The 62,612-nt window shown below is 34.2% G+C and overlaps 6 protein-coding genes across 8 annotated transcripts; 4 read left to right on the top strand and 2 right to left on the bottom strand.

Moving 5' to 3' along the window:
- Positions 1–958: 958 nt before the first annotated feature.
- Positions 959–3,625, top strand: LOC142537013 (uncharacterized). Its single transcript, XM_075642526.1, has 5 exons — positions 959–1,086; positions 1,574–2,170; positions 2,251–2,524; positions 2,606–2,687; positions 3,043–3,625. Exons 2-5 carry the CDS (start codon positions 1,636–1,638, stop codon positions 3,244–3,246), a joined length of 1,095 nt encoding a protein of 364 aa, XP_075498641.1. The 5' UTR covers positions 959–1,086; positions 1,574–1,635; the 3' UTR covers positions 3,247–3,625.
- Positions 3,626–3,789: 164 nt separating this feature from the next.
- Positions 3,790–8,977, bottom strand: LOC142537012 (triacylglycerol lipase OBL1). Its single transcript, XM_075642525.1, has 5 exons — positions 8,616–8,977; positions 6,919–7,112; positions 5,482–5,515; positions 4,645–5,246; positions 3,790–4,267 (listed from the first exon to the last, which is right to left on the bottom strand). The coding sequence occupies exons 1-5, from the start codon at positions 8,740–8,742 to the stop codon at positions 3,977–3,979; spliced, it is 1,248 nt and encodes a 415-aa protein (XP_075498640.1). The 5' UTR covers positions 8,743–8,977; the 3' UTR covers positions 3,790–3,976.
- Positions 8,978–13,177: 4,200 nt separating this feature from the next.
- Positions 13,178–14,553, top strand: LOC142538088 (mitogen-activated protein kinase kinase kinase 20). The gene has a single exon (XM_075643526.1). It carries the CDS (start codon positions 13,288–13,290, stop codon positions 14,347–14,349), a length of 1,062 nt encoding a protein of 353 aa, XP_075499641.1. The 5' UTR covers positions 13,178–13,287; the 3' UTR covers positions 14,350–14,553.
- A 2,038-nt stretch (positions 14,554–16,591) lies between these two features.
- LOC142537010 (DNA polymerase alpha catalytic subunit) lies at positions 16,592–28,320 on the top strand. Its single transcript, XM_075642524.1, has 31 exons — positions 16,592–17,916; positions 18,672–18,959; positions 19,033–19,116; positions 19,257–19,331; positions 19,525–19,589; positions 19,855–19,945; positions 20,034–20,222; positions 20,593–20,756; positions 20,867–20,981; positions 21,216–21,395; positions 21,466–21,579; positions 21,700–21,819; positions 21,906–22,217; positions 22,356–22,448; positions 23,332–23,450; positions 23,538–23,610; positions 23,708–23,764; positions 23,867–23,959; positions 24,338–24,460; positions 24,543–24,640; positions 24,768–24,813; positions 25,314–25,427; positions 25,541–25,624; positions 25,748–25,861; positions 25,951–26,040; positions 26,138–26,214; positions 26,707–26,926; positions 27,261–27,314; positions 27,393–27,512; positions 27,786–27,860; positions 27,969–28,320. The coding sequence occupies exons 1-31, from the start codon at positions 16,708–16,710 to the stop codon at positions 28,113–28,115; spliced, it is 4,803 nt and encodes a 1,600-aa protein (XP_075498639.1). The 5' UTR covers positions 16,592–16,707; the 3' UTR covers positions 28,116–28,320.
- A 743-nt stretch (positions 28,321–29,063) lies between these two features.
- Positions 29,064–40,223, bottom strand: LOC142537009 (nicotinate phosphoribosyltransferase 2). Of its 2 annotated transcripts, none has more exons than XM_075642523.1 (15): positions 39,789–40,223; positions 39,094–39,241; positions 38,339–38,458; positions 38,063–38,197; positions 37,911–37,972; positions 37,282–37,357; positions 36,609–36,710; positions 35,890–36,006; positions 35,048–35,106; positions 31,921–32,095; positions 31,027–31,161; positions 30,858–30,956; positions 30,330–30,429; positions 29,518–29,630; positions 29,064–29,388 (listed from the first exon to the last, which is right to left on the bottom strand). In XM_075642523.1, the coding sequence occupies exons 1-15, from the start codon at positions 39,944–39,946 to the stop codon at positions 29,311–29,313; spliced, it is 1,677 nt and encodes a 558-aa protein (XP_075498638.1). In that variant the 5' UTR covers positions 39,947–40,223; the 3' UTR covers positions 29,064–29,310. The 2 variants fall into 2 exon arrangements, with proteins under 2 accessions (XP_075498638.1, XP_075498637.1); XM_075642522.1 differs by having other exon boundaries at positions 30,321–30,429; positions 39,789–40,222.
- A 13,841-nt stretch (positions 40,224–54,064) lies between these two features.
- LOC142537006 (histone-lysine N-methyltransferase CLF) lies at positions 54,065–62,387 on the top strand. Of its 2 annotated transcripts, XM_075642519.1 has the most exons (17): positions 54,065–54,357; positions 55,354–55,455; positions 55,532–55,857; positions 56,552–56,713; positions 57,793–57,877; positions 58,066–58,212; positions 58,319–58,366; positions 58,447–58,515; positions 58,749–59,425; positions 59,717–59,870; positions 59,959–60,179; positions 60,416–60,547; positions 60,808–60,898; positions 61,180–61,227; positions 61,291–61,419; positions 61,550–61,627; positions 61,828–62,387. In XM_075642519.1, the coding sequence occupies exons 1-17, from the start codon at positions 54,298–54,300 to the stop codon at positions 62,017–62,019; spliced, it is 2,721 nt and encodes a 906-aa protein (XP_075498634.1). In that variant the 5' UTR covers positions 54,065–54,297; the 3' UTR covers positions 62,020–62,387. The 2 variants fall into 2 exon arrangements, with proteins under 2 accessions (XP_075498634.1, XP_075498635.1); XM_075642520.1 differs by lacking the exons at positions 54,065–54,357; positions 55,354–55,455 and having other exon boundaries at positions 55,721–55,857; positions 56,547–56,713.
- The last annotated feature ends 225 nt before the right edge of the window (positions 62,388–62,612 follow it).

Here is a 62,612-nt window from a genome sequence, read left to right as displayed (position 1 = left end):
ATGCTTGTTTCTTTCGATTAAATTGCCGAGAGAACAAAGGAGGTTCACAATTGTCGTAAAAGATCACAAAAATACTAATAAGTGAAATGGTGGATTATTTAGATTATAATTTTTTTATATATAAAAAGTCAATCACAAACTAAGCGTAAACTATTATTATATGTATCTTCTCGGCGTATCCACGATGCCCGTGATTTCCATGTAATTTATTAATATTATGTACAAATATTTAAAAGTTTACAAATTTATTGTCAGCTATGTTGACTAAGAAGGGCAAATTAGAGAGTTTAAGGATATTGCATTGGCAGCAATTAGGAAAGGGCGACGCAAAATTGGTTATAAAATAATTACTTGTATGTTTGAGAGGAAAACTTTGTATTTAGCCAAGAAATAAAAACGAATCAGAAATTTATGAAGCGAGACGTAACATAATTTATTTGTCATTTGCCTTAGTGTCGGCAGGCAATATTTTTAATTAATATTTCAGGCTTCGCTTTCGTAATGTGTGACGCATCATTTACCGTAATTTTCTTTTCCGTCGATATGAAAAGGTAGAGTTCATGCATGTTATCACAAAGATAGTACCTCAATGTTAAATCTACGAGTCTAAAATCGATTTGGAAATGTTAAGTTCACAAAATATATAGAGTTAAATTAAGATTATATTCTTGGATTTGGTGTATGAGTATTACCCTTATGTTCATCAACTCTGTAATACACGTGAAAGACTTAACTCGAATAGTAAGTTACTTGGTCCACACCTCTTCGGGTAATATATATAATATTATGTATATTTACATATGAGGAACACATATCAATTCATGTATTGTCACATGGATTGCATATGCAGGAGGCACCCTCGACACCACCCCCTTTTTTACGCCATTAATTTCTCCAAATCGAAGCCATCGTAGCACAACAGTCAATCATCACATCCGAACATTCGCTTTCACTCTAATACTGTAATTATTTATTTCTATTCATACCATTTTTAAGCATTCTATTTAAATGTGAACAAGAAACAATTCTTAAAACTTGAGGAGAATTAGGAGTGAATTGTGTCTGCAATCTTTGACACGTCTAAAGGTAAGTTCATTAAGGTTTTTTCTTAACTTTCTCTGTGGGAGAGAGGAGATGTGTTCTTGCGGAAGCAAAAGTTTTGTGGATGCTGATTAGTCGAATCGAGGGAAATCCTTAATAACATATATATGATGTTGAATTGAAATTTTATCGAACCAACTCAGAAATTTGACAGGGGAACTATTATCACAAGCCGACTCGGGGTACCATGGGCTTGAATTTGGTTAGAAGTACATGAGTTATACTCTATTACAGCCAAATCGAAAACCCATGATCGGACTCGATTCGTTTACGTGGAAAATGCATGTTTATTTTATGTATGTGCGATAGTGAAAGGAATTTTGAAGTTAGGTTCTGAAATTTGATAGAAAGTGTATATCTGATATCTGCAGAATTATGCTAACCGTTGAGATAGAACATGTAGACGCTTTGTTTTGTTTTTCCTTGCATTTGCGTCGAACTCTTACCCTGTTCACACTTCTGATTTAATCAGGCCACATAACTTGGGTGGAATAAGAAAGCAATGTGGCTTACAGTCCGCATCAACTAAAATTCATGAGGAAGAATACGGGATCGTTTAGAAATTCCGGCACATATTCGAGTCCAGGAACACCAGAACATGGTGACACCAGCATGGTAGAAACTCCCAAAGGTTGGAGCTCAGAGCGAGCAGCGAAGCCGAATAGCAGTCGTAGGAGACATGTTAGTTATGCTGCTGCTTTGATACCCTTTAATAGTGGAAGGGCATTACCTTCCAAATGGGATGACGCTGAGAGATGGATTAAGAGCCCAGTTTCCGGCCATGAGTCTTTCAAGACAGTGACCGCTGATCAGGCGCCACTGAGGCAGCCAAAGTCGAAGAGTGGCCCTTTGGGATCTTCGGGATTTGTCCACTTATCAAACTACTCGCCCACGATCTTGGGAGGTGAGATAGTGAAGAACTTCGTGGGATACTCAATGTCTAGAGGTCATGATACCGGGATTGGAGTGAAATCCAGTCATTTATATTCTGAAAATACTATTGCTAGAAGTTTTAGTGTTCCTGGTCTGTCAAATTTTATTGGTGACACTTCAGTTTCTAGTTCTCAAGGTACATTATAAATTCTCTTCGTGTGATAAAATCATTTGCCCGAAAACTGTCATGTTTAAATTATGGATTTGATTTTTCAGAAGTCGGCCTTGATGAGGGCACAAAGGAAGAAGATGGGGTTGTTTCACGTTGGGATATGACGACTCAAATGCGTTGTGAAGGAAGTGTTAATTCGTCTTCCAAACAAACGTTTTTGTATTCCATTTTAACTCCCTCTTCTTCAGGCCCAAACACAAATCCTGCGGCTAAAGATGAAATCCGAGATGTGCAGGTCGATAAAAGCACCAGTACAGGCCAGCAATCCAAGAAACAAGGACAAAGAAATGTGGAGGAACTTAAGAATGTTCAAGTGAAGTAAGTTAGGTGGAATTTTGTACTTTCTATTGCAAATTTACAGAGTTCAAGAAGATCTAAGATGGCATGGCTATTTTACAGGTTGCTAAGAGAAGAAGCCAAGATAAGTACTTGGGAGAAGTTGCAGCAGGCTAAAGCAGATGCTGCAATTCAGAAACTGGAGGTTCGTACATAAAAAATTAGCATTTATCAGACCTAAAATCGTGTCATTTTGAAATCCATGCCAGCTAATGTCGAACCTCCTCTGCCTTGAATTCTTGAATAGCTTTTGGTGCAACAGTAGATATATGGTCCTGTAAACTAACATATTCGTCATAGAATTAGAAGATATAGCTATTGTTTGTCTTGTCATTTATCATCGCATCGTTTTGTGTACTAGCCGCTACATGAGAAATCAGTACAGTCACGTCTGAAACTAAAAATGTAATGACTTTGACAGATATACTAATGCCCATTAAAGTTTTGAAGAGGTTAACTTGTTTGGTGTTTTCTTATAATAACTACACTTGTTTATATAGATGAAACTTGAGAAGAAGAGATCGGTATCCATGGAAAAAATATTGAACAAGCTAAGAGCAGCTCAAATGAAAGCTGAGGCCATGAGAAACTCAGTGCTGTCGGAAAGACATGACAATAGAACCCGAAGAATTCCATGCTTAGGAAGTTCCTGCGGTATTTTTGTGCATTTGCCTTCTCTCATTGCCCGTGAGGACAGTTCGTGACTATCGATCTGTCGAATAAAAAATCTAATTTCCATGCTCCGTTACATGATCAACATTGTTTCTGTGTGTTCAGTGTATGTGTATATAATTATGCATGGCTTACTTTCATTTCAATGGTTTTAGAAAATATTGAGGAATTAAAGAGAATAGAGATGATGGCCGTTGAAGTCCATTAAAACGTGAAACTACGATTTTCTTGTAAAATGATGATAAGTTTCAAATTCAAATCATGAAGATGCCGCCTTTGGGAATTCTTCTTCCTTCAATGTGTTTTTCCCCTATTACATTTTCCCAATATAAATCAAGCTTCTCAGGTCTATTTTCATTAGGTTGAATGTTAAAACAATTTAAATTGTGGAATAAAACATTTTGGCACTAAGCTAAGAGGTTCTAGTATACAACAAAAAATATTTTTTGTGGTTTTAAGCTAACTTTATCAACTCCTTTTGGAACACAGCGCCGTGAATCAATTTGCCCGCAACATTAATCAGCGATAAAAGGTTAGTAATTTAACCTTGAGATCGTCCTTTAAAAGTTAATAAATACAATTCAAAGATCAAAAAAATATATTTAGATTTATTCCTTCCCATTTCGGTGCAATTTTACAACTTCAAAACACAAACAATAACAGAAGAGGAAAAGAACATTAAATCTTGATACTTGAATCAATGGTGGTCGGAAACAATTCAGTACTAAAAATGAAATAAAATGTCCATTTTTTAGTACTTATTCAATGAATCTTCAAAATTTTCAGATTATTATCAGAGAGAGCAGTTGGAAGAAATACGTGGCATGATCCCAATCTAGTTGCATTTACATAATCCTGAGGACAATGTGCTGGAACCCCTGCAGTGAAAAGCCCGATCACCCGAAACATACGAAGAAGCGCCCCTTCTGCATACTCGGGTCCCCTTGTGAATGAAATAGAGAAGCTTCTGATCAGCTCCCACCACGCATTTCCCATTTTGGGTATTAACCATAGTAAAGAGAAGTAGTTCTTGTCGGGCTCTTCGGGAACAATCTGCACAAAAATATGTGAAAAAAATGAAACAAGATAAATACGTATTATTTACACACATGCTAGGAGAGTGGTGCATCGTCTCATATTGAAAAGCTCAATACAAATCTTTTACTAGGATGGCTATCCAACTCGTCACTAAAGCACAGATGTTGGGTTATAAAATCAAGAGAACTATTATCTCGAAAGACGAGCATATACAACATAGGACGAGCATATACGACATAGGACGCGTCATCAACCGATTAAAACGCGAGTTTAAGGATCCTATTTTATGTGTTAAATATATTCAAAAATACGATTTGCCATTTTTGAGCTCCCCGCACGAAATTCCTTGATGCACTACTAGTAGGCACGGTTCGATAGGTAGAGAATCTTACCTTAGCTTCATAGAAACTGTTATAGTAGATGCATGTCCCAAAGTGCTTGAACAAGAGGGTTGAATCATCGTAAGGCAATCTCGGAACGACATCATAACTGTAAACGAATCTGTAGTAATTGATGTTGTATTTTTCTATAGTTCTTTTCATGAATTCTCCGAATTTTTCGTCACCAACTCTTGGCTGCCCAAATGTGTAAACACCGTCCAGTCTTCCGAGCAAAAATGACTCATCATGCAGAGCCAAGATCGCAGGAAACAGCGCAGCCAACGCGCCACCCAAGCTGTGGCCTGTGAGTATAAATTTGGCTTTATCATTATTCTGCAGCCGCTGTTTCAGCAGTTTCCGGAGGGCATAGTAGGCAGTCTCCTGCTTGTTTGGCGGCTGTTCTTTGGGCCAGCCGAGGGATTTCTGCATTCCTAGCGCTTTCATGAAACCACCGTGGATTTTTCCGGCAGCCGGAAGCTCGTACCACGAGAGATCGACGTCGGTGGACCACGCATCTGAGTCGAAGGATTCTGTTCCTCTGAAAGCAATGACGATAATATCATTCTTGTCTTCTAGTGCAAATGCTTGTGTGGTGCTTTTTTTTTCTTGATAATCTGCGATAGGCTAACTGTCAGTTACACTAGAAAAACAACTTTTAAACTATTAATTGCACGTAACTGTGAAATAATTGATCGTTACTGATTTGATCCGGTGGACCACTCCACCCGGCTCATCTATTTCACCAAGATATCACATCATTGACCTGGTAAAATGGATGAGTCGGGTCAAGTACTCCACCGATAATCAAATCAGTTACTTTAAAAAAAGTTAGGAATTAAAATCATTTACCGTTCCAGAAGTCGTTGAATCCCAGGAATTCCATCTGCACATCTTAAAAACACAAAATTAGTTCGGTATATAATTATTTTACATTTTATGACGGAATTATTTATTGATTATTTGGTCGATCAATAATCATAATATTTTATATAAAACAAGTGTAGAAAATGTGATGATCTGAATAAAACCTCCTTAAGGTAATACTCGATAAACCTATAATTTACACCAGTGAAAATTGTTAAATTTTTCATATTTTCTATTCTCATTATCTAATTTATCAAAGTCAAGTCTTAGTAATATAACTTTGTATTGAATCCTATTTCGTCATAATACTTATGCGATACCGAATAATACTAATTTGACATATAAAAAAAAGTTGACGTTGAAGCAAAAAATTATCATGTCACCAATCTGGCAAAATAGGTTTTGAAACCAACAAAAAAAACATAATTACAAGATTATGATCTAACTTTGACAAGTTAGAAAAGGCAAATAAAGAACACAAACAACTTGGAGAACTAATAGATTATTTTTCTATCTATATTATATTTGTGAGGTGAGTAGCATTATCATTTGAAAAGTAGTTTGTTTAGTGAGATAATAGTAATATTTTCATTTAAATGGTCATTTCAAGATAGTCAAGTGAATTAGTTCGTGTTAATTGTTATGGATAGATTGATTACGTATAGATAGTTAGTGTCTGTGTATATATATCAAATAAGTCGGTCTTTTGTGATACAGTTTCACGAATCTTTATCTATGAGACGTGTCAACCTTACCGATATTCACAATAAAAAGTAATATTTTTAATATAAAAAGTAATATTTTTTCATGGATTACTCAAATAAGATATATGTCTCACAAAATACGATACGTGGGATCGTCTAATACAAGTTTTTGACGTATCAAATCGGAAAAAAAAAACGTGGTCGGTGGTTATTAAATTATATGGATTAAAATAATAATTAATAAATCATCTTCCAGCTGTATACCTGTCATCTCCTTTCTATCCACTTGCAACCTCAGCTTGCTTTCCTCGTTTTAAGCAAGGAATTACATATAATCCCCGTAATTTTCCAATAAAATAAAATAAAATCATACATGTTTCTGACGATTTAAAGTCTTTTCAAACAAAATTTCAACGATCATACTCGTGAAAATTGGTGAAAGCCATCACTGAATCCTACTGAAACTGTTCACTAATTACAATGCATAAAGTAAATCGGGCTAAATCAATTAAAATCATAAAATTGATTAATCAGCATTTATCATAGTAATTTTGACAAGTAAATTATTTACCTAAAGAAATATTGATTTAATTAGATCGTTATCTTTTTCAATATAAACCAAATCAAAACCAAGATTTCAAAAAAGAGAAATCATTAATTATATATAAGTTATAAAGGGGGGGAACATTATATGGATCGGAAAACTTCGAAATGTTACCTTCCAATGGTTCTCTACGATGGCCTGAGCATATTTCTTGTTCTCATAAGATGCCTTAGACGCCATTACAGAGAGAACAGCTTTGTATCTTGCGTCTCCATGCTCGATCTTCGAGTCTAATTCAAGTCGCCTGTCGATGTGTCCAACAAAAGACAGGAAACTGGATGATGTTTTGTCTGGCTGTACTACTTTGCCTGTGCACGAGAGTAAAAAAAAATTAGACCTCAGATCGAATACGGATTGCATTATTTTTTCCATCATTTTTAGCTTGTTTTATTTATAATAAATCATACGAAACCTATCCAGAAGATGCTACCTAGCTGGTATTATTTAATATTGGTAGGTGAGGGGACAAAACTATTTATATAACCAAATTAAAATAAATTCAAATTAGAGAAGGAAAAAATGCAATGTTAATAATGAGGGTATGTTTTGTATTGAGCATGTAACATAGTTTTTATTATTGTTACGTGAGTCGCGTATTAGAGTATTGATATCAAATGAATAATATATTTTAATTATTTTTTTGTTTGCCAAAAAAGGACTAAACAAAAAAAAAATTTATTAGATGAAATCAAACTTTAAAAGTGACAATACTGCAATCCCAAACATGTCGAATTTAAAATTTTTCATATAAAATAAATCGTGTAAAACGGCCGTCGGCTAAATTAAATTCATGCATCTTATTCTGTTTGAGAAAATGACTGTCAATTACATTTTGTTTCACCTTTAAAAATAAAATGGTCGAAATCCGATGCAGAAGAATATAGCATCAATCATTGTGTGTCTGTGTGTGTGTGTGTGACTCTTGAGTGCTTTACAGCAACGCAACACGTGATGCAAAAACTAGCAATATATGCGATTTTTTTAAAAAAATAAAGCCATATATGCAGTTGGTGAATATAAAAAGAACGTGATTTCAAATAGGTAGATAGGAGTACAATCACGGTTCATGATTACATCGATTAAGTAACTATTGTAGATCAGATTTGGAATACAAGTGAATCTCTTGTGAGACGATTTCACGAACCATTATCTGTGAGACCGGTCAACCCTATCGATATTCGCAATAAAAAGTAATACTTTAGTATAAAAAGTAATATTTTGTCATGGATGACCCAAATAAGATATCTATCTCACAAAATACGATCCGTGAGATCGTCTTACGTAAATTTTTGTCAATGAAATATATATGTATATGTATATGACATGTAAAGCAAGTAATTAATACACAACAGTGGAGTGCAACCGACAAGTAGATCTCAAATATATACGTATAAATTAATAAATATAACACATGACAAGTACCTGACGTGCATGTATCAAGAAAAGGCTACTACGTACGGTTCTCAAGTAAATTAGGATATAATTTTCAGGGATTTTATAATTAAATCCACTTGTGTTTTAATTTGATTATTTCATTTGAACTCTACAACTTGATTAGAACGCCTTTTAAAAAAAAATTTTGTGTAGATGAAGATGATTGACTTTGTTACAAAAGATCTGCTTAGAGTGGAATCAGTGTTACAGATTACTGATATTGAACTAAGAATTTGAATGAACTCAAACAGAAAAGCTAGCATCGATCGTTCGCTTCATGTCACTTCTGCATCCCGATACTTTAAATTTAAAAATGGATACAGGATGCCAACGCACAAAAAAAAAATTCAAATAAAATGAGTTGATTAATTAGTTACCATTAAAAGAATTAATGAGTAGCCCAGAGAATCCGTCGTTCCCCCAAAGCAAGTTCAACCAATACTCGACTCCGTCGCCAATCCTCGCCATGGGCTTAGACACGGTCTGCAGAAATTTCTGTGTCATCGTCGAGACAAAGATGATCCATCTACGCCCGAATGGCTCCCGCCGTACCCCATCCGGACAGTCCCACAAATTTCCTTTTCCCGATATCGCTCGACAACAATATCTTGCTCACTTCAAGTACACCAGCTTCTTCTGGCTTGAGGAGCATGTAATCACAGGAAAATGACTTGTTGCATTCCTCTGAAGAAGCCGTATTTTTTCTTTCAAGCAAATGTAACGTAGAAGAATGGGGTTTACTTAAAGGCACAGGTCTATATATATATATATATATATAATAGAGAGAGAGAGAGAGAGAGAGAGATTATCTACCCACAGATTAGAATCTATTATTATAATAATTTACAACATGTGATTAAAAATTATAACATGGGATTGAATATTGTCAAATTTGTGTTCTCTTGAAAATTTTAAAGGAATGGATTCCTAAAGGCCAAAAGCAAGTGGTTAAAAAAAAGTGAAGCTTAGCGCTTACCCTACTTGTAACTTTTGTTAATTCAGACGACTTTAGGTTGGTTGAAATCTAGTTGGCACGGCATTGAACAATTGGTCTGCTCCAACTCAGAAATTTCTGCCTCGAGGGAATCTTATATATATATATATATATATATGAAATTTAATTAAATTTAGAATTTAAATAAAAATTATGTCTCATGAATGTGGGAAGTGTCTTGTGGCTCTTTATATTCTTGAGTTAGTTGAAGAATTTTGGCTCTTCATATTCTTGAGTTAATGGAAAAATTAATTGAGTTAATTAATCTTGCATGACTCTTGGTGTACATTTTGGGACTTATAAATAGTGTGTTCATTTCCTCATTTCATACACATGAAAATTTTATCTCTTTCAAGCACTCTCTTGCATTACATATTGTTATCTTTCCATTTGGCCTCCATTAAATCTCAGTGATAAAGTGAAGTTATGTTTTCAGTTCTTCGTAGTAGTGTCACGTGCTAAGTCACTGCTGGTTGTTCCGTTGTATCTTGTGAAACAGAGGTCCGCTGAAACCTCGAAGCACGTACTGGAGAGGGCGAATATGTTTTAAGAAAACTGTACAAGCTACAGACCTCGGTTTTGTTTTGCTTTTTTTTACACAATAGTCATACTATAAACATTACACTTGTTTCGGTTATTGCTTTATCTCTACAAGTTCGTTTTTACGCTACAGTTTTTAGCAATTTTTCTAACAATATATATATATAATTTTTGATATAATTTTCACGTTAACGAGTATAGATTTTAAGTTCTTACTATATATATACTATTAATTTACGTATGAGATTTAGAGAACATTTCTTAACATTCAGACATGTTGAAAAGATGAGTATACTGCTCTTATCTTAATTAATTATATTGATTGAGTCTTCACGGACAGAATAATTGAAGTCAAATCAGATCGATGGACCCTCTCTCCATTATATAGTTGGTGGCAATAATAATAATAATAATACATTTCAAACTTAGATGTGAACATAAACATCTAAGTATCTAATCACATTAATCTGTCCACAACACTTGTTCATAACAATGTTTCAATCTCGTGTTTAAAATATATGATTAAATTATACCAATCCTCCATTAAAAACAACATTTTTTCAACCATATATAGAAAATTAAATATAAATAACGAAGAGTTTTTAGTAGTCAAATTGCTTGACGGAGCTTGTTCTTTTTCGTGCGGGAGTATAGTTCTTTGGTAAATAAATCTTCATTTGATTAAGTGGTAAAGTAATTGACCAACGCGGATTTTCAAGGAATTGGATGTCATATTTGAGTTGCATCAATTTTAAAGTGATAGTTTAAATATAAAGATAGTCGTGTGATTCTATTCATGAAAAATATTACTTTTTATATTCAAATTGTAATTTTTTATTATAAAAATATCATTTTTATTTGTTATGTTATAAAAAAACATTATGTCAAAGACCGTTGCATATAAAGAATATTCAAAATATAAAAAAAAAACAAAAAACTATTGAGGATTTTTAAAAACGTCCATAATACTAAGATTAGGAAAAATGAAGTAGTGGAGGCGACAAACTCGTGCAGTTAACGCAATTAACGATGCTTCGAGATTTGCATATTTAATTCCTTGTAGCTATCTGAATAGGTACAATATGACAATAGACTTCAAATTCTTCGGTGAGTTTTTTGTCAGACGATCTCACGAATTTTTATCTGTGAGACGGGTCAACTTTTTCGATATTCACAATAAAAAGTACTACTCTTAGCATAAAAAATAATATTTTTCATGGATGATCGAAATAAAATAGCTATTTCACAAAATACGACCCGTGAGACCGTCTCACACAAATCTTTGCCCAAATTTTTAGGTTGTGTTTACATCCAACCAAAAGTTCCAACTTTTCAAATAATTTAATTTAATTTGATTGTTTGGATAGTTTTGACAAGTGAAGAATTTAGATTTAAATAGATTCAAGCATGCTTAAGATGAATAAATTTAATTTATCCACTCGTGGATGTTTTCATCGCTGAAAATTTGATTTTCTAACTTATTTTCTATATAATAATAATAACTCAACTCAAATCTGAAAGATGTCATAAAAAAATAAATCAAATAAAACATATTAAATTCAGTTGAAACTACAAATAAGATTAAACCTTACATCCAATTATCTCCCAAAAGTTATTGAAGTTGGACAAACAAAGAAAAAAAAGTGATCTTACGCTCTAAAGTTTGATTCACCGATTCACGAGGCAGAGAAGCTGGGCCTATTACAAAGTTTACATTTGTCGAAATGGAGTTCTACGTCAGCCCACAACACATTTAACTGGCCCATTAGAGTCAAAATTGATGCTCTTTACTTGCTTCTTATTTTCCTTTTAAAAAAGCTTAGTCGTTGTATATGGGAAAGAAGCCCTTGCATATTCACTGTGATTGTCTTTAAAAAAAAACAAAAAGTAAGTATATTTTTCATATATATATACACATATGATCTATTTTTATAATTAAAACAATATTTTTAGTATGAAACTAATATTTCATTAGACGGATCGTGTTGGAGATCTGAATCACAAAATTTGTCGTTACACGGTCTTATTAGTGTTTGTAAAAAAAAAGTAAGACACTTTAATATATTTATATTATTACCCAAAATTTGATTTTTTTTTTTTAAAAAAGATTGAATACAGGTGTGGCTTAATCATTAAAAAGGGGGGACATGTGAACTCGTATACTCATCGATCACAACGTTTTGTTTGCACGGAAAATGCGAGCCGATAGAATGTATTAATTGTAATATTAAATTGAATTAGCAGCGAAGTTTCGAGTTAAACTGATGGTTGAAATTTCTTTTAAATTTTTCAAAATTGTCATTAAATACTCCCTTAGTGCAATATATATGTTTATTAGTGTTTGCACACATATTAGAAAAAATATTGAAAACAAAATTCACTACAAAAAATATATTTTACTCTTGTTTAATAAGTGTTTCGATATATATAGTAAAAAAAAAAAAATTGAACTAACAAACATATTTAATGAGTAAATACATATTGATACATTAATAAAAACGATACTAAATATAATTATTGGACTATATATTTGATATGTAAAAAATGTATTATTTATATTTGAAATAAATGAATAATACGTTCATTTGTTTTACTTTAAACTAGAATAGTACAATTTCATATATCTTATCACCGTCCACCATTATGTTGATAATTGATAAGAACACACCATTATTACGTCACATTAAGAGCGTAGCGGAGATAAAGCTCCCAATATATATAGGCAAAAAATTTTGAGAATAGTATATTGTAAAATATAGTATAAAATCGTAAATTAAATTCTATAATTTGTTTCAATAGTTAAATAAATATTTATATCTTAAATATCTATAATCAACTGATTTAAAATAATGATGAAAATATATGACTTTCATGGAAGGTTGATCAAAAACTTTCTGCAATTATATTAGAGTCCAGATAAAAAAAAAACATTTCTTAAATTAGCCCACAATTTTATATATATATATATATATCTGAAAAGAGTATTATAGAAATTTTTATTATATTGCATAATTTAAGATCTTTCACGTTTCGATTAAATTAAGTTTATACTTATATATAATTATCAGCTTATAATCTCTCCAAATCCAGTTGAAAGTTATCAATTAACAACTAAATAATGAATTAATCAAGGGTAGCCATCACTTAATAATAAAGTTGAAAAGAGGTGCGGGGAAGATTAATAAATGCCGTGGTTTGAAGTGTAAAAAGTCACCAGCATAAAAGCGTAGTTATTATTAAATTAAGCCTAATTAATTATTGTGCGAAATATCAACCACGTTTCCGAAACCAATGTTACGCGATATGTCTTTCTTAACCACGCACGTGGTTTTTTTTTTTATATTTTTAGAAACCAAGCCTTCCACTAACGTTTGCGGCTACGAATTTACACCAACTTACTCCTAAAACCTTCCTATACAATTTCACACAGTAACGTGTAGTTCCTCCAAAGGCAGAAGTTCAAGCTTGAGTATATGTATAAACAATTTGAAATACTCTTTTGCGTTTTCTGAAGAATGGATTGGATTCGAGGTGAGAAACTGGGGCATGGTTGCTTTGCTATTGTAAATTTAGCGGTGCCCAGAAGCAAGAGTGGTGGAGTTTTCCCTTTAATGGCGGTGAAGTCTTGCGGGTTTTCGCAATCTTCTTCTCTCGTGAAGGAGAAATTGATTCTTGACGAGCTTAAGGACTGCCCGGAGGTGATTCGTTGCTTTGGAGAAAGCTTTTCATATGAAAATGGCGAAAAGTTGTATAATGTACTGTTGGAGTACGCCTGGGGCGGCACTTTGGCTGATAAACTCGATAATTATAGTAATCGGAGGCTTCCGGAATCCGAAGTCCGGCGGTGCACGAAGGCTTTGCTTAGAGGGATTCACTACATTCACAAGCTTGGGTACGTTCACTGTGACATTAAGCTTCAAAATATTCTCTTGGGCTCTGACGGTGGGGTGAAGGTTGCGGATTTCGGGTTGGCGAAGAAAGCAGGAGGTGTTTCGGGGTGTGGATTAAGGGGCACGCCGCTATACATGTCGCCGGAGATGGTCTGCAGCGGGGAACAGGGCCCTCCTGCGGATATCTGGGCTGTTGGATGCGTGGTGGCGGAGATGGCCACAGGATATCCGGCGTGGCAGTGCTCCGACGTGGCGGGGCTTTTATTTAGAATCGGAATTGGCGAGGAGGTACCGGAAGTGCCCGGGAGTTTGTCGGAGGAGGGTAAAGATTTTGTTAGGAGATGCTTTGTTAAGAATCCAAGCAATAGATGGACGGCTAAGATGCTTCTAAATCACCCCTTTATTTCTGATGGTCAAGATTTTGACGATGACGTCGACGCCGTTTCCTTAACAACCAAAGAGGAAGAAAGTGTCACCATTTCTCCGAGATGCCCATTAGACTTCCCAGATTGGGCTTCGTCAACATGTTCAATTACATCATTGCCACTGCCGGTATATTCTCCGGAATCCGCCTCCAGTTTCCCAGGCGACTTTTGGTACGTTTCACCGAGGGTCCGTCTGCGGGACTTGGTAAACAATCAAATCCATGATTGGTCGGTTTCGGATGATTGGGTAACGGTTAGGTGACGGAGCTCGTTAGGCCAATTCAAATAACAAGAAAACAGAATTGATTTTTTTTTACTGATATTTTTTATCTTTCTTTTGTAAATTTTCATTTTTTTTAAAATTAGGCACATTATAGCTTTCTCTCTTCCTACATTTATTATAGTCATGTAGGATTGTACCGAATTCGTATAAAAATTTGTCCATATTGAAAGCCAGGATGCACACACTAGATTACATACATTAATGGATATTTAAATTTATTCAAGTCCTGGAAACTATTTCATCAAACAATATAATCTATTTATTAGTTTTCATTTGAAAAATGAGACTGTTGCTTGGATGTGTTAGGCAAAGATCTGTTATTTGCTTAATTGCCCACTGCATGCATTTTCTGGTTTTCTGATATTTTCATTTTTCGGCTGCAACTTGCTAGCAGGCAGCAATATCCATTGAATTCAAGATACATATCCTCGACTGTGTACGTAACAACTAGAATCTACCTTGAAATTCGTGCACGGCAGTTAAATAAAAAACTGCATTTCCCTCTCCAAATACATTCTTTCTTTGCTGGTAACGTGTCCGGAATACATGTGGCTATTATATTAAATATTAATGATATTATAACATAACGACGTCACAACATAACGAAGAGAGTTTATTTTTCACGATGGCTAGTTTGGAGAAGAAATAATATTATTTTTCACGTGAGCAGTTTCCTTGTGACTGTGAATATAATATTATTTGTTAAGAAAAAATATAATATAAAAAATGAGAAAAGGTAAAATAAGAAAGAAAGTTGGTGTCCTCATAGAGCGGTTATTATTAGGGGCTCAACTATAATAAAATAGTAAATAATAAATATAAAAAATTAAAAAGGGTAAAACAGGAAAGAAAGTTGGTGTCCTCGTAGATCGGTTATTATTAGGACCTCATACTTAATATAATAGTATAGATATACGAACAACTATAAATAAACATTATATGTTTCGAAATAAATAAGAAAGACAAAAACTTGTGTGAGACGGTATCACGGATCGTATTTTGTGAGACGGATCTCTTTTTTGAGTCGTCCATGAAAAAATATTACTTTTACGCTAAGAGTATTACTTTTTATTGTGAATATCGGTATGATTGACCCGTCTCACAGATAAAGATTCGTGAAAACGTCTCACAAGATACCTATTCAATAAGAAATCTCAATCCCTTTATATGTATATATCGTGACCTTCCGGACCACATTTAGAGTCGTAAGAGACAAAAGGCATAGAAAAAGGACAAATTCAATCGATATTAGCGTTCTATATTGTCAAGTTTTTTCAATATTTGTTCGTAATATAATAATAAAAAAATAAAGACATCTTTGTTTTTCAAGCGCAAAAATAAAATAATACATGTCAAAGATATATATTCGAAATTGTGAGATCTTATTTTACACACACACACACACACACATATATATATATATATATATATTATATCTGATAATGAATGATTTAAAAAAGAAAAAAAGAAAGAAAGAAAAGAAACATTGATCATGTTTGTTAAATTGTTAATAGTAGTTCGTAACTTCTGCTAATTAATGCTTGAATTTCGGTGAAACCGTTCTTACGAAATAATAAAATTGACACGGATATATAAACTTGATGAAAGTAAAAAAAAAAGGTTTGGACTTCTGATTTTTAATTGTATTTTAATAATTTGCCCAACACGTGTTTGTAGATAATAAATATAATAATAATATTATTAACTATTAATATGTACAAATTTTGATAAAATAATTTTCTTACACATTATGTAGTTGTAGGAGTCAAGGAAAATATATATTAATACAAAATATCATAAAATTGAATATTCATAATTGTAAAAAAATGTGAGGCTGATATGAAAAAAATCACTTTAATGATAATTATGAAACAAGTCTACCCGTCTCACTATAAACATATTATTATAATTGTATCGTTTAATATAATTATAAATAAATTGATGAAATCATTATTATTGATATTAATAAATGAGATCCATACTTAAATTTACATAAAAAAAATTTGGTCAACAAGGACCATTAAACTCCGAAAGCTACCCATATATTAGTTTTATTTAATTAAGTTAATTGATTAATGTCATATAGTTAATATTTCCTTGTCGCACGAGTACTTCCCAATCCATCCCAGTATTTTTTTCATCTTGGTTTGGACCCAAAGCCCAAAACCTAAACCCAGCCCATGAAATAAACGAGTCCGAGGGATGAATGAATTCAGAATGGCGCCAAATACATATTTCCCGCCAGTGCTTCAGTCTTCAACCCATCTTTCCTCTCGGAATTTTTAGATCTAGCTAGAGAGCAAAATCTTCAGAATTTTACTGGTGGAGCAAAGAACGATGGCAGATGAGGAACCGCTGGAGGGGAGGAGGCGGACCCGGGGTCCTGCCTTGAAGGCGCGTTCGGAAGCACTACAGCGTCTCAAGGCCCTTCGCAGCGGTGGCCGTCGTGAACTCGAATCCGGAGGCTTCCAGATTAAGATGGAGGAACCGATTTATGACACGGTGGATGAAGATCAGTACGAAGCTCTAGTAGCCAAGCGCCGCGAGGAAGCCAAAGGGTTTATTGTCGACGACAACGGCCTAGGGTACGGCGATGAAGGTGAGGAAGAAGACTGGTCACTCGCTGGTGCCTCCTTTTCTTCGGAAGAATCTGAGGGAGAATTCGATCGGCGGAAAAGAAAGAAAAATAATGGAAACGATGATGCGGATAAGAAGGCGAGGGACGTTGTGAAAAAGCCTTCGGCGTTGGCATCTGCGGCAGCATTGATGGGTAAGCAGAAGATTTCTAACATGTTTACTTCCACTGTGTTTAAAAAAGATAATCAGAAGAACTTATCTAGTGATAGTATTGTTGATGATGTGCTTGCTGAGTTTGCGCCCGATGAGACTGATAAGGAGAGGAGAAGGAGAGGGAACATTAGTAATTTAAGTTTTAACCATTCTAAAAATTTAGCTTCTCCCGGCGGAGGGATTTTACCAGTTAAAATTGAGAAGCCCGTCGTTGGCAGCATTAGTCCAGATTCTAGAATTAAAATAAATGGAGAACATCAAGATGATGCGAATGGAGAGTCAAGGAAGTGCTATGCCGAGGAAGGTGAAATAATGAGACGCAAGGAGATTAATTTTGACATCGCAGAGAAAGGAGCTAATTCATCTAATAAAACAATGAACGAGACAAGAAAGGAGAAGAGTGAAGCTACTGAGGATGGAAAGGTGGGCAAAGAATGTTTGATAAATGAAGTCAAATTTAAGGATGAATCATCTGTTAAAGAGGTTGAGAAAAAAGTGTCTACCCTTAATGCAAAAATCGAAGAGCCAAGAGATCCAGCCTTGAGTGCCAAAATGGGGTGGCAGGCCGTGAGAAGTGCAGGGCAAAATTCAACTGCTGATTGCACTGAATCCGGGCATGGGATGAATCAGAACTCAACCAGCGAGGAGAAATTGGATTTCGAATTGGGGTCTGATGGATTGTTGCCTTTCTACATACTTGATGCACATGAGGAGATTTATGGTGCTAATGCTGGGAATCTTTATCTCTTTGGAAAGGTATGTGAGCAGTACTATGTGTTTATCTGGTTTTGCATTTTGTGTAATTGTGATCATCTGCTGAATTTTGTAGCTAACCCTACATTGCTGTCTGATATAGAGGATGGACTTTATAGTGATGATCTATATAGTAACTTTGACTCGCATATAGCATTTTAGAGTGTGATAAAATGATGTAATATTCTGGTCTAGTCCTGTCAGGATGCAAAATCAAGTTCGTGAAGTCCCAATTTTTCTCTCCTTTTCTGTTATTTTTTCCAGAAGTTCTCCAGAAACGTAGTCTCATGGACTTTTAGTGAACATATGACCTCAGATGAATATTTGTATATACTGATCTCTCCATCTTTGAAGTTCCGTTATTCTACTCCATTTGAAGTAGAGGGTAAGATCAATTCTTGGGGCTTTCCTCTGGTTCTTTTGTTTTATTTGCTATAGGGCCACTAGATGTCATACTTAAATGAACCTATCAAGCTTTTATGTTTTTTTTTTTTATGTTTCATATAAGGCACAGTTTACTTTGCATGTTTACATGACCAGTCTTTGACAGATTTGCTTCCCACAATACTCACATCATTTTAACTCTTTCTTCTCAATGAAATGGCTATCTTAAACTATGTTTAACATCGTTTCAATGCTGATATGTCTTAAAATATCTTGTCATGTATGTGACTTGGTAGATTTTCTTTCCCATTTGTGGTTTAGAGGTAATGCACTCCATGAATTCCTGAAATTGACTATAGTTGTAATTATGACAGGTCAAAGCTGGAGCTGCATATCACAGTTGTTGTGTGGTCGTAAAGAACATGCATAGATGTGTATATGCCATCCCAAACTTTTCTTTTGCGCACATTGACACAATCGCAGAGCTAGAGAAAAATGTTGAAGAGTCTCGTATGACTCTCATGGCTTTCAAAGACACAATTTCAAAGCAAGGGATAGATGGGGAAAAGTCAAGTATGTCACCAACAGATCTTAAAGATAAAATCGCAAAGCTAGAAAAGGATGTTGAAGAGTCTCGGACAGCTTTACGAGTTCGACTTCATGTAATTTCATTCCACCAGTTGCTTGCCTATTAATTTTTCCACTCCTCTTTTTGATAATTTTTTCTATTGTCAGGAATGGGCATCTGACTTGAAGTCCGAAATGGTGGAAAAGTTACTGCAGTGTAATGTTTCAAGTTTTAGCATGGCGCCTGTTAAGGTCCGTATCGTTTTGCAGATAAATTTTGAACTACATCAGCTTGTTTCCTTTTTCCAATTAAGACATTGCTGAGTAGTCTTTCTAATGTTGTAAAATCAATTATTAAATTCTCACACTCTGCTTCTTTTGTGGTTTTCTAGAGAAATTATGCATTTGAGAGATCAGACATACCTCATGGAGATAACTATGTCCTCAAGATCAATTATCCATTCAAGGTATTCGAGGATTGTATTAGATCAGTTATTTTGTTATATATATTCAAAATTTCAGCAGTTTCGGTTGCAATTCAAGCAAATTCTGTATATCAGATTCCCATGATTCCACACAGTGCATGTGAGAATATTGGAGACTAATCCGATGCCAGATTGACCCTCTTTAAGTTATTATGTGTGTTCTTTGTCTTTGCAGGATCCACCGCTTCCATCGGATACTAAGGGAAACAACTTCTGTGCTTTGTTTGGAACTCATAACAGGTATCAGTAAGACTTGCTCCCTTTTGGTTATGTTCAGTGATTGACAAACAGGTTGCACTTTTTTTATTATAGTTTTTGGGTGTGCTTTTAAAATATGTTGGTATTGCTAGCTGTCCTGAGTATTTATTTTCTGATGATTTTTATCTCATTGAGGGCCTCATTGTTCCTCAATACTGTTTGCTTCAGGTTTTCTGATATTCACTCTGTGCTTCTTACAAATACCATCTAATTTAAGAAAGATTTTTAAATACAATGCATAGTGCAGTGGGTTGGAGCTTTTCCTAATCAAAAGAAAAATTAAAGGACCATCATGGCTATCGGTATCGAAATTCTCCAGCTGTTCTGCTCCTCAACGGGTGAAACTTTTGCAGCACTGTATTATGCTGTTTTGCCATGTTAATTTTAATTTTCGTTCCATAAATCCTTTTTCTTGCATTCGATCAGGTGAGCTGGTGTAAGTTTGAGGTTACTGTCGACGGTCCAAAGGATATTCAAGTTTCAAATTCCTCAAAGGTTATATCAGAATTACCTCCAGCGGTAGTTGCAGCAATAAATTTGAAAACTATCACCAACGAGAAACACAATACAAATGAAATTGTGTCTGCTTCTGTCATTTGCTGCCATAAGGCTAAGGTATTTTAATGCATGATATTATTTTCTTCCTATTTCATTATTTAATATTTTAGTTTGTATGCTCTTCTTCTTTATCAGTTCAAGTGGTTGGCAAGCCAGTGCCTCTTGTTTTCCTGTTTTATTTTTGGGCGCTGTTTTTCCTTTTTTTCAAGTGTTATTGTGTTTGAAACCAATGCATATATTTATAAAGTTTATGCTCCTATCTGTTAAATGCATAACTCACTGATTTGACACCTGTCAGTAAAGAGCTATCTATAGATTTCAATTTTTGGGGGAAATTCATGCACATTGGATTTTTTTTGCTTCACAAATACTTCTTTAGTAACACAGTCATATTAAATTGATCTAGTAATTTATTATGAACTTCCAGATTGATATTCCCATGTTGGGCTCGGAATGGACTCGTTCGGGTATGCTTAGTCACTTTTCGGTTGTGCGGAAACTTGATGGAGGCATATTTCCAATGGGTTTTACAAAGGAGGCAGCTGACAAAAATGCCAAGGCAGGGTCAAATGTGATTTGCTATGAAAGCAGGCTAGTCTTGTTTTAGCTGTGTTTTTTTTATCTGATTTTAGCTTCCTCCTTTAATCGGTTATACTTCAATTTCTCTTCCTAATGTATACTTGCATTGACCCATATCGCAGTGAAAGAGCTTTGTTGAATCGATTGATGATTGAGTTGTACAAATTGGATAGCGATGTACTAGTTGGGCACAACATATCTGGGTTTGACCTGGATGTCCTTCTACATAGGGTGCAGGTACTAATACTTTTTTTGCATTAAATATAAATGTTTGATATTGCAAGAGCTAGTAAAGCCTTTGTGCATGACTCTCGCCCTTGTAATATCAAGTTCCATTCTTGTGCCTAATTTAGATCTTATCTGTTTGTGCTATATGCTATATGTTTTTTCCTGTTCTGGTCTTCTTTTAGGTTTAACATATGTAGCTTCCTTGAGAAATGAGAATGTCTAACATATCGTTGCATCTTGCAGGCATGCAAGGTGCCCAGCAGTATGTGGTCCAAAATAGGCCGTCTCAAGCGCTCTGTGATACCCAAACTCTACAAAGGAAACTCGGTATTCGGCTCAGGAGCAAGTTCAGGGATCATGTCATGCGTTGCTGGCCGACTCTTATGTGACACTTATATCTGTTCTCGTGACCTATTAAAAGAGGTGGAATGTAATGTTTACTATCATATAATTTGTATGGCATCTTATTGTTTACTTTCTCTTCCTTCTTCAGGTCAGCTATTCCTTGACACAGCTAGCAAAGACGCAGCTGAATAAGGATAGAAAGGAGATAACTCCTCACGATATTCCTCAAATGTTTCAAAGTTCTGAATCGCTTATGGAACTTGTATAGACTTCATAACTCTAATATTTAGAACTTCCATTTTGAAGATCTCTGTGTAAAATTGTTATCTAAAACTACCAACGCCATATGATGACCACAGTATGTCCTCTTTTACTATTTCAGATTGAGTATGGGGAGACAGATGCATGGTTATCAATGGAACTCATGTTCCATTTGAGTGTTCTTCCCCTCACACGACAGCTGACAAATATTAGTGGCAATCTTTGGCACAAAACTCTTCAGGTGACAATTGTTGTGAACTTAGAGAGAAGCTTAATCAAATGAAACTATTAATCATATAAGACTGCTGCTTTGTTTTCCAATTGCAGGGTGCTAGGGCTCAAAGAGTGGAATATCTCTTGTTGCATGCATTCCATGCTAAAAAATTTATTGTACCAGACAAGTTTTCCGCTCAATCCAAGGAAATAAAGACAACAAAACGTAAAATAAATGGTGTGGAAGGCAGAGATATTGATGCAGATGATACAAATTTTGATGACGAGCCTCTTGAGAAAGATCGCGGGAAAACCAAAAAGGGACCTTCCTATTCTGGTGGATTAGTGCTGGAGCCGAAGAAAGGACTATATGACAAGTATGTATTACTACTGGATTTCAACAGTCTTTACCCTTCTATTATTCAGGTCAGTAGTATTTCATATTATTTCTTCGCATTCTTCTTTACATTACTTACCTAGATTTATAAATGAAATTCTTCAAGTAAAGCTATTCCTTTTTCTTAGTTCTTAATCATCATTTCTTTTGGTTATCAAACTTTGCAGGAATACAATATATGTTTCACAACTGTTGACATATCGGCTGATGGATCTGTTTCCTGTTTACCATCTAGTAAAAAGACCGGAGTTCTTCCGGAGGTAAAACCATCATGATTTCATAAATACCTAGCTGAAATGCATGTGAGATTTTATTGTCCAATGAATGATGTAATAACATCTAAGCAGACATTCCTCGTCTGCATTGAATGATGTATGTGTTAATATATGACATTCGTTAAACTTACTTATTTGTTGTGCATGATTATGAAAGTTCTACCGGACTCTGTTCTTGAATTTCCTTCACTCTATTCTAATGTTCATAGGATTACTTTGGGTGTAGGGATTCTTCCTTTTCTTATGGATTGATCCCATTGCTTAAACCAGCACACGTAATTCCAAACATGTAACTGATATTTTTACCGTGGCAACATTTATATGATGTTTTATCTGTTTAATGTGTTCATTTTTTACTCTATTTTTTCTTGTCGAAGCATTATCGCGTCTTAATCAACTATCATAGCCTTAGATGTTTTGATTGACAGTAGCCTGGTACTTTAGCCCAAGTACACCAGGGAGGCAAGGATTCTATGCAGTCCTGCATATACGTTTTAACTTTTCAGCCACGGGATTGACAATCAGTCAAAACCATGGATCAATGTAACACCAAATCCCACCCAGTTGTGATATATCCAACCTTTTATGATCATATTCTTTTCGATCAAGCTGTCATCATATTCTTAGCCTGACTCTTAAAATTCCAAATCATCTCTACCCTTAACTTAAAATAACGAAAAATTTCATGTTAATTACCATCCCTCGATAATTATCATTTGTAAGCAGCACATAACAAACAAGCACAAATTAAAAAGTCCCCAAGTAACCTAGTAAGTGTATACACAGGTATTTGAATAACCAAAAGGTCATTTGATTCTAAAACCTGCATAAATATATTGTTTTCTGATGAATAACTACATTTGATCAGTTGTTAAAGAATTTGGTCGAGAGAAGGAGAATGGTGAAATCATGGTTAAAAACAGCATCAGGTCTCAAGGTTCAGCAACTTGACATACAGCAACAAGCTCTAAAGCTGACAGCAAATAGGTTAGTGTTTGCTTTCTTCTTTCACTTTTATTTTGTGTTTCTTCAATAACTATTATTTGTAGGTTTTAAAACAAACTTGTTATGCAGCATGTATGGATGCCTGGGGTTCCCAAACTCCAGATTCTATGCAAAAGCACTTGCAGAACTTATAACACTACAAGTGAGTTCATCGTTGCTTAAATATGTATGATGTCATGTTAGATCAGCATATCAGACATGGAGAATTTCGTTGACCGACTCATGCAAGCTGTGCGCAGGGAAGGGAAATTTTACAGAGCACCATTGATCTTGTTCAAAATACGCTGAACTTAGAGGTCTATACTCTTAACAAAGCACTCAAAATCTCTATATTCATGTTGATTCTTGTTTACTTGCTACTTGTTAAACTATTAAGTTCGTCTATTATTTCCAATCAGGTTATTTATGGTGACACGGATTCAATAATGATCTACAGTGGACTTGATGATGTTGGAAAAGCTAAATTAATTGCAGGAAAGGTCATTCAAGAGGTGTGCATGGATCTACATGATAGTATTAGGTGTAATTTGTTCTTTGTTGAGTGAAATGAGACTTCTGTGTTATCTATCCAATGTAAATCTGCTGCAATACATTGAACCAAAAGCATGAATTAGTATGATGATTGAATCATTAAAATGATGCTCAAAATAGCTGTATTAATTTTTTTAAATAAATCCTATCAATCATGAGTTTGGATAAAGACTAAGCGTTTTGGATGTAATGGAAGATTGTTTCCATACATTTATTCTCTACTTGAACCAACACTTGTGGCTTTATTGAAATGTTTTCGTCGGTTGGCAACTGAAGTGAATGCGTACATTCTATAATCCATGTCCCTGTCATGGACTAGCTCCTTTTTCTTTTGCTAGGTCAACAAGAAATACAGGTGTCTGGAGATTGACCTTGATGGGTTGTACAAGAGAATGTTATTGCTCAAGAAGAAGAAATATGCTGCTGTCAAATTGCAGTTTAAAGATGGGATGTCCTACGAGGTGGCTTCCTACAACTTTTCTGGTCATTCTATAAATCTAGTATCCTATCTTCTGTTGCAACTAGCTAATAAGATTGGTGCAGGTTATTGAGCGGAAAGGTCTTGATATGGTTCGTCGTGACTGGAGCTTGATATCGAAGGAAATGGGAGATTTCTGCCTTGGTCGAATATTATCCGGAGGGCGAGTTTACTTGCCTTTTTTTAAAAATCATTTTACTTGGTTAAATTGGTTATGGAATTTAATGATTTTGAGTTTTCCTGCTGTTGCTTAATTTCGGAAGCTTACCATATATGGCTGTAATGTTCAGGTCTTGTGAGGATGTTGTTGAAGAAATACACAATTCTCTCATGAAGGTACTTTCTAAACTGGTCACACATTTCCAACTTAATTCTAACTATTAGTCATCTCTTTGAGGTTCATCTATGTCTAAGTTATATTAATTACTATTAAATACTATGCATAACTAGCAGTATTGACTTTGATAGAAGATAATCTTTTATGAGTTGTGCGATATGATATTTTGAATCATGCTGATGCTTTTTGGACCTTCATTGGTGATTTGTTTTGTCTAAATATTTTATAGGAGAAATTAAAATATGTTTATAGATTACTTTCACATATTTTTTTTACTTTCACACCAATCATTTGAAGCCATAAGATTGGCCGAGGCTTCAACTTTTTTAGGGTGACACGTTAATCTATTTTGTATCATGGGCATGCAATATTTAAAGACAAGGAATTGGAACCTAAGCCCATTGTCACTAGAACGCCATCATGCACCTGCTACTTCTCTGGTAGTATGATTCAGTGATAAAAGAAAGCCCGCGTAAATTATGTGTTATTTTAATTGCAGGCACAAGAGGAAATGAGGACTGGACAAATACCGTTAGAAAAATATGTGATCACCAAGACACTAACCAAACCACCTGAAGCATATCCTGATGCTAGAAATCAGCCTCATGTAGAGGTAAGGTCGTGACAGCTAATTGTAAGAACTACCGGCAACATATTTACACGTTTTACTTTACATCATTTAGTTTGTTCTTATATTTATTGTTCGTGTATTATTTTACTCTTTAGGTAGCACTTCGATTGAAGAAACAGGGTTATGTGACTGGTTGTTCTTCTGGAGATACAGTACCCTATATAATTTGCGCTGAGCAGGTCTGATTCTCACCTTCTCTTACCATTCTTGGTGAGATAGATAAGTGCTTGGTTTGCTGGTCCCTTGTGACAATTCCTAATCTTGATATCAAACAGTATTTGATCACTTGTTGCATATTATAGGGAAATGGTTCAAGCACCTCTATGGGAATTGCCCAGCGAGCAAGGCATCCTGATGAACTGAAAGGAGACAATCAGAACTGGATAATTGACATTGATTATTATCTGGCACAACAGGTTTGTTTTGCTGAACTTAGGTGACAGGGGCTGTTGGTTTTTTAATTTAGTGCATTATTTTGCTCAAAAACTTTTCAAATGTTACGCAGATTCATCCCGTGATATCACGTCTCTGTGCATCAATACAGGGTACAAGTCCATCTCGTTTGGCTGATTGTTTGGGGCTTGATTCATCAAAGGTAAATTATGTAGCACGCTTTCTGTATTTTCAAGCACACTGTATGTACAATTGCAGTTTGGATATAAATGTTTGACTGTTAAATCTTATTTCCTCAGTTCCATAACAAATTCAATGATTCTGTCAGCAATGATCCTTCCAGCTCGATGTTAATTACATTTGATGACCGAGAGAGGTACCCATTTCTTTGTAAATGATATTCATTAGTACCGTGCTAAGCAAATCCACAAACTATCAGAAGTCAAGATCTAGATGATGTTTTCTTCATATTCCTGGTCTTGTGTGGTTTTTTGTTGACCGTTGATCTTTGGTGTAAAATGTCTCACTTTTATAGCTTAAAGTTCTTAAAAAGATAGAAAGGATTAATCCCATCTTCTGGTATTCATACATTAGCAAATGTTCTTTTCGTTTGAGTGACGGATTGTTAAAAAATTTCATGTTTTCTAGAGGCTTGCTTTCTTGCTCGAGTAAATCGAAGTAATTTTCCTCCCCTGTTTTCAGATTCCTTCATTTTGTGTATCGTTTATAATTTCCTGTGTTTATCACAAAACCAAGATCACCCTCTTGCTTCCTTGAATCCTGTAGTTGTTTTCGTCTGTCTTATTACAAAATCACTGAATCGGCAAGGTATGAATATTTGTTGGATCTGATGTAATCTGAATTGCAGATATCGAGGTTGTGAACCTCTGGTTTTATCATGCCCCAGTTGCTTCAGCACCTTTGAATGCTCCCCTATTCTGAGCTCGGTGTGTGCATCAATCAATACAATGACAACAGATATCCAAGATGGATCATCAATCAATAAATTCTGGCAGAAGCTGCGGTGTCCAAAATGCCCAGAAGAAGACAATACAGGGAGAATATCTCCTGCTCTTATAGCTAATCAGGTAATTTCTTTTCTTTCGCTAGATATATGCATGTAAAAGGCAATTTTGCTCCTCGAAACAATGTATATGTGGTGGGTAGGCTCCTTTGAGTTTTTCGTTGTTGAGAACCATGAATTTACAATTGCTCATGTATTCGAGTCATAGGGAGTGGAGAGATCAGCCTCAACCCCACAGAAAAGAGAGTGTTTGGCTGACAATAGAGTAGTTTTAATTCTCCTCGAAGTTCTCTATACTTGACAGTTGATGCATAAATACAAAGTTTTTTCATGAAATTCTATGTTATAAATTCTGTAACGGGATTTCAAGATCACTTGGTGATGCTCGGTTTTATCAGGTTAAAAAGCAAGCAGAAGGGTTTATGTCAACATATTACCGGGGCATAATGATGGTAAATGCTTGTATTGTTGCCTCAAGATCAGTACTGCTTAACACAGTTAAACAGTACTTCATTTCTTTTTTCTTGCAGTGTGACGATGAAACTTGCAACTATACCACCCGTAGTGTTAATCTTCGACTACTTGGGGATTCCGAGAGAGGAACCACTTGTCCAAACTATCCCCGCTGTAATGGGCATCTCTTTAGAAAGGTTTGTCCCCTCGCTCTTCTCCTTTGCTCGTCAAAAATTAATCTCATCAAAATATCATTTTACTTCTGTAAGTCTGTGACCATTCATTTAACACGTATGATCCATTTAGTCACCAATTATTAGTTTAGCTCATTGGGGACAGTAATTTAGTCAGAATCGACTCATATATCAACAATGTTAAAGATAAAATTTCAATTAGAACACTACAGAACTTCCAAATTTTCTGTGATCGAAGATTGTTATTGATGGATCTTCCTTTGCAATTTACTTCAGTACACTGAAGCAGATTTGTACCGGCAGCTAACCTACTTCTGCTACATTTTGGATACATCACACCACGTTGACAAGGTTATATTTTTCTCTGACGCCTTTGCTCCTTTCCAATTGCTAACACTAAATGAGAACGTACACCTGAATGAATTATTAGATTCAGACTTAAGTTTGCATTGAATTCAGATAGAAGTCGACAAAAGATTGGCCGTGGAGAAAGAACTTTCCAGAATTCAGCCTCTGGTTGACGTCGCAGCAACAACAGTGCAGAAAATCCGAGACAGGTGCTCTTATGGCTGGGTTGATTTGAAAAACTTGGTAGTTATTGTTTAGTCGAAAAGTGGTCATATCACTCTACATGTCATCCTTATTGAAGTGTGGCAAACTGCATGTATTTTCCGGCATTTCCCCCCAATATTTGTATATTATTACTGTATTCAAACAATCTATATCTATATCTACCTATATACTTATAAATACGAGTTCCATTTGTGAGCTTACTATTATGACATCGTGTTTTGCATTTAGACATAGTTGATGGGGTTATTTTAGTTATTGTCCAAGTTAAGTTTAATAGGATTTAACTCATTTTAGTAATTATCTTTCAATTGTATGTATGTTGGTAGAAATTGATGTATTATGCATTTATTTTTTGTTAATGTATTTGTTATATTCTTGTGACTTTTGTATTCTTTTTTTCACGTGTTTATTATAATCTTGTGACATTTAGTATTACATCTGTATTCTTTTTTCACTTATTTTATCATTTTTCATCACTTTTTTTTATATTGTTTTTCCATGTTTTTCTTTTTCTTCTTTGTGCATTCTTTTGATCTTTAGTATTAATTCATTCAGGTATAACTTTCTTAGTGTATTTTAAAAATATATATTGGACTTGGCACTTGTATAAAAAATTGTAACTAGCACAACTTAAATATTTTAAAAAAGTTCTAACTTCTTTTCAAAAATGATTTTTATCGACCAAGTCTTGATTGCTTTTTAGAAAGCATAACTCTTGTTGTGCTTAACCAATTGCTGACTTAACTTATATCTCCTGAATATTTGTACATTTCTTCAAGCCGATTCAGTTAATACTTGATATAGTCATCACACAATATCCAAATATTAGAACTTGATTTTTTTAAAATTATAGATGCATTCTATTTTAATTATATGCTACTATGTTGATGTGGATATATTACTTGCAAATTTTAACAGTTCTAAATTTATTCTATATTTGAGTATTAGACATCTATAAACATATAAAATAGAATAAAGATGTATCAGTTCAAATGGGAATATTTCCATCATATGTTGAGTTTACTTGCATTTGTTGTGTTCATTTACAATTTACATGACAACACTCATTGATTGACATATGGTTTTATCAACACAAATACTGGAAAGTCAGAAACCTGAAAGAAATTTATATTGGACCCAAATTTTACGTATAGGAGTAAATTTCTGTGCTCCTTGCGGGTGGTTGGTTCCCTGTTAGAAGTTCCCTTCCATTTCTCATATCTCACATTCACTGCAGCTCTCCGACTGGTGCTTCATTGAGCCACAAGAAATGAATGAAATCATATAATTTTGCACTTACACTAACCTGCCCACAAGATGAAGTAACAGATCAGTGGGATTTTGCTACGAGAAAACAAAATTGGAAGAAAAAATACCTTTGTTTTTTACTGGTGGAAAAAAAAAGGTATCAGCAAGTGTAAATTACTGGATGTACCTTGTAAGGTGTTGGGTTCAACCTTCTCATGTGGTCGGGTCGCATCCGATCCAGTTGTTTAATGCATCGTTCTCTGATAGATTTTATGGGCGGTAACTCTTCTCTATCTTTTCCTACAAATATCCAAAAAAGCAAACATTGTTAACATGATGATTAATCAATAATAAGGATGACCTCTATAAATATTGCATAACGCTAACAAGGAAACGACCAAGATACAAAAAAGTAGATTGAGAAGATGCGTGGTAGCTGTATTACATGGATTTTGTTCCATTGACACAAAACAAGAAAGTGTTCACATATGAAAATACCATAGCTTGCAGAAATTGATGGCTCATCCGAGAATTAAATGTCAGCAAGATGAAGTGCCGCACCAAGTATGATTCTACAGCATGGAAATTTAATTTTTGGGTACGGAAGATGAAAGTGTTTGCTATCATTTGCCGCCAGTAATATGGGGACGGATATCTAAAATACACAAATTATGTCTCCTGGAAAATGCTGTCATACAGATATGATTTCAAAGTGGAACTCACTTTGAGAACCCAACTAATGCCATGGGTATTATATGTTGAAAAGGAGGTGCTCCATTTTGTTTTTCCAAAAAAATCACTTTCCAACTTGCTAGTATACCATCACTGAAGAGTCGAGAAACTAATTCCATCATCGTGCAATTTCGCATATGCATATACGGCATCGAGATGCCAAGAAATTTTAAGCTACACATTGGCCAAAAAAACGCCATGCAGTTAATAGAGGTTTAGCAAATATCATGGAACAACACCAGAAACCAAAGACTACACCTGATTTACCGGGCCAAAAACATTTCATAAGCTCCTCAACATGCTGTGGCACCACATATGCTCTTTTGGATTCATTGAATGGATGGCGACACAAAATTCTTTCACCTACCTGAATTTCAGAATTTAAAGCAATAGTTGAGACACTGAGTGGTCATGCTGAGAGGCGAGATCATTTATTACACAAGTAAGCAGTGCAATTGCAACGAAAACTAGCAACTCGTACTTATGCAATCGTTTTACCATCATAATTAAATGCTGCTAAAAACCTAACTTCCTTTAGCACGATAAATTTTTTTGGCAGACTTAAGTATTTCATAAGGATGCCGCAAGATTCTTACTTCCAACTTAGTTCGACAAGAGTGTGTAAAACAATCTCAGTTGTGACACATTCAATAGGAGTCCATATATCATCGAATCCACTAAAAGATACAAACACTTCTTTTTCAGAAGTACGGAGTAAGAAGGAATATCTGAGAGTAAAGGAAGTTCCATGGAATTCAATATAGCGTTAAGAAAGTAGAGAAATTAAAGAAGTACCTTGGGAGGTGGTTCATTTTCCCCGGTCATAATATCCACAAGAGGGTACCCTTCCTTCCCATATAATCTGTAACATCTTTTTTTGCATGGAATGGAGACCTGAAACAAAAGTTTATGAATGAATTTCTATTCTAGATTATAGTTCGATGTGATATCATGAGGATCAAACCTTTGAGACATCTTCAGAAAGTTTTATACGGGGTTGGTTGTTTATTTCGACCAGTTTGAAAACAACACCTAAGGCAGGTTGAGCATAACACGTAACCAAATGAGTCCCAATTCCAAATGCATCAACTTCATGACCCTGGCGAAAACATAAAAAAATGGGGAAAAAAAAGCAAACCGAACAAATAAAAAAAGTTAAAAAAATAAATAAATAACAAAAGGTTGATAATGAAAAATATATAATCATTAGCATCGACAAGAACTTCCATCAACAAACAAGAAATAAAAGCCTCTAAAAGGTGACCAACTTTTACTCACTGACCTCATTCTCATTCACATATTCCAGTTACATTTTCTTCCCCAAAGAACAAACTTTATAGATTAGAAATGCACGTGGTAGGGGCTTTAAAAAGAATATTCCCCAGAAAAATTTATTAAAATACAAATTCATTTTGAGCTCCTTGGACTGTAGAAGCAGTTTACAGATTGTAAAATGAGAGAATATTTTATTATATCTGTTGTTTAGTGACTCGTACTAGTTGAGCACCAAAAATAGGATGTCTCTCAATTTCATCCCAGAACTTCATGATAAAATCTCTTTAAAAGCGGAGTTGCTTTTGGTTTTCCAACCATATCATTTAGGCAAATACATGAAGGTTGTTGGCAGCTCCTAAAGATTACTGCTTTAGTAAATGGAGTTGAAAGAGACATCACATCACAGCTAAACAGGTGAACTTTGCATCAATGACTTGGGGCAATGGTGAATAAAACAATCAACTGACAATAATTTTGTAAAATTGCATATTTACAGTTTACACTGCCATGACGACATAATGACATGAGTAAATAACACTAACATATATATGGCTTTTAAAAACTAAATGCTTCTTTTCTATACCTGTTTGTTTAAAGCATCTAAAGTTTCTTCATTGAGGTCATTGCTAGCAGTGATGCTCATCTTTCCGAAATCCCAAACTCCAAATTCCTTCTCAATCACCCGAAAAAAATTTCGGGCCTCACATGACTGGTAGGCAAGATCACCGGAGTCAAGTCTGATTCCTATTGCTTTATACCTGCAAAAGGATATTTAGAAAACAAGGCCTTGGAAGGAAAATATGTTCAACCTGTAGAAGTGGGATGAATAGGAAAATACTTGTAACACGTTTTCGTCAGAGCAACGAATAGCGGTTTAAGGGAAGTTAGGTGGCTTACCTGATTTAAGAGTTATGCCTCTACAATTATGTAACTTAATCCCAAAGAAACAAGAAGCGATTTTTTTTTTTTATACGAACAAGAAACGATTAAGATCAATGACTTTAGACCAATTAGTTTGACAACGAGCGTGTATAAGATATTGGCAAAAGTTTTGACAAATAGGCTGAAGAAAGTCTTGAGCAATACAATAGCGGATAACTAATGTTCTTTTATTAAAGGAAGACAGATTATGACTGTTGCTTTATTGTGAATGAAATTATGGAAGAATATCGACGGAAGAAAAGGAAAAGCTAGGTGCTTAAAGTTGACTTGGAAAAGGCGTACGACAACGTCGATTGTAGACTTATGGATTTTGTGTTACAAAAGAAAGGGTTTGGAGATAGATGGAAGAGGTGGATCATGGGGTGTGTTTCTAATGTTTCTTTCTCGATATTTATCAACGGAAGGCCGCGGGAAAAATTTAAAGGGGAGAGAGGCCTCAGACAAGGGGATCCATTATCCCCTTTCCTTTTTAACCTAGTCGTTGATGGTTTGGGGTGGGTGGTAGACAAAGCCAAGGCAGTTAACGAAGTAAGAGGGCTCGAAATAGGGAGAGAAAAAATAAAGATTTCGCATATCCAATTTGCGGATGATACCTTGTTCTTTGCCCAGTCAGAGAGGCATGTGATGGCACTAGTGGAAATACTCAACTCTTTTGGGTCTTAGATTCGGCTTGAAAATTAATCTGGGAAAAAGTGTTGTGTTGGGACTGAATTTTTCGGAAGAGGAAATTGATGAATTGGCAATAGCAATTGGGTGCAAAAAAGATAATTGACCGATTCCGATTAAGTATCACGGGTTCCTTTGGGAGGCAATCCTACTATTTCAGACTTCTAGGAACCCGTGGTATCCAAAATGTCCAAAAAATTAGCAAGTTGGAAAAAAAAATTTCTCTCAAGGGGGTGTCGACTTACTTTGATAAAGCCGGTGCTAAGTGCGATACCATCTTATTTCATGTCTCTCTTTAAAGTGGCAATTCGGGTGGCCAAAAGAACGGAAAAATTGATGAAGGACTTCTTGTGGGATAGAGTAAACGGGGAGACGCATTGCCATGTCGTTGGGTGGGATCAAGTGTGTAAACCGAAGGACAGAGGAGGCCTGAGATTGGGGAATATTTGTTTGAGGAACAAGGCATTTCTCGGGAAATGGTGGTGGAGATGTTCAGTGAAAAGGGAGACGTTGTGGAAAAAAATAATCAATAGCATTTATGGTCTTCGAGAGAATGGGTGTGACATGGGGTTGGCTAGGATCTCGATATTCAGAAGCCCTTGGAAATTTATCTCTCGTTCTTACCCGACTTTTCATCGATTGATTAGGGCGATGCTAAAAGAGGATAATATCATTCGTTTTTGGAAGGATGATTGTAGGGGGGTTCATCGTTTAAAGATCGATTTCCATCTCTGTTTCAAATATGCACCTTAACCAACAAACCGATCCGTAACTTTGTAGATGTTGTTGATTTCAGAGTTTCCAATGGGATGTGCGGTTTAGAATAGACTTTAATGAGGTCGAAGTAGGTGAGTTCACTAATCTTTTAGGGGTATTAAAGGCTGTTAAGTTGGAGTTGGGCAAGGAGGATTTTAGAGTTTGGTTGGGGGATTCCTCCGGGTTGTTTTCCATGCGATCTTTCTACGACTCTTTTTTCCCGCTTTCTAGCTTCCCTTTATTCTCCTACTATTATAATATCTGGAAAGTACCTATCCCGCATAAGGTTCAAGTTTTATCGTGGATCGTGGCTTTGGGGAAACTGCCCACTTGTGACTCAGTGCAAAGAAGATGGTCTGCTTGTGTCTTATGCCCACAATGGTGTAGCTTATGTCGAAAACAAGAGGAGAATCAGGACCATCTATTGGTGCATTGCTCTTTCTCGAGTGGTATTTGGATGAAAGTGTTGCAAGAGCTGGGATTTCAATGGAATTTTCAGAATAAGGCACATGACCTGTTTATATGAAGCCAGGATTTCCCATCGGGAGAAGATTTACGAGCTTTTGGTATATGGTAATTCATTGCATCTTTTGGTCGATATGGTTGGAAAGGAATAATAGAATATTCGCAGATTTGTCGGAGTCGGTGGACGAAGTCTGGGAGAAGATAAAATTCAGACTGGCGACTTGGACGACTAAGCTGCCAGAGTTTAATCACTTATTTATTTTAGACTTAGTTAGGGATTGGAATTTTATATGGTCAAGATAATAGTGTTGTAGTGTTTTTTCAATCTCCCTTGTAACACGTAACCACTCTATTATTATAATGAAGTCTAGTTTTCTATCAGAAAAAAATGTCGAATCTATTCACACAAATGTTGCAAATTTTTCATGTGCTGGAAAGGAGTAATCCACCTTCAATGTTTCAAGAATCACATATAACCAAGAAGTAACCCAATAATTTCTAGAAATTATTCGAACAGTAAAAAAGCTATAAGATTCTAGTTAATCGTGTACTGCATACAAATATTATAGCTCAGCTCCGATCTTCTAGCTGTTGTCTTGGAGCTGTTTGAAACCTCAAATCCTATCATAGTTAGAAAACTATCCATCCATCTATGATGTCTTTCCATGACATCACCTGATACACCGATACTTACTCAATGTTTGTACTATTCACGATAGATATTTGCAAAACTATATTGAAAGAAACACAATTTCCAAAGAGGCTACACATGGTGGACCATCGTAACAAATATTAAAAACTGAAAAACAAGTACACACTAAAGCTAGCATAGATAGGATACATGCATAAAGAACCAACACATGAATAAGACTTGGACGCACCCCAATTCGTCTAGAGCTAACGCCACCGCACAAAAATTAGGAATACCACTTCTCATTACCTGTTAAAAAAGATTACAAGAGTCACTTCATGACAGAAAAAATAGGAACTGGTATTGAGATTGTGAAGAAAATAAATGAATTTACATGTCTCACGTAACTTTGCCAGTATGCTACGCCACATGGATTCTTGTGCGCGATCAATTTAAAAAAAATTAAAAAGGAATTCGAAGTATTCACATGGTTCTCAACATATAAATTCAATCTTCTCCGAGATAAGAATATTGCAATCTGGAAATATCAACTTTAGTTGTTTATTTGTCATAAAGGATAGATTGCTGCTCTAATGAGAAAAAAGTAGATAGGCAAACTGAGAAGCCGTGCTAAAACTGAAACAAGTACACCAAATGAAGCTGAATGAAATGAAAGGATCTATACAAAACTACAGAGATAAAATGGACAAAAACTTTTGGAAAAACTCATCTGACCACTGTAGTTTTCAACTTAGAAAATGTAAACATTACTGAAAAGATTTGCTGCTTTGTTACCCTAAAGGTTGAATAGTATGCATCCAGGGCCCTTAATTATATAATTAGAGAATACACCTGAGTGACATTATACAATTCCCCTGCCCCACATACTAGTAAAAAAAACAAAGATGGGCAAAGGATGAATTGTCATGGAGGTGGTAATTCAATGGATCAGTATCTGCATGGAATTATTACATACTTCTTGATAACCACTGACCAGAAAGTCAGGAAACATGCCGTTCCAAAAATAAAATATTATCGAAAACAAGACAGCATAAGCAAAGAGAATCCATTGAGCTAATAAATTTCACTTACGTCATACGTGTCGACAAGGGCCAAAAAGTTTCTTGGAAAGGCAAGAGCATACGAGATGAAAGCAGCCAGCTCACTTTGATTTGTTTCACCAAAAATACTGTCCAATAAATCTGAAAACTGATCAGATGAAAAGGTTGAATCAGTGAACACCATTTTAATGCAAAGATTTCTCAATACATTAAAACTATACCAGAAAGATATCTCAACCTTTTTAGTCAGGTGATGTGATATTCAACCTCATCTCAACAAATTACAATAAGAAAGTTACAGCGCAATTTTATTATAATTTGGGACAAGATAATAAGAAAATAAAGATCATGCTCATTAAAAACTTTAAATTCTTTAGAACTTAATCCAAAATTTCAGAACGTTGCACACAGAATAAGAATTGAAGAGCATCAGTGTTAGGGGATACTTGTACTTTACACCAGAGTAAGTGATTTTGTTAACTTGTGATTTATGGGCATATGCAGTTAAAATGTACTGATATAAGTTTTGGTCTAATGTTGGGCTATTTCTTAGGCTTTATGATATCGGCCCCTACCCCCTGGCCTTGCATGAACTGAAAAATAAAATATGTGGGACTCCACAAATATAATGAACACAAAAAACAATTACCAAAATAAGAAATAGAAAGTCCATGTTTCTTACCAAAAGCGGAAATGAAGTCGAAACCGAACAAAAGAAAATGTAAAGCAGTAGGGATATATTAACTGCACCTTCAATTTTCTTAACCAAGAGTGCACCAAACTAACAAAATCTTCACAAACATTTGAGCCATCAGAACTATGAAGTGACTTCTTGGTGATCTCATCAAAGCTCTGCTCAGTCAAATGTTTGAAATGTCAGATCATATGCATAGCAAGTTAATGACATACAGAGCATTCAAATCATAAAATAGTAAATCTCAATATTTTATGTTTTCATTGCCATGTAGCATGACTGGCAATAAGTCAATTACAACTATCTCCCCTAAAACTTGCCTAAATAAGAAAGACCTCCACTTCAAATATCATGTATAAACACCTCCCCCATTTTATAAACTATTTATATGTTTTAAGAAATACGTAAGGCAAATATTCTAGCCTAAATTCGTGGTAACAACAAATAAAAAGATAGATGACCTTTATTCCTCACCCTAGATTCATTCCATATGTATTTGTTCAAAGAAATACTAACTTTTTCTATCAAATTAAGTATCTAACTTTTTCTGTCAAATTAAGTATCTAACTTTTTCCATCATATGTATTTAAATAACAATGAATAAAAAGATATATGAACTTTATTCCTCATCCTAGATTCATTCCATATGTATTTGTTCATAGAAAAAATATACGGCACAGGTCTTTCTGGCGAACACAGTTTATGACACGCGTAAAACATAGTAACTACCAGAAAAGAGCTGACAAATGCGTGGGAATGTGTTCCACGAAGTGGTATTCCAAATAATTTCCCAGCAGCAACATTGCTGTTAACATAAACAACAAAGACAGATAAGCTCATAAATAAAGTTCAATAATCAACCGGAGGCTAAAATAAAACTGAAGGGCAAAGGATAATTGTCCTTTCTGCATGCCTTATTTTGATTTCAAACAATAGATACATGATATTTCCCTTTTTGGGGATTAATAATTGTTTTCAAAAGAACAATAAAAGCAGTTATTGTAAATAGGATGTCTCTCATGTACGAAAAGCAAAATGCTAATAATCAACAGTATGCCACTTTTGAAATTTGACATCCAAAATTATAGGATGACAATGACATTTTTCCATTGCAACCAAAACTCAATTCATAAAATTGATTTCAGAGGTATTTTAGATTATTTATGACTAAGCATTCACACAGACGCCCGCGACTTTGACCAGGTAAAAGACTGGTAACAAAAAAGACAATGAAACCTCATGGCTCCTTTAATCTTCTGAAACTACATAGAAAAAAGGACCACAAGAAGTATAATCAAATTGACATAATTGTCAAATGAAAAAGGAAAATTCAAATTTGATGCATCACTGTGAATCACCTTGTCGCATCAAATCCACCCATGTAACAGTACTTTGAGGCACCTATACCGCCATCAGGTCCCTGCATGAAAAGCAGACAGACAATCCATTTGATAATCACAAAAAAAAGACTAGTACTTCAAGAAAAAACAAGATAGGCAATAGATAAGACCTGTGATCGTCGCAGCCCAAATTCAAGAAGTAGTTTGGACTTTCCAGCAACAAAGCGATGCCTTGCAGCATTTGTAGCTACTAAAGATGCATAATTTACTAGGTTTAAAAGTGGGGTTTCAAGCAGTTGAACCACCTTAAAAGACAAACACAATCACTCATGAGAAGCAGCAAAAGTAAAACCAATGATACAAACAATATATTAATATAGTTTTATAACTTCAAAAAGATCTCAAAAATAGATTGCTTTAAAAGGGATTGCCTGCTAGAAACTTACTGCTACTGGTCCTTCAACTCTCATCAATGGCATCCTTGGAAACACAACACAACCTTCAGAAAAAGCATATATCTCCACATCTGAACAATCTATTCTCCTCAGATAGTCATAGAAGCCAACCTAAAACAAACATTCAAAAATCATCATCATGTCCGCCACAGGAACAAACAAAACAGGACCTTGAAGTTCTTCAAGAATATGGGAAAAATAATTTATTGGTGAAGATTAATAGCAAAACAAAACAAAACAAAACAGAGCCCTTGGTCCAACAGACAGCATAGAGTCATCATCTTTTACAATGTCGATTAATACTGAGTACCTAGATAGTCACTTCCCTACAATTCAACGGGCATCTAATATGGAATATGGATGATTACAAAATCTTTGGTGGTGGACTGAACAAGTAAGTTTGTTCAAAGAAGGCATTTATTTTGATCGGCATCAACATTTGACACAAAAATTAAAGGTTCCATATCTTAAGAAGGTGTAAAATATTTCGACTATACATAAAACTCAAACAAGCATAAGTAACATTTCAAGAACACTTATCCACAGTTTACTTATCTTGATCATTTTACGCTAATCAACCAAGTCTGAAGCCGAAAGTTAAATTCCAAGGATTGATAAGACAGGCACTTGTATTTGTGTACAACACTATATCACAATTTGTCTAGAACACGTAATCAATTGTTAAAAATGTGAATTTAAAAGCAAACTACTATGTTACCATTGATATGTCAAGTAAATCGATATACCTCACATGTTGGAGGCAAAGATGATTGGACAAAGGCAATCTCATCTTCCGTAAATTTAAAATTAGCAATTAGCTTTATGCACTCTTCTAGACCAGCAAAAACTGTATATTCACCACCAAAAGGGTTCCTCCGAAAATACAAGTCAAACCTGAAAAGGGATACATCATTGCAATGAAGATGCTATCACATAAACTACGCATTCTCCTAGTAGATACATTATGGAGCAAAAATATTTCGAAATGATTCTCACGGCCAAAAATAATACTATTATATTTCGACATGGTTAAACTTTCAAGACACCTTTGAATATTTAACATATGTCAGTCATCTTTAGACAGGCACATGCAGGTGTTAGCATATGAATACAGAAGATAAAATCAGGCTCTCTCCCAGTACAATCATGTTACGACAAATCATTCTATATTTTTTTATATCAAAATTCATTTCAGTAAGGATTCAAGTACCGTCAATAATGATTAAGGAACTACATCACTGTGCTTTTCCTATCCAGATGTGTTATCTTATGCATCTTGAGTTAAATCATAAAAACTAGCCTATTGAACAGAAACTTCATAAGCGTTCAAAGGCAGGTCAGCAGACACGTATACTTTTGTGAGCAACAAATTTTGCCGTATCAACTGATAAAACAAACTCGGATAAATTATACAAAATATAGTTAAAAGTCGTATGATTACACTGCCCGTTCGTTGTGCTTGCCTCCTTTCCAATACGCATAGGCCATCGTAAACTGATAAAGATCAGTCAGTAGCGGCGTCACCATGGGATTGGTAGGCCCGTCGATGCTTCCGGACTGTCTCTCCTCTTTCCCCACGCCATTCGCCGCCCCCGCCATAATTTCTTGAGACTGCGTTGTATTAGATAGATAAATGAATTAATTACGTATATGTGGTGTAGCATACAAACACAAAGATGAGAATTGTGGGGGCAGATTAATAGGACTGAATCGTATAAAACAAAAGAAAACTCTCTCTTTGATTAAATTTGGGGTCCAGTCTCTCTTGTTTAGATCTATCGAAGCTTGTAAATAACGGCCATGTCTATGCTGCTGGGAGTGGCTTGTCTGTACATATCACGGACCGGCCGGAACTAAGTACAACTTCAATGGTCGAAACAAAGAAAACAAAATAAAAAAACAAAAGCATAAGATAATTAAAAAAAACAAACAAACAAAACAAAAAGTATAACATATTAAAAGTAAAAATTTATGATAAAAAATAAAAATATCAAACTCATAAAATATATTAAACTACACGTATTATAAAAATTTTTCCACTCAGTTATGTTTTTCTTTAGAAATTGAGAGACATATTTATAGAATTTCTTTAAAAATAATCCAAAAACAAATATATCATTACATACATCATCACAAACTAATTTTCAATATTTGCAACTCTTATTTTCAACATTCAATAATTTCAACTCTTATTTTCAACGCTCCCCTTGTGATGATGATCATGATAATTAATTGTCTTCATTACGTATTTTTCTAATGTCTCGTTAAAAATCTTACTAGGAAAAACTCATTGAGATAAAAATCATAATAAGAGAAAAAGAGTGCAGTCACGTAAACTCTCTCATGTTAACACGAATGATTCTTCACAAATTTTGTAGATTACGCATTCCAATATTATATATATGATTTCTGAATATCGTCGTAGGAAGAGTCTTTGTTAAGAGATCTGATGAGTTTTCACTTGATTGAATTTAATGAATATCAATATATTTATTTTCTCAAGGTCTTGGATGAATACGAAGAATTTAGGGAAAATATGTTTAGTTCCGTCGCTTTTTATATATCCTTCTTTCATTTGAGCAACACACGCAACATTATCTTCATATAGTGTCACAGGCTTCTTGTCGAATGATAATTCGCATAAGATTTGGATATGTTCGGTTATTGATATCAGCAACACACATTCACGGCTTGCTTCATGTATAGCAATAATATTGGCGTGATTTGATGAAGATGTTACGAGTGTTTGTTTCTGTGAACGCCAAGAAATTGTAGTGTCTCCACGAGTAAATACATATCCGACTTGGGAACGTGCCTTGTGTGAATCAAATAAGTACCCAGCATCAGTATAACCAATTATACTTTGATTGGTATATTTTGAGAGTAGGTCTCTTGTGAGACGGTCTCACGAATCTTTATTTGTGAGACGGGTCAACCATATCGATATTGACAATAAAAAGTAATACTCTTAGCATAAAAAGTAATATTTTTTCATGGATGACCAAAATAAGAGATCAGTCTCACAAAATACGACCCGTGAGACCGTCTCACACAAGTTTTTTCCATATTTTGAATACAAAAGTCCCAAGTATGTCGTTCATCGTAGATAACAGAATATATGTTTTAATTCCATTTAAGTGTCTCTTTGTTGGATATGAGCTAAATCTTGCCAATAAATTTACAATAAAAGATATATCAGGTCTTATACAATTTGCAAGATACACAAGGGCGCCAATAACACTTAGATATGGTACTTCTGGACCAAGAATAACTTTATCATCTTCACATGGACGGAATAGATCATTTTTTATGTTTAATGATCTAACAGTCATTGGAGTACTTAAAGGATTTGATGTATCCATATTAAAACATTTAAGAATCTTTAAAGTATAATTTGACTTGTGAACAAATATTCCATATTTTTTTTGTTCAATTTGCAAACCCAGACAATACTTTGTTTTTTCAAGGTCCATTATTTCAATTTCTTCTTTCAAGTACGACACAACTTCTTGAATTTCCTTATTCGTTCCAATGATGTTTAAATCATCAACATATAGAACAATAATTACGCATCATGATTTTTTTTAATGAAAACACGATGACATATTGAATTGTTAACATATCTTTTTCATTAAGTGCTCACTTAGTCGATTATATTACATTCGACGGATTCTTTAACACATATAATGATCTTTACAATTTCATATAATAACATTATCTGGGTTTTGAACTTTGTGCTTAAGACATCTTAAATCCTTCAAGGATTTTCATATATATATTACTATTGAGTGACCCACATAAGTAAGTTGTGACAACATCCATAAAACACGTTTCTAAATTTTCAGATACCGCCAAACTAATCAAATACCAAGCATAATTGCATCTATAACAGGAGAATACATTTCTTCATAATAAATTACAAGTCTTTGAGAAAAACCTTGTGCAACAAGTCGAGCTATATATCTTACTATTTCATTTTTCTCATTTCGCTTTCGAATAAAAACTCATTTGCACCCAACAGGTTTTACACCTTAAGGTGTAAGGACTATAGGTCTAAAAGCGTTACGTTTATTTAGCGAATCCGATTCAACATGGATGGCATCTTTATATTTTACCCATTCCTGTCGATTTTTACATTCACCAAAAGATTTTGGTTCATGATCTTCATTGTCATTTATGATATCAAATATCACATTGTAAGAAAATATCTTATCAATTTTTTTTATATATTTTTGGTTCCATATTTTTTCAGTTTTAATATAATTGATAGAGATTTCATGATTCTCATCAATTTGTGGTTCTAACAGAACATTTTATTCATCATGTATTTCTGTCAGAATATCATTATCTATTTTTGTGATCATTGTGTTTCACTATATTTTTCTTTTTCGAGGAATTTTTATCCTTGGAACCGATTGGTCCTTCCACGTTTCAATCATTTTATGACATCATAAGTGCCTTCAATTTATTTTTTTGGAATTTTGATCCAAGTAAGGGCATTTACAGCATGTATAGATGTTTTAGTTACCTTTTTTTGTGTATGCAAATGCATCTGGTATTTGATTTGTTATTCTTTGCAAATGCACAATTTGTTATACATCTTTTTTACATTGTTTAGTTCTCCAATCCAAATGTAACAATGATGATGTATAACATATAATTTCATTTTCGATAAGTTTCTTTTGTCCCCATAACATTGGGAAGATTTCCTCATTAAAATGACAATCAGCAAAACGTGTTGTAAACATGTCGCATGTCTGAGGCTCAAGATATTGAATGATTGATGTGCTATCATAACGATAAAAATTCCGATCTTTCTTTGAGGTCTTATTTTTGTTCGTTGAGGCGGTACAATAGGCATATATACCATACGTCCAAAAATTTTCAGATGAGAAATGTCTCGTTCTTTACCAAATGCAAGCTGCAATTGAGAATATTTATGATAGCACTTGGTCTGATGCGAATTAATACAGCAACATGTAAAATTGCATGTCTTCATATATAAACAGAGAGTTTTGTTATTCTAATAATTGGTCTAGCAATCAGTTGTAGACGTTTAATCAATGATTCAGCTAATCCATTTTGTGTATGTATATGAGCAACAAGATGCTCAACATTGATTCACATTGACATACAATAATCATTGAAAGTCTGGGAAGTAAATTCACTAATATTATCAAGTCTAATTTTCTTGATTGTATGATCAGAAATTGATTCCGTAATTTTATTATTGAGAAAATAATCTTGCAAATGCCATATTCCGAGTTGATAATAAACATACATGTAACCATCTACTGGAGGCATCGATCAATACCATAAAATATATAAATGGTGGACATGGTGAATGAATTGGCCCACAAATATCACAAATGGTGCACATGGGTGATTCAGTTTGGATTTTAGCTGGTGATGGTCTTATAATAAGTTTTCCAAGAGAACATGTTTTACATTGAAACTTATTATATTGAAAGATCTTTTGGTCTTTCAGCGGATGGCCATGTGTATTTTCTATAATTATTCGCATAATTGTTGAACCAGGATGTCCTAATCGATCATGTCAATTAATCAGTATTGAAAAATTATTAACTACCTTGTTTAATTCAATTGGACTTATATGTGTATAATGCAATACAGTATGAAACATTGGTATTTTTTCAACTACATATTTTTTTCCTGATTTATATGTGGTAAGAAACATATATTTCTCATTTTCTTCATTTATTGTCTGAGTATCATACCCATGGGAATATATATCATAAGACTCAACAAATTTCTTTTCGATTGTGGTGAATACAAAACATCATTTATCATAAATTTTGTACCACTAGGTAACAAAAATGTGCTTTACCACAACATTTGATCAAGTCTATAGGACCTAATATTATATTCACCATTGTTTTTGTTTGTTTTAGTTCCAAGAAATATCTTTTATCTCGGAGAATAGTGTGTGTTGTACCACTATCAGGTATGCAAACTTTCATGAGATTAGTTCATTGTTTAGCTTTGTTAATAGCAGTTTCTATATTTGAACTTAAAAAAATATGCAATGAAAAAAATTACTGACAACACACATGTAACTTGTTGAAAAATATCAGACATATCATAATTATACAATAAAACATTAGCATATGAGCACATGAAAAATATTTTACATTTCTATTCCACCATTATATCGATCATTTTCATAGAAATTATTCAGAAAATCTACAACATCAAAATGAGTTGAATCACTCAAACGGTCACTATATTTAGTTAAGTTAGTCTCTTTGTCTTTTCTCTTTATTGATTCTTTATAGACTTTACAAAGGTGTTCGGGGGCTCGACAAATCCGAGACCAATGTTCTGGAATGACGCATCTAAAACATGAACTTTCAAATTGTTTTGAGTGATTTTCATTAACACTCATGTTGTCATGATGCTTTTTTAGTGGGTGGTTCGTGATACCATTTTGAGACGAGTTATAGAAGTAACTATGTCGATTTTTTTCAAAACCATAGCCGCGACCACGAGCACTTCCACATCCACGACCACTACCACGACCTCGATTTCGACCTCGACCAAAACCTTGTCTTTGACTTTGATTTTGGTTTCATGTTTAAATTCATTTTACTTACAACATTTACTTCCGGAAATGTTGTTGATCCAGTGGGTCGGGACTGATGATTTCTCATTAGCAGCTCGTTGTTCTTTTCCGCCATAAGAAGACATGCGATAATTTCAGAATATCTTGCAAATCCATGCACTCTATATTGTTGTTGTAGAATTATATTTGATGCGTAAAAAATGGAAAATGTTTTTTCAAGCATTTCCGATTCTGTAATCTCATGTCCACAAAATTTTAATTGCGAGATTATTTGATACATCGCAGAGTTGTAATAACCGATTTTCTTAAAATCTTGGAATCTTAACGTATTTCATTCATCACGGGTGGTTGGAAGTATAACTTTCCTTATATGTTCAAATATTTCTTTTAATCTTTTCCATAAAGTCATGAGATATTTTTCAATGAGATATTCGCATTTTAATCCTTCATCAAAATGTCGACGCAAAAATACCAAAGCTTTTGCCTTTTCTTGTGATGATGAGATACCATTTTCTTTAATAGTCTCATTTAGACCCAATGACTCAAAATACATTTCTAAAATCGAGAGTCTATGACATATAATTTTTTTCCGTAATGTCGAGTACAACAAATTCGAGCTTTGCCAAATTTGACATGGTGGTACTATAAAAATAACAATGTATTTTATTAGTTAAAATTTTTATGGTGATAATATGATGTATAAAATGTTAATCATATTTAAATAATTATGTATATCACATCATATTATTATAACGAGGTGTCAGATATTCCTTTTATATAATAATGTGACATTATACAACTATATATATTTAATATATAGCACAATAAAAATATATAAACATTGAAAGAATCACATCACATTGGTGTCATGGACTCATTTTATATAATAACATGATATTATTCAAATAGATATATACACAATAAATAAACAGTAATACAATAAAAATATATAAGCAGTGTAATAATATAATCACATCACGTTATTATAATGAGGTGTTATAGATTCTTTTTATATAATAACATGATATTATATATTTAATATATACACAATAAAAATAAATAAAAAGTAAAATAAATATATTTACTTTTGAATATTGTTACATTTTTCTTGTGTTTTGGGGCTTGGAAAAATATGGAGAACCGAACTTTCGAGTATCATGTTAATAATGTCTTAAAAGTAAAAATCTCAAACTCATAAAATATATTAAACTATACACTTTGTAAAATTTTCTCCACTTAATTGTGTTTTTCTTCACAAATTGAGAGACCTATTTATAGAATTTTTTGGAAATAATCCAAAAACAAATACATCATTACATACATCATCGCATACTAATTTTTAATATTTACAACTCTTATTTTCAACATTCAATAATTTCAACTCTTAGTTTCAACATAAGAGGCATTTTTGGCATATAATCATAATTTATATCAGATTTGACAGTTTTAAAATAAAAACGTTGGCGCAAGTTTTAAAATTTATTAAATTTTTAATTTTATGTTTAATTAATAATAATTGATAGAAATTAATGAGAGGACATAATGTAATTTGATATGGGTAATACTGAAAATCAGTTGTAATGATAATTTTGAGGAAAAAAAGGTTTGTGCAAGGATAATTTTTTTTTAAAAAAAGTGTCATATAGGTGATATATTTTTTAATATATATGTGTGTGTGTGTGTGTGTTGATAATAAAAAAGGTTAAATAAAACTATACATGTATAAAGGAGTTTCTTTATGATATGTTGTTAAAGAAGTTTTTTGTTTTCATTTTTGATTAAAAATAAAAATAAATATATATTTCTCGAATATTGGTCGATGATTATGCTGGTTAAAGATGGTCCAATTAAAACTCAATAAATTTAGCAAAAAGCTATTAGGTTGTTTTTGTATTGAAAGATTTAGATTTGAGAAATCATTTGAACATAAGTATTTGAAATGATTTTATGTTGGAATATATTTGGAATCTGTCATAATTATTCAAAAAATAACTATTTGAGATTTGAAATCCTTTTTCAAATGCATTTGTCCAAACAAACTAATGTATTTATTATTATAGATTTGAGATTTCTAATTAATCCATTCAAATATAATGAACATCCTATGATAGCTTGCAGTTCATTAAATTGTGCGTGACATGGTCTATAGCCTATTTTTGAGCTGAATGCGAAGTACATGTGAGTCTTCTTGCAGCACTGCATCAAACGCATGATGATAGTCTTGTGATGAGTAATGAGAAGTATCGGCTAAAGTAAAACATCTACTGTTCGTTTTTCTTTAAAATATTATAGGAATTTTTTTTCTTTCTTTAACACTTTCGGCCTTTTATACTTACATATATATAAATACTTTTGCATTTTTTAAAATAAACTCACCAACTACTTTACTCAAAATCCAAAAACGCATTGCAAATCATAAAATCGTAAACGTCAAATCAAACATAAAACTAGCATTTTTCAAAAGAGTACAAATATCTTAAATCCTCTCAAGCCACTCATATGCATCAAAAGTCATAAAATCTTTAAAGTATTGTAAAGTCATAATAGTGCGGAAAAACTAGCAAGGGTTGTCAGGTTATGTGCATCATCAGTCCATCCAGTTCAACCATCAAGTCCAAATATATCAACATAAACATCCTCATCTGCATCATTCACACCTAGTGTGTCTAATGACTTAACAAACCTTAACCATTATAATAAATAATACGTATACATCCATATACAACCGTGGAAATATTTTCAATAAAATAGCTTTATCATGAACATGCATAAATTTTAAATCTTTTTTTTCATTTATATTTTTCCTTTCACCATATACGTATACGTATACATTTTTCTTTATTGAATCATGATCATTAATGGTGATTTAAGTATCAGCTGTTGGTCGATTGATCAATCTTATGTATTAACATGGTACCAAGCGGCGGGGATGATTGACGATTCGACTGAGAATAAATCTAGCAAGCGGAATAGGTCAAGTTAGAGTAAATGGATGATGAGTCCAAGTATCGCCACATAGACTAATATTTAATTACTAGAATTTATATCAATTAACTTAAGTTAGACAACATAAATAAAAAGATGATATATTGATTATTAATCTAAAATATTAAATAAAATAATTGCAACTAAAAACGAGGGATTCAAATATCAAGGAATGATTCAAATTCAAATAGATAACCAAGACACACAACGGTACCAAACTCTACTATGTTAACACATGTTGAAATTCAATTAATTATTTAATTCTTGACAATAACGATGAAATCTCTATTTTTATTTATTAAATGACCCCTCGAGTTAATAAACCTATTTAAATCTAACAGTCCAATTATTTCTAATTGAATTTAATTAGATCTAAATGCATTAAATATTCGTGAAATTTCAGTTTTCACATGAAATCGCACACTATTTCTAGTCAGTTTAACCATGTGTTGATGACGTCTATATTTAATCAATCATCTTTTGATTCGTGATTAATCAACAAACATATAAATAGTTGATGATGGTATTAACAATAAATATTAAACTAACATCAATTAATAATTAAAATCAAGAAAAATAATATATTGAAAATAAACCAAATATCAAACAAAGTATTGTTTGGCCCTATCGTGGTCTTAGTTTAAATACAATTATTTCATGAATTCAAAACAGAAGTGAAAATTCAAATTTAATTTCATAGAATAAAACAAAATAAAAAAGGAATAAGAGGAATTCTAAGTGATTTTTGGCATGCGTTGATGAATTCCTCATGCTTTTGTCTCTTATTCTCTAGTGTTGTCTTACGTGTAGTCTTTTGTTCACTTATGTTCACTTCTGTTCTCTCTCCTTTCTTATCTTCTCTCTGTACGCTTCTGCCTCCCTGTTTCTTTCTTTTCTTTTCTTTTCTCTCATCCTCTATTATGCTATCTTCCTTCCCCTCCTTCACGTCTCTCTCCTCTGTCTGCTCCCTTCCACGCTGCTTTTTTTTTTTCTCTTTTTGCTCCCCCCTCTTGCTGCTCACGTACGCTGCCTTTTATATTTCTTGCTGGGCCTAATCCTTCAACTCCTTGAAGCCCATCTCATTTTTAAATATTGTATATAAGATTGTTGAGATTTTATTTATCAATATCTGCACAGATTTTCTTCCAAAATTTCAATATTCTCAAGATAATAAAAATATTTTATTTCCTTTCTTTTGGTACTTTGTTTCTTTTGAAGTTTTGTAAAATCATCTTATCTCTCAAATTAAGATTTTTTTTCCTCTTTTATTCAAATCTACAAATATTAATTAATTCAGATAAACACAAAATTAAGGATAATAATTACAGATAAAAAATATTATAAAATAAAATATCTAAAATCTCTATAAGTTTGGGCTTATCAGCGGACATTAGCGACATTCTCACCCGTCAACTGACTCTTGGATTTACATGTCATCGTGTCATTTCGTATTTGTACACATGTTCGTATTAGTCACAATCAAATCACCACATTCAAAACATTGTATCATATCAATCACTTATAAAATTAATGCATATAACATCTTTTTGAAACCAAGCATGCAACTTATTTTTTAACACTTATTGTTTTCCATCATAAAACTCCATAACCTTTCAAAATAAACATTTTAACATTCATTACAGCATTCAGGACACTGTCAGGACGTCTAATATTTTTCATGTGTAAAATAACTGTTTTACCCCTGAAACCCTAATTTTCCAAGTTACCCTTGGACCTTAAAAAGACGACCCAAATTTATTCAAACTTACCATAACACCTTAAAATACACTCATAAATATTTCTTAGACGTAAACTTAAGATCATCGACTAAATTCGTAATTCGTTTTAAAACTTGAACCGAAGTCCCGGTTTTAACCCGAATCAACTCGAAACTTAACCAAACTTTAACCATAGGTTAATAACATCTAACCAATCTTTTTTCAACCCAATTCAAGCCATTTAAAGCCTTTGTAAAAGCCTAGAACGCCACTGCATTTCTTGCCCTTGTTTGAAAACCTTAATCATAACCAACTTCAAGTCCTTCAAGACTAGCCCTTAACCAACATGTCCAGACCCTATGCAACCATCCTAGGACCTAGAATGAACCCTTAGGACTCTACTGGACCATCCCTAGCTAGCCATGCACTTGAAACCCTCAAGATCGCGCCCTTCAAGGCTCGCGTGACCAAGCCTCACGTTCATACCGCCCTTTTTCCCGCACCAGTCTTCCCTCAACCCATCTAGGACCATGACTCAGTCCTCTTAGGACCCCTAGACGCGACCCAAATGCAGCACGCAACTGTGCCCTTCTAAAACCCAAAATCGTGCTCTAGTATCCACCAAAGCCAAAATCGCGCAGCCTTTATTACCATGCACCATACCAGGCCTACATCATGCATCTTAAGACCCTTTAACCCTATGAAAAAACGTCTCTTCTAATAGCCTTATCTTGACAGCCCTTTTGTGTATCAATAACATGAAGAATTATGCAAGAAAAATCAAGTTTTCCATGTATAAACCCTTAAAAACTAAAAAAATAAGAGGACATCATATTTTTCATGCAAGCATGTATAATGACACGTAATATGGTATGAACTATGAGCAGAGAAATATTAAGGCGTGTCTTTGCCTGTTTCACGCATGAAAAACAATTTTAGACGCAAAGAATATTGGCGTAGAGGCGGGGGAGCCTTGTTTTCTTCCTCAAAGTTCACGTGAAAAGCCTTGAAAATAAGTGTGTGTGTGCGTGTGATGATGGAGAGTAAACTAAGAGTCTAGATTGTTGTGTGCATATGTTTTTTGTAAGTTTAGGGCTTGAATTGTGGCGCCCCAAACCTCGCCACGTAATCATACAACATGTGACGTCATATGCATAAAAATTTTCTTTTCGACGATGTAATAATATAATGCATATACGACAAAATAGTGCAATCACAACACTATCTACGTCAGTGTAGCAGAAACAGTATAATAAATACACACATACAACTCAAATAAGACAATGAACCATACTGTCTCTATTTACTATTAACTACAGGACTGTTTGACTAGACACACCGTAGTCCTTCACCACTATCCTGTCTCACGCATAGTCCTGTAACCTGCCCAACAGAAACAGCCCTCAAAAGGTGAGCATACACAACAATCATCATCGAAATACATAACAGTTATATTATCAACAATATAAAATATAACTGGAATGATAACAGAAATACCCCCTTTGCTGTCTCTGGACAATCAAGCCAACAACAACCTCAAAAACATCACAATGCAACAATAACATCGACGATACGTCGCACTTCAACTCCCGCGACAGCAATATCGTCAAACGAACAACAACATCGACGATACGTCGCACCCCAACACCAGCGACAAGCAATATCGTCGAACGAACAACAACATCAACGATACGTCGCACCCCAACTCCGGCGACATCAATATCGTTGAACGAACAATATCAACGAGACGTCTCCCAACAACGATAGTCAACAATATCAACAATAATAAACAACAACAAATATAATATCAAATCACCCAATTCCAGGTGATTTATCATCGTTCAACGCAATAGTATTCATCAATACTAAACAATAACAATATATGCTCGTACGTCAACACGTACATGATAATCGAGTATATAAATAATCTGGCTATTTCTTTGATCCCGAGGCTTGTGAAGTATCTAAATAATTCAACAATAATTATCAGATCATTGTCACCGTATCAAAACAATCATAATAGCCTCAATATACAACATCAAATAGCCCAACAACAGTGAATTAAATAAAATTATAAAACCCGATTATAAATTCTTGTCGTTCAACAATTAATATTCCGGTGTATTTTATTTTACAATACCACCATCAAATACACCCTAATTAATTTACTTCAAATAATAGGCTATTTTACAACATTCATCAAATTACGAAAACTTTATATCAACGTGTAGCCTATACTTCGTAGACTCCAAATATATAATGAGAATTAATAACAACTGAAAAACAACTCTTCGATCTCAATCCAACGATTAAAAATCCCTAATTATAATAAATTGGGAATAATTCAAAATAACACCACTATAATCTTCTCTTCTTCGTTAAAATCATACACTACTCAACAATCTTCAATTTCAGTATGATTTAACAATTTATCAGATTTATTCCAAAAATCGACGAATTTCAAACATCGCCAAAAATATGAAATTTATACCTCAAATGGAAGACCTCGTGTCAACGATCCCAGAACTGAAGTCGGTTCGTCGATTGGATAAACCGATAAGTCGCACGATCGAAAAGAAAAAAAAATCGTAAACTTTCTTCCCTATCTCTCGTTCTCTCTGTTGTGTCTTCTGTGGTGAGTTTCAACTTTATCCTTTTTATTTTTTTTATTTTTTAAATATTATATAATATAATATAATATAATATATATAATATTTAACATTTTAACACCGGTATATCTATTTGGACCAGTCAAACAACCAAATTTCTCAAAACTCAAAACATGGAATTTCTATATCTTTGAGTTTTCTACGTTATATCCAAATTTCAAATCATTTGTACTTCATATGCTCAAAATATGTCATATTTCTCTCTTTAAAATCATTAATTATTTAGTAATCTCACATTACTAAATCAAGTACTTGTGATATTTACTTCAGGCATTACATGAATAAAGGTCAAGTTTTGATATAAATAATCGGGTAGAAAGTTAGGCCCATAACTTTAGTATAATTGACCCATTAAGATGTATGTAAAATATTTCGTTTATGAAGATTTTCGAAAATATAAACCGAGCCTCTAAAAAGTCATTGTTTTCGTCAAAAATTGATTGCCGATTTAAAATACGACTCGCCAAGTAAAAACATATCAAAAGACATCATTTTCAAAAATAACATATTAAATATACCATATATTAAATAATTAAAAATAATCATTTAATAAAAAACTTTTTTTCCTTTACAGTCCCCGGTCTCTGTTCTTCAATCGCGTCTCGAATAACCCTTAAAACACAATTTTATGCATTTTAATAGAAAACCATATTTTAAATATGTAAACACGCCTACCACATTTAATTTGTGCAATTAAAATAATTTAATTAGTCATTTTTCATTTTTTCCCCTAGATTTGCATGTAGTATTTCGTTATCGCATTTTGAACCTTACATAAAGTACATTCAGGCCAAAAGAAGTGTTTAACGAGTTAATAAGATCTTTAAAATGTGAATATTATCAGCACACTGAAGATGATAGATTCTGGAAGTGGGGAAAGAAAGGCAAGTACACAGTTAAATCGGGCTACTGGGCTCAAATTGGATAGTTTTGATTCACATGAATCTCTATCGGCATTCTGGTTGGAAAAGTGGTGGAAAAAGATTTGGCAGCTAAACATCCCACAAAAAGTTCGAATATTTTTTTGGCATGCGAGCAATTAATTAATTCCCACTAAATTGAACTTGTTTAGAAGACATATACATGCCAATGGATGCTGTTTTTATTGTAGCTCTTCGAATGCTTCAACAAGCCATTGTCTAATATTTTGCCTCCTTGTAAGGCGTATCTGGAAAGGTACGCTTTTTTGGCCATATCTAAAGAAATGCGGTGTGCTGTCTTTTATATCATGTGGGTTGTGCCTAATGGATCAGCTTTCACCTGCTGAATTTGAATTAGTTTGCAATGCTTGCTTGTGCAATTTGGAAAGAGATTTGTATTTTAAAACATAATAGCCATATTCAGAAAAATTTTAGTAGTCCAAATCTTTTTCTAAAATTAAAAAAATATGTTTTTTTTTTCAAATTAGTTAAACATGCTAATTAACACGAATTGTCAAAATTTACAATACTATTATCATTATCTTTAATCTGTTGAGTTAACTAATTTTATTTCAAATTCTAATTACTTCAACATATGTTTCCTACGTGCAACCGTGCATTATTTCTGGTATATATATATATATATATTGTAAACTTAAAAGCAAACATTTATTTCATCATTTCTAAAAATTAACTAATTGAAAATCTCGAAAATAAAATAAAAATAGTTTCAGATTAGAACAAATATATAAAATTGTTGTTTTTTAAAGATGAAATTTTATAAAATGAATTTTAATATATTTCGTAACAAATAATAATGAACGAATCCACACACACAGAACAAAGAGGCCGCGAAGAAAAGTAAAAGCAAGTACATAAAAAGGGCGAGCAGCCCTGAAAAGCTCCCCTCTTTGGCCCCCCACACCGCCAGCTCCCCAATATCCAATTTTTAGGGTTTTTCAAAGTAGAGTTCAATTTTCAACCGCCAAATCAAGTACCTGAGCCGGCTTTGCATGGTTCGGATCTGTAATCGGAGCTCCATTGCCGGATCGAGAGAAAGGCCGGCTCAGCGCGCATGCCACCGACAATGTCGGCTCCCAAAGCCTCCCCATCCACCTCCGGATCCTACCCCGCGGTGATGTTTTGAATTGCTACCCCTTGAAGCTGCATTTTACTTGAAAATGTTGTTTGAATATATACACTTACACGCGTCGATTTCCGTGAATTATTTGAAGTGCATTACGTTAGATGGAATTCGAACGATGTTTATTGTTTTCTCTTGGATTTTCTGTGTTATTTGGAGAGGTGGTGATTGGAAAGGGAGAGAGAGATTGTTTTTTTTCTTTCCCAGAACTAAGGTTCTTGGTTTATCGGTCTCAAATTAGTGTGATTTGAATTTTGGGTTTGATGATGGTCTGACTTGAGGGAAGCTTTATTTTAATGCATTAATTTTAAATTTTTTAGATTGGTTTTTTTACGTGCTTGAGTTTGGTTAAAAATAATTAAAAATGTGGAGACTTCTAATTTAATGGAATAAGAAATCGAGAACTGAACCTTGGTATAATATGATCTGCACACTTCCATGATTTTCCGAGGATGTTGAGCACGACTTTATGCTTAAATAATCTTACACCTTCCAAATTGAAGTGATTGAAGTTCAACTTTGGTGAAGAATTGTGTATTCTTATTAAGAACCAAAGAAGATATTGTTTGTCAGGAGACTCAGGACAACAAAATCTTATTAGATATGCCATTTTGGAGGTTAAGTTGAATGATGGTAATCCTTTAGATGGTATTCTGGCCTTAGCGACCATTTTATTTAATGCAAAAGCTGCTAATAGCTAATTTTATATATACTAAGCAACCTACATCAGTGAAATTCTTGTTTGTTGAACATAGTTCTTGTCAATTTCTTTTATCTGAATAACATGCTTCACTAGGATCACCCATATTAAATTATATGTCTTCGTCACCAAAAAAAATTGTTGATACTTGCATGCTTTTAGCACTTCCCATTGTCGGTTACATACGTGTCTCAACCCTTGGTTTTTTATATGAGTTGCAACTCTTTTATGTTCACTTAAAAATAAAAAAGAGGGATATCTTACAACTTCTCATATTAACTTGACAGATCACTGGGCAGCAAGAATCAATTCTGCCACCCCGAGAAGTTTCAGCAGTCGTTGATTCTTTTAGGAAGCAAGTTGCTTTAGACCGCTCTGTCTATATAAAGGTGAACTCAAATTATGCCTAAGATTTAGACCACCTCGTGATAATTTTTTCTAAAATCTTGGTTCACTTTATCTCAGAAACGTATGGAGGAAAACACAGTTAAAGTTCTTGATGTTACAAAAGATCTTTATAAGCTGACAATGGAAAGAAGAAATTTAAAGATTATCGGCACCGATCGAAGTGTTGATTTACTGGCAAAGAGGCAGAAGGATGCAATTGATATGCATAATGGTATTGGCACCAGCAATGGAGATGATGAAAGCAGTAGCTCCCAAGAAGATGGATATGCCTCTTCAGCAATACTTTTAGGATCAAGTATCGCAGTCAGAAATGCGGTTCGTCCCATAAAGCTGCCTGAAGTGAAAAAAGTACCACCATATACAGCATGGATCTTTTTGGATAGGTAAATCAAGATTTCTGTGTGATTAATTTTATTGACGCTTCTTCAAATTTCAACTTCTCTCTGCATCGATTTTGACGATTCCATTAATTAAAAACGACCGGTAATTCTCACTCTGATATTTGTCCAAATTGAAAGTTTAGATGGTAGTTTTAGGATTAGAAATTTATTAATATCTGTAACTTAATGTCCTGACTACTGTATCTTGGTTTATTCACCTATTTTATTATCTGATAAGTGATATCTTAATATTTAAACACTCAAATGAAGCTTAATTTGGCATTCGTGGCAGTATGTATCTTCTGCTTTATGATTTTAAGTTTTTCAATATTATTAAATGTGCTTATAATTTGAATCTTTTTATTGTTTTTTTGTTTTTTGTTTTACAATAGCCTTTTTTGTCTCTTCATTGAGATGTATTTCTTTTGTATTTTACGTTGACATGTTTTTTGAGATGATTCATACCTTCATTTATGTGGAAAATTGATTATTGATGTGCACAGTTCAAGTGTTTTTCCCCACTTTATCTATTAATTTTCTCCACCCTTTCTTTGGTTCCAAAGGACTGGCTATGGTTCAAAGTTTATGTGAAAGGACCAAGGATCAGAATACTATTTTCATCTGGTCATTTTTGCCAAAATTTGTGTTGTTAGAGAAGGAAATATATATATATATTTTAATTTTTTCCATAGTGCAGAAATCAGAGAATGACCGAGGATCAGTCGGTGGTTGGTAGAAGAAGAATCTATTACGACCAGAATGGTGGTGAAGCTCTAATTTGTAGCGACAGTGAAGAAGAAGCAAATGAGGATGAAGATGAAAAGAAAGAGTTTGCAGAATCTGAAGATTATATTCTCCGGTTGGTAAATGTGGCGTATAACTTATAACCATGATTTATTATTCTCTCTTTTTTTTATCTTGAAATCTTGTGCTCGAAGACATCCACATTTTCACTCACTCCTCTGATTTCCTCTTGCTATTTATGCATTGTGTTAAGCAACTTTATACGTTGGTTGTGGTCTTGTTTGTTTGATTGGAAATGGTGGATTGTTTATGTCTGCTCTATTCTGTCTGCCATTTCTTCATTCAGATGGATGACTCGGTAAGGTTTAATAGCCGTTGTCTCATTTGTCTGTGGCATATTAAGGACTGGTTGGCCGTTCTTTTTCCTTTATCCCATCTCAGTGTGCAACTGACAATTAATTTTCGAAGTTAAATTATCAAATTTTAAGTGGCAGTTTTTGGTTTCCATTGTCATGAAAACATGAAATTGGTTCATAGGATCGCGTAATGAAACTTCTTGAAACAAAATGAAGCTTAGTTTCCCAGTTGCTATATAAGTTAGAAGGTATGGGTACCTTGCTTCTAATGTTCTAAGAGTATCATTAGCAGCTTACTGTTCTAGTTCATTAGATACTTAACTCCATTCGTTGACAAGAAATCAGGCTCCACCTTTTCAACTGTAAATTCCATTAGTGTATTTCACTATTTCTATGTTTGTGCAAAAATGGGTTTTTGACAAGAAATCAGGCTCCACCTTTTCAACTGTAAATTCCATTAGTGTATTTCACTATTTCTATGTTTGTGCAAACATGGGTTCCACACGTTAAAAACAGTGAATTTGATGGGCCTTTTAAGATCATATGACATGAGTGATTAAAAGGGAAGACTTCCTCCACACGAAAATATTTGTATTTGTAAAATAAAAAAACATGTAATATATGTCAAAAGTGTACAGCACACTCTATAACAGTAAATGAGAAACCCATTTTCTTTGTTTCATTTGTCATCTCCTTGTGAATACTGAAATTTTCAATTCATCTTTGGGATGTAGTATCAAGTAAATAGAGACGAAATAACATGTTCAATCCTTCTGTTCTCAATTCATAAACTTTCATTTATCATATGATTGTTTTTTTTGTCTTCATCACTTTCCAGAAATACCATAAAAGAAATGGGTCTATCTGATGTCACATTCGATTTGTTGGCCCAATGTCTATCAAGAAAATCTTGCGAGATTAAGGTATGCCCTTAAACTATAGATGACCAATGATGTGCCCGTCTTTATTTTCTTTCTCTTCCTCGTTTGTCCTTCAATACAATCTGAGAAAGAAAAAAGAATTGGTCATCGAGAAAACTTTGTTCTAGCTGTTTCCCATTTACTTTTTGCTGGCTTTACAGAGATAAACTACCATCAAACATCTTATACAGGGAAGATTTGAAGATCTTATCAAGAACGAGACTGCTATTTGTCACATGAGCAATGGACATGTTGAAGGATTTGTGAATCCATATGTTGATAAAGATCTCGATGCTGCTTTAGATTCATTTGACAATCTCTTTTGTCGACGTTGCCTTGTAATCATGAAGTTTGCTTTTTTCTCATTTCCTGTGGGAAAAGTCTTTTGTTTGTGTGATACTGTTCCCATTTTTTGTCCTTCTAAAGTTCTCTATATGCTCACAGGTTTTTGATTGTAAACTACATGGATGTTCACAGGATCTTATCTTTCCTGTAAGTTCATTATCCAAGGAGATTTTAGCTAATTTGTTTACAAGTCTACTCATTGCTTATTATGTAAATTTTTCCTTTAGGCTGAGAAACAACTTTCATGTTATCCTGATGCTGAGAAGGAACCATGTGGGCCACACTGCCACCGGCTTGTATGTCGTCTTCTTCTTCTTTTTCACTGTTTCTTTAAATAGTTGTTACATTGACAACTTTGAATTTGTATGCGTTCCTTTTAATATATCTTGCCTGCAATATTCTTGAACTCCTTTTGTCCACGAAACATAAATTTTAGTGTGAATTACTTGATGCATTTCCAGGGAAAAGATCTCCTTATTCCATTCTAGCAATTATTTTGAAGGCTGATTAGTAATTTATTTTTCATCAGGTCCTTAAATCAGAGGGTAATGCCACAGCGAGCTCTGGGCAGGCAATTTATGAAGAACAATTTGACCCAGCACCTACCGCTGCTGCTATGCAAGTGCAAAAGAGGAGGCATGTAGGTTTATCTGACAGGAAGAAATCAAAGTCTTGCCAAAGTGAAAGTGCTTCTTCCTCAGATATTAAACAAGTTACTGATATCACTTCATCATTGAAGAGTACATCTTCTGGAAAATCTGGGAGTGAAAAAAGGAGTAGCAAGAGAATAGCAGAAAATGTTCTAGTGGCTAAAACGAAAAAGCAGAAGAAAATTGCTGCATCTGATTCTGACTCTGTTGCAGGTTGTGGTCTCAGTTTGAAAAGTTTGAATCTTCGGAGCAGTTCATGTCGAGAAAATGAAGACACCCGGTCTTCTCAGAAAGTGTTATCCACAAGTTCTAGAAAGTCCAGAAGAATACAGTCCTCAGCACTGGATTCTGACAAGTCTTTGCTGGGAGAGGCTGCCAGTGGGGCATCAAATGAGACTGAGAGTAACCAACCTCTGACTAGTAGTGGTGACACCTTGAAGAAAGAAGAGTTTGTTGATGATAATATGTATAAACAGGTGGTAAACGATAGTAAATGCTGGAAAACATTTGAGAAGGCTCTGTATGAGAAGGGCATTGAGATTTTTGGACGCAACAGGTTACTCTAAATATTTTGATTTTCTTTACTTGATGACCAGTTCCCATGTTCTTCGCGATAAGGACATTCTTGTAAATATTACTGTTTTCCTGACTCAAATGTGTCACGTAATTTATGTTTTTTTCTACTTAGTTATTATCATAATGACTGACAAATAATAATTTTCCGTTCAAGATTTTGTTTAGGCTCAACTAAGTTTCCTATCTACTACCATTTTTTTAACCGTACAACCTTAATGGTTTGCTTTAGATGCAATGCTATTTCCTGAAGAACTATATACGTTTCATGCAGCTGTTTGATAGCTAGGAATCTTATGAATGGCCTGAAAAACTGTTCAGAAGTCTTCCAATACATGCATCTTTCAGAGAAGGATATATTCTCTCGAGCCAGTAATGGGACAACACTAACAGATGGTTACTTAAAGGCTGATGGTAATGAAACTGTGGTAAGCTGTTTTTTTCTCTTTGTCCATTTTCATGTAAAATAACAACATTTTCAAACAGTTTTCATATATCCATTTTGTGTAAAAATAGAGTAATGGTGCACGAAGAAGATCGAGATTTTTACGCAGAAAAGGTAGAGTTCGTCGCCTAAAGTACACATGGAAATCTGCAGGTTACCAATCATTCAGGAAGCGAATTTCTGAAAGGAAGGACCAGCCTTGTCGACAGTACAATCCATGCGGATGTCAATCCGCATGTGGAAAAGAGTGTCCATGTCTTGTTAATGGTACCTGCTGTGAAAAATATTGCGGGTAATATGACTTTTGTTCTTATGTATTCAGTGGGATCTTAAAAATTTAATTGGAGTTTTGTGGTTCAACTCTTGCTGTTTCTGTCTGGTTCCCTCGTCTTTGATGGTAACACCATGCTTTATTTTTCTTGTACTCAGTCAAACAGCTGTTCCTTACCTATTGGTTGAAGTTCTAATGCCTTTTGGACTCGAATACAGTTTGCATGTTAAATTCCATATTTTTTTTGTCTATTTTAGATGTCCGAAGAGTTGCAAGAATAGATTTAGAGGCTGTCATTGTGCCAAGAGCCAGTGTCGTAGTCGTCAATGCCCTTGCTTTGCTGCTGACAGAGAGTGTGATCCAGATGTATGCCGAAATTGTTGGATCAGGTAAGGCGTCACTGACTGTATGGTTTCTTGTGGCATGAGGTTCTTAGTTGAAATGGATATCATGGGATGTTGTAACAAAGCTTTATTTTTATTTTCACATTTTTTACACAGTTTGGCTATCCATGACAATGCTGTTTTGATGGACTCCATTCCAGTATTCTGATATTCTTGGATTCTGATGTATAAGAATGTTCAATTTCTGAAAAAAATAGATTTCTACTTTCTGTGAAATAGTAATGCTGTTTGATTTGGTTTGACAGTTGTGGCGATGGCACCCTTGGGGTGCCTTCTCAAAGAGGTGATAATTACGAATGCAGGAATATGAAGCTTCTTCTGAAACAACAGCAGAGGGTAATACTCTCCAAAAGTATCCTCTTTACTTCAAGCTTCCCACTCGAGGGAATTTTTTCCATATTGCTTGTTTCTTTACTGAACTTCAGAGAGCTTGTGTATTAGGGGGAGGTATTACTATTACCGAATGGCAATCAATGTTTAAGAAACTTGATTCCCACTCAATCTTGTTAGCTTATAAAGTTTTTGAGAGCCTAAAGTCTCAAGTCGCAACTCTCATGCTTGTAGAGATATGAAGTGTTAGTTTGAAGCATAGTTCTGATGGTATTATGTGCTTTCAGGTTTTACTGGGGAGATCTGACGTATCAGGTTGGGGAGCATTCTTGAAGGTAAAATTCGGAATATGATGCATAGAAAATTTGTCTGACAACTTACAATTAGTCACACTGCAGAATAGCGTCGGTAAGCATGAATATCTTGGAGAGTACACTGGTGAACTAATATCACACCGTGAAGCCGACAAGCGTGGGAAGATATATGATCGTGAAAATTCTTCATTTCTCTTTAACCTTAATGACCAGGCATGATATTGTAAACTTTTTATATTAACAAGTATTTCTTATCCATGCTTAGAACTCCCCCCTTTTGTCCTCCATAAACCTGTAGAAAAGTAAGAAAAAACGACATTGATGATTTTTTCCTCATTTTCAGTTTGTGCTCGATGCTTACCGGAAGGGCGACAAATTGAAGTTTGCTAACCATTCCCCAGATCCAAATTGCTATGCAAAGGTAACTGGTACCACATTATTGATTTATCATACATATATAATCCGTACATCAATTTCTCTTGTAATACTAAAGTTGGATGCATCATCATGTCAACATAAATAACACCTCTTTGTGGTCATTATACAAAGTGAAGTATGAGCTTTAATTTTAACTCTCTCTCTACCATTATCTGGTTTTATCTATTTCAAATCGCTTGGTAGGTCATTATGGTGGCAGGAGATCACAGAGTAGGTATATTTGCCAAAGAGCGAATTTGTGCTGGAGAAGAATTATTTTATGATTATCGTTATGAAGCAGACAGAGCTCCAGCATGGGCGAAAAAGCCTGAGGCGTCTGGTACTAAGAGAGAAGAAGGGGCTCCTTCAAATGGTCGCGCCAAGAAGCATACGTAATTGGATTATATTCATTTATTTAGACAGATATGTCATTCATTCCTGACCAAAAAGCGTCCTTGAAACACCTTCTGGCTGAGGTTCTGATAATTTAGTTGCTGGAGGTAGGGTAACAGTAACTCATCATCTCCGGAGTAACCTAAACTGATTCTTTTGTTCGTGGTATACTTTACTATTGAGTCTATTCAACAAAACAGGAAAGAATACAGACGCTTATGATTTTTTTTTCATTCCAATTGAAAATCAGTTGTAAAATGCATTTAATTGGTTTACTCTGATTAGCAAAAGGTCGTTTTCAAGGCACTTATGATTACTATGCGATGTAGTAGATACCAAGCAAAGATTCCTCACTGAGACGGTGAGACACAGTCTGATGTTACTGTATAAGCTTCTGTCGATGCATGTGTTTGCCTCTTCTATTTGAATAAAGAAATAAAGATCAACTATGGATGCGGGTTGCCGTATATCAGTAATAGGGCCGTTAGGCCCAGGAAACTCGCTGCCTGATCTGGCTTGAAATGGTTGTGCCTAGTAAAGCCTGGACCCATCCTCATGGCCCCACAACTAACAAGGCTAGTTTTCAGAAACTTATA

The sequence above is a fragment of the Primulina tabacum genome, chromosome 2, assembly GCF_025594145.1.
Source record: "Primulina tabacum isolate GXHZ01 chromosome 2, ASM2559414v2, whole genome shotgun sequence".
In the NCBI taxonomy this organism is placed as follows: domain Eukaryota; kingdom Viridiplantae; phylum Streptophyta; class Magnoliopsida; order Lamiales; family Gesneriaceae; genus Primulina; species Primulina tabacum.
Note: the sequence above shows the minus strand (reverse complement) of the source record. Positions and strands in the feature narration are given on the sequence as shown.

What these genes read in the sequence shown, in the direction of transcription:
- LOC142537013 (XM_075642526.1), top strand. Translation starts at nt 1,636, where the DNA reads ATGAGGAAGAATACGGGATCGTTTAGAAATTCCGGCACATATTCGAGT. An exon ending in CTTAAGAATGTTCAAGTGAA is followed by an intron (nt 2,525 to 2,605) that starts GTAAGTTAGGTG and finishes GCTATTTTACAG; the next exon opens with GTTGCTAAGAGAAGAAGCCA. An exon ending in CTGCAATTCAGAAACTGGAG is followed by an intron (nt 2,688 to 3,042) that starts GTTCGTACATAA and finishes TTGTTTATATAG; the next exon opens with ATGAAACTTGAGAAGAAGAG.
- LOC142537012 (XM_075642525.1), bottom strand. Translation starts at nt 8,742, where the DNA reads ATGACACAGAAATTTCTGCAGACCGTGTCTAAGCCCATGGCGAGGATT. An exon ending in ATTCAACGACTTCTGGAACG is followed by an intron (nt 5,247 to 5,481) that starts GTAAATGATTTT and finishes AGCCTATCGCAG; the next exon opens with ATTATCAAGAAAAAAAAAGC. An exon ending in ACAGTTTCTATGAAGCTAAG is followed by an intron (nt 4,268 to 4,644) that starts GTAAGATTCTCT and finishes ATTTTTGTGCAG; the next exon opens with ATTGTTCCCGAAGAGCCCGA.
- LOC142538088 (XM_075643526.1), top strand. Translation starts at nt 13,288, where the DNA reads ATGGATTGGATTCGAGGTGAGAAACTGGGGCATGGTTGCTTTGCTATT.
- LOC142537010 (XM_075642524.1), top strand. Translation starts at nt 16,708, where the DNA reads ATGGCAGATGAGGAACCGCTGGAGGGGAGGAGGCGGACCCGGGGTCCT. An exon ending in CTAAAGCTGACAGCAAATAG is followed by an intron (nt 23,451 to 23,537) that starts GTTAGTGTTTGC and finishes CTTGTTATGCAG; the next exon opens with CATGTATGGATGCCTGGGGT. An exon ending in CTGCTCTTATAGCTAATCAG is followed by an intron (nt 26,927 to 27,260) that starts GTAATTTCTTTT and finishes CGGTTTTATCAG; the next exon opens with GTTAAAAAGCAAGCAGAAGG.
- LOC142537009 (XM_075642522.1), bottom strand. Translation starts at nt 39,946, where the DNA reads ATGGCGGGGGCGGCGAATGGCGTGGGGAAAGAGGAGAGACAGTCCGGA. An exon ending in AAGCACAACGAACGGGCAGT is followed by an intron (nt 39,242 to 39,788) that starts GTAATCATACGA and finishes ATCCCTTTTCAG; the next exon opens with GTTTGACTTGTATTTTCGGA. An exon ending in TTGGGCTGCGACGATCACAG is followed by an intron (nt 37,973 to 38,062) that starts GTCTTATCTATT and finishes CTTTTCATGCAG; the next exon opens with GGACCTGATGGCGGTATAGG.
- LOC142537006 (XM_075642519.1), top strand. Translation starts at nt 54,298, where the DNA reads ATGCCACCGACAATGTCGGCTCCCAAAGCCTCCCCATCCACCTCCGGA. An exon ending in GTTGGGGAGCATTCTTGAAG is followed by an intron (nt 61,228 to 61,290) that starts GTAAAATTCGGA and finishes GTCACACTGCAG; the next exon opens with AATAGCGTCGGTAAGCATGA. An exon ending in ATCCAAATTGCTATGCAAAG is followed by an intron (nt 61,628 to 61,827) that starts GTAACTGGTACC and finishes ATCGCTTGGTAG; the next exon opens with GTCATTATGGTGGCAGGAGA.